Here is a 72089-nt window from a genome sequence, read left to right as displayed (position 1 = left end):
TTTTTAAGGTTTCCCTTGACCCAGAGGGGAATAAATCAGTCAGTTGGAGGGCTTGGGGTTTTGTTTTTAGTTTACAATAAGATGTGTCACAGAGTATAGGCATGACAAAATGGATTGGCTGTAGTTCTTCTGGGACACATCCTAGTGATAACACTAGGAACCCATCCTACTCCCTGCAACTTGAGGCCTACTGAGTAGGATGGAAAACTGGAAAGGCATGCTCTTCTTTAATCTGAAAATAAATGAGTGCCATGCATGGGCTGTGTGCAAATATGTGGGCCTGTGTGTGTGTGTGTGTGTGTGTGTGTGTATGTGCATGCTGATATTACAGGGAACAGTTGCCAATATCAAATGACCCAAACCGAAACTTTCTCTGTTTTCCTACCTTGCATCTTTGTATTTCCAGTGCTTGGTTCTATCATAAAAATAAAGGTGAGAGGATTTCTGGCAAGATAGCGATGAGGCAGCCTGGTCTAGGAGACCCTCTGCAAAGGAGGACGCAGAGGGTCTCTGCCTCTCTCCCTGAGAGCTATGGATCCCAATGTTGGCAGTCTGCTCTTCACATGGAGCTTGGCCATTGACACCATTGGGGCATCGCTGAGGTCTGAACAGACACTGCAGCCACAGACACAGCAGCCGCCGGCACTGCCACAGCCTCCGTGGTGGTCATAGTGCATCACACCACCTGTGCCTGGGGTGATCCACGACTTCAGTCCTTGAAGCCCCTGCAGGCAAGATCTTCTGTGATCACTGCCACTTCTGCTGCCACCGTGACATCCTGCTGGCTGTGGGTATCCTCTTGTGTGCCCTGAGGCAGGCTCCCATCTCCACCCTCTTCCCAGCTCCTGTCCTCCACCCCCTCTGGGGCTGTGAGATAGCAACACCTGCTGGCGATTCAAGGTAACAACACCAAAACAGGACAAACAAACTTGAAAAACAGAAATAGGCCAGATTTAAGTGGTGAACAGAGTGGTGATCTGAACTCTCCTTCACAGCAGGCCAGGGGCAACTAACCCTAACTGTGAACAAATTTACCAGCTTAAGAAGACAACTAGAAATCACAGCTGAAAGGACATTGAATGTAAACGAAAAGTCTCAGAGTGTGCTCAATTGGTTCTGTCAGTTTAATGACTTGATTCTATTCCTACTGTTTTGTTACTTTTTTCCCTCTTCCCTTTCTTCTCTTTTCTCCTCTCTGTAGACGATATCTTTGTATAGAGGAACAGCAGACCAATAAAGTGATTGGTTAGCTTGTATGTTAGCATCATTGTATGTTTTAGGTTTTTTTTGTATGAGAGTTGGTTAGTCTGTAGCCATGGCCTGTTGTTTTTATCTTTTTCAGTTTAGGTCTCTCTTTCAATTTGTTGGTTCACTCGTCTGTTTCCCCCCTTACTCCTCTCTTTTTCCACACCCCTCTTCCCCCTACTGTCTTCTCCATTCTCTTCCCTCTGCTAACCTCATTTTGTTTCAGGGAGTAAAATTACAGCCTCACTGCATGGACAGATTCCAAGGCAGTGGGAAGTGGGTTTCAGATTACCATACACCTGTCAGCGAATACCTGGATCTGCAGATAGATTTTGAATCACAGCTCCCCCCTTAAGTAAATCTCAAAACTGCAAAAAGGGCCACCCCAACCTATAGTGCAACTCCAGAATTGAACAAAATAAGAGGGCATACATAGGAAGAATAGGAGATTGAACAAACAGAAGTAAAAGCAATCCCTCTATCCCTGAATAACAGAATTAAAGAAGATGGTGACATGGAGGGAAGGAAAAAGTAGGGAGGGAAAAAACTGGACAAATTAAGAAAAACCAAAAGAAGATTATAGGTCTCACACAGACCCCTGGGAGGTCAGACCCTGAGAAAACAGACTCCAGAACACAAACAATGAAGAGCCTCCAGAATGACTGGCCAAATGCAACAAACCCAGACATCAAGACATTAATAGAGAGAATTTAAAAAATTGAGGAGAGACAAGAATAAAATAGGAAGGAGCTGATGTCAGAAATAACAGCAGTAAAGAATACTGTGATGGAAATAAATAACAAACTAATAAGCATGGAAAGCAGAATTAGCCAAGCAGAAGAAAGAATCTCAGAGCTCGAAGACCAAAACACAGAACTAACCCAAACTGTCAAAAACATAGAAAAGAAGCTCAAAAAGACAGAACAATACCTTCAAGAGATGAATGATCACTTCAAGAGACCGAACCTAAGAGTAATTGGCCTTCCTGAGACAGAGAGAGAAACTGAGGCCACACTGGAAAAAACATGTCATGAAATCATTCAAGAAAACTTCCCTCATCTCATAAGTGATGAAAAAATTCAAACACAAGAGATTCAGAGCACCTCTGCAAGGCAACAAACGAGAAGACCAACTTCCAGACACATAATAATTCGCCTAAACAAAGTAGGTATAAAACAAAAAATTCTAAAGGCAGCAAGAGAAAAAGGTCAGACTACCTACCAGGGAAGACCAATTAGAATTGCAGCAGATTTATCTACAGAAACCCTCCAGACTAGGAGAGCTTGGAGCCCTATCTTAAAAGTCCTAAAAGATAAACAATTTCAACCGAGAATAACCTACCCAGCCAAGCTAAGCTTCATCAGTGAGGGAGAATTGAAATCTTTCCCAGATATCCAATCACTAAGAATTTACGCTGCCACCAGATCACCTCTACAAGAAACACTTTAAAAAGTATTGAACACAGAAGAAAAGGAAAAAATAACAACAATGTTCTTCACAAGAGTACAGGCAAAAGATTAAAAACACACGTGATCCAACTCTAAAACCAAAAGAAAGGCAACACACAAACAGGAAGAACAACAACTCTGTGAGAACATTATGATAGGGATCAACTCTCACATTTCAATAATTAGTGAATGGCCTAAATGCCCCAGTGAAAAGACATAGAATGGCAAAATGGATAAAATATCTCTAGGCAACAATCTATTCCCTTCAAGACATTCACCTCACTAGAAAGGACACTCACAGACTCAAAGTAAGAGGATGGGAAACAAATTTTAAGGCAAATGGAACACAAAAGAAAGGAGGAATTGCGATCTTAATCTCAGACAAAATACTCTTTAAGCTATCAGAAATTAAAAATGATACAGAAGGCCACTACATAATGATTAAAGATTCAATCCATCAATAAGAAATATCCATCCTAAACATATATGCACCCAACATAGGAGCACCAACTTTCATAAAGCAGCTCTTAGGTAAACTAAAAAAAGAAATCGACTCCAATTCCATATTGTTGGAGACTTTAATACCCCCTCACAACCCTAAACGGATCATCAGGACAAAAAAATCAGCAATGAGATTCGAAACCTCAATGTGACTCTTGATCAAATGAACTTAATTGATACCTAAAGAACCCTCCATCCAAAGACCACAGGATATACATTCTACTCAACACCACATGGGACGTACTCAAAGATCAACCACATACTTGGTCATAAATCAAGCATAAGCAAATTTAAAAGGACCGAAATTTTACCATGCACCTTCTCGGACCACAGAGGAATAAAAATAAACATTAACACCAACAAGTTCCCCCCAAAACCCACAAAGACATGAACACTAAACAGCATGATGCTAAAGAACTCCTGGGTCAATGATGAAATCAAACCAGAGATTAAAAACTACCTCGAAACAAATGAAAATGAATAAACATCTTACCAAAATCTCTGGGATGCCATAAAAGCTGTAGTAAGAGGGAATTTATATCCCTATAAACGCACATGAAGAAAATGGAAGGATCAAAATTAACAGCCTAAGAAGCCACCTAAAAAAGCTGGAAAGGCAAGACCACAAAAACCCTAATTTCAGCAGAAGAATCCAGATCACCAAAATAAAAGCCCAAATCCAGGACATAGAAGACAAAAAGATAATACAAAAAAATCAATGAAACAAAAAACTGGTTCTTCCAAAGGATAAACAAGATTGATGGTCCCCTAGCTAGACTGACCAAGAAAAAGAGAGAAAAAGCCCAAATAAACAAATTCAGAAATACAAAAGATGAAGTCGCATCTGATCCTGAAGAATTACAAAAGATCATTAGAGACTATTATTTACACTTGTATGGAAACAAACTTGAACACCTTTCAGAAATGGAGGACTTTCTTTCATCACACAAACTGCCTATGTTGAAACAAGAAGAAAGTGATACCCTAAATACACCAATAACAATCAAGGAAATTGACTACGCAATAAGAAAACTACCCAAAAGCCCTGGACCAGTTGGGTTTCCAGCAGAATTCTACAAGACATTTAAGGAGGAGCTGATACCAATCCTAGTGAAGGTATTCCAGGCTATTGAGAAAGATGGAACTCTCCCCAAAGCATTTTATGAAGCTAAAATCACATTCATACCCAAGCCAGGTAAAGAACCAACAAAGAAAGAGAACTATAGGACAATATCTTTGATGAGCATAGATGCTAAAATTCTCAACAAGATCCTGGCGAACCAGATTCAGCAACATATCTCAAAATCATCCATCATGACCAAGTAGGCTTCTTCTCTGGGATGCAAGGCTGGTTCAACATTTGTAAAACCATAAATATAATTAAATACATCAACAGATGTCAAAACAAAAACCACATGATCATATCATTAGATGCAGAAAAAAACTTTTGATAAAATCCAGCACCCCTTCTTGATTAAAACCCTTGAACATCCAGGCATATGGGGAACATACCTCAAAATAGTAAAAGACATCTGTGAGAAACCCACAGCCAGCATACTCCTAAACAGACAAAAATTGGAGCTATTTCCCCTTAAAACTGGAGCAAGACAAGGATGCCCACTCTCACCCCTCCTGTTCAATATAATACTGGAAGTCCTGTCTAGAGCAATCAGAGAAGAGAAGGCAATCAGGGGTATTCAAATAGAAAAAGAGGAAATCATGTTATCTCTCTTTGCAGATGACATGATTGTGTACCTTGAAAACCCAAGAGAATCTGTCAAAAACCTCCTTACAATGATAAAAGACTTTGGCAAAGTCTCAGTATATAAAATGAATGTGCAAAAGACAATCACATTTCTTTACACCAATAGTAAACACACAGAAAGCCAAATAAAAACCACAATTCCATTCACAACAGCCACACAAAAAATGAAATACCTTGGCATCTTCCTAACCAGAAACATGAAAGACTTTTACAATGAAAACTACAAAACCCTGCTCAAAGAAATCAAAGATAACACAAACAAGAGGAAAAATATCTCATGCACATGGATTGGAAGAATCAACATTGTGATGTCCATCATACCTTAGGCAATCTACAGATTTAATGCAATACCCATCAAATTACCAGCAACATTCTTCTCAGACCCAGAAAAAACAACACAGGAATTCATATGGAACACAAACGACCAAGAATAGCCAGAACAATCCTCAGCAAAAAAAAACAAAGCAGGTGGTATCACATTACCAGACTTCAAACTTTACTATAAAGCTATAATAATCAAAACAGCTTGGTATTGGTACAGGAACAGGCATATAGACCAATGGAATAGAATTGAGATTCCAGAAGCAAAACCTCAATTTCTCATCCAACTCAACTTCAACAAAGCCTCCATCACCTACCACTGGCGAGAGGAGAACCTATTCAGTAAATGGTGCTCAGAAAACTGGCTGACCAGAAAATTCAAACAAGTTCCCTATCTATCCCCATATACAAAAATTAACTCTAAATGGATCAGAGACCTAAATGTAAAACCTCAAATCATAAGAACCTTAGAAAATGCAGGACATACCCTTATGGAAATTGGAACTGGCATCCAATTCCTGAACAAAACCTGAAAAGCATGGGCCATAAGAGATTAAATAGACAAGTGGGACCTCATTAAAGTGACAAGCTTCTGCAAAGCCAAAGAAACCATCAAGAGAGCAGGGAGACCAAGACTTAACATCTTGGATCTACAAGGAACTCAAATGTGCTGAAAAGAGAAAAACAAACAACCCCATTATAAAATGGGCAAAAGATATGAACAGACACTTCTCAAAGGACGACATCCGAGCAGCCAACAGGCACATGAAGAAATGTTCAGCCTCACTAATCATCAGGGAGATGCAAATCAAAACCACACTGAGACACCACCTAACTCCAGACAGAATGGCAATTATCAATAACTCAAAAAATAACAGTGACTGGAGAGGGTGTGACAAAAAAGGAACACTTCTACACTGTTGATGGGAGTGCAAACTAGTGCATCCTCTGTGGAAAACAGTATGGCGATTCCTAAAAGCTCTAAATGTAGACCTCCCATATGACCCCGCAATTCCCCTACTGGGAATATACCCTGTAGTACACAAATCACTCTATAAAAAAGATACCTGCACACGTATGTTTATTGCAGCATTGTTCACAATAGCAAGCCACCATGCTGTCCATCAAAAGAGGACTGGATTAAAAGAATGTGGTACATATACACGATGGAATGCCATACAGCCATAAAAAAGAATAAACTTATGAATTTCACAGCAACCTGGATGGAACTAGAGTCTATAATACTGAGTGACCTCTTTTTTTTTTTTTTTTTGAGTTGAAGTCTCACTCTATCTCCCAGACTGGAGTGCAGTGGCCGCTCCCAGCCACCACAGCCTCGACTTGTTGGGTTCCAGCCATCCTTCCGCCTCAGCCTTCCAAGTAGCTGGAACTATAGGTGCACACTACCACGCCCAGCTAATTTTTGGATTTATTGTAGAGATAAGGTCTCGCCAACTTGCCCAGGCAGGTCTCGAACCTGCGGGCTCAGGCAATCCACTCACCTCAGCCTCCCAAGGCGTGGGATTACAGGCTGAGCCACCAAGCCTGGCTTGAGTGACCTCTTACAGAAGCAAAGATCTGGGTGTAACATGTTCTCACAAGTGAACCTTGAACATCCAATGTAATACTATAAGAAAATGACTAACAGTGGTGGGAAACTGTGTGGGGGAGGGGAAGGAGATGGGATTAACAGTGGTAAATATCTATCTGGGGACAGGGAGACTCCTCTTATCAACAAGGGTGCCTGAATGAAGCATATTTGTATACCTAACCCTTAACTGTACCACACAATATCATAATAAAAAATATTGATTATAAAAAAATTAAAAAATTTAAAACAATAAAGATGTGGATAATAGTAGCAGGAGAAGCAAACATTCATATGTGATTAATATATATCAAACACCATTCAAGATACTTCATATTTATTACATCCCTTAATCTTGACCACTCTATGAGCCAAGCATTGTCAATATCTCCCCATTTTACAGCTGTGGAATCTGTGATATAGCTTTTAGAGATAGGAAAGCCAAGGCAAAGAAAGAAAGATTAACTTGCCTGAGATCAGAAACAGAAAGTGGCTAACACAGAACCTTAGTTCTTCTGGCCCCAGAGAACTTGATCTTAAATAGAATCCTGAAGCCTGCCCTTGTGCTTATAAGTTCAGATATTGGCATCACCTCAGGACTCCAGAAAGTTCTCCTTTTTTGAAACGAAATAACTCATATTGTGATTTGCCATGCAGTAGCAATAGCTCTAGGGCTACAGAATCTATAGAAATATAAATTTAACCACATACGTCATATAAATTTTTTCAGTAATTACACCTAAAAGGTAAAGATAAACACATATATTTGGCTTTCATAATACACTTTAACTAAGTTTATCCAATACATTATCAATTCATTATGTAATCAACATAAAAATATTGACTTTTTTGTACTAATTTGTTGAAGTCTGATGTGTATCTTTCCACTGCAGCCTATCTTATCTCAATCTATCCACATTTCAAGGACTCAACAGTTGCCTGTAACTCATGGCTGCCATATTGGACAGAATAGATACAGACTGAGAATGTTCCATTTGAGTCACTGCCCCTGCAGCATGTACTAACCCAGAGGATCTCACTAGGAAGGGATAGCCCATCCACTCTCCAACCAAAGCAAGAACATTGAGGATACTGAGAAACAAGGGGTTTTTGTTGTTGTTGTTTACAATGGTTTTGCATTTCTCTTCTTCTCAAAATCATTAAAAATAACTTCAATTTTAAAGATGAACCTGAGCCATCACAGATATTTTTATTATTGACCAGTGGAATCAATGAAAATAGTGCATCTTAATTTTGCTCCAGGGATCTCTTTCAGTGAGATCAACCTTTCAATAAACCCAGTGACAAGTAAGAAAGTTGTTTTTTCTACATGGATCTAGAAGAACGGGGACTGAGGAATATTTTATTGAAGCTTAGTGTATGGTTATTCTCCGCAAAGGGGTATCTGTGCCTCACCCACACATATTGATTATTTTTATGAAGGTCCATTTGCCCAGGATGGTCTGAATAAGTTATATCCAATGTTGTGTGAGGACCCACAAGCAGAGATGTTCAGAATCAGCCTGCACAAGTGGTCAGCAGGATCCCAGGGAAAGACCCTGAAGAGTTCAGTGAGAGAAGTAGTAGAGGCATCAGGTGAGAAGGGCATAGAAGAGTTTGTGTGCTATGCTCAGCCCAGAACAGGAGTGGGTGCACTATTGGCATGTGGCCTCATCTTATCTCAGTCATCTCTTTAGACCGAGCTCCAAGAATCAGCTCATGGAAACTTGGGTCTGTGCATATGACACCCACAGGGCGTGTCAGTGCTACTGACAATGCAGCAGTACTTGTAAGTGAATTAGATTCATCACACCCTTAGTCTGAGGTTTGAAAACCAACTAATGTGTCAAGGAGACTGTGTGAAAAATACTGTCTTGCCAATAATGGTTATTGAAATTAAAGGGCCTTAGTGTCTAGTTTGACAGTTATCCAAGCTCAGTGATCGTGACCCAACATAAATGAAACCCTGATAGTAATTTGTCAAGAGAGAATCCTAGCATGAGGAGCACAAACAGGCAATTGAATATCCCAATATCACAGCTGACACACACTCCTTTGTTACCTGCAAAGAAGAAAGAAGAGGAAGGGTTCCTATATCTGTTCACACTTCTCAGGAAGGACAGTGCACCTGATAAAAGAAGAGTGGGTTGTAAAAGGATAGGGTAGAAGACCTGGAATGAGATGGCAAGGAAGAGATAGCACACGGAACATAATGCAGGACAAGGAGGGGCTGGAAGTTCAAATTCTGAGCTGAGTCTCCTGGATGGAACTTTGTCTCCACTCCCTAATCTCTGGGGACTCTGGAAAAATCCTGATGCTAGTTCTCCTAACAGCAGACTGGAAGAGAGATTGTGCCTTAATATTAGGGCTGCTGCAGAGTGAATATGTGTGTGTTTTAGATGACATGTCCTAAACACTGTCCATAGGACCTGACATGTATTAAGGAATCATTGCATCACTAGATTTGTATGATCTAGTGATACAATCATTGCATCACTAGATTTGTATTAAGAAATCATTGCATCACTAGATTTGTATGCTCAGGAATCATTGCATCACTAGATTTGTATGATCTGGTGATACATGGAGGGTAGCATTCATGCACTGGGCAGAAGGGAACACTGTTGGTCTTTGTTTGGGGATATTAGTAACGTCAAATCCCTGATCGTGCTTAAAAGCAAAGGGCATGACTAATGCTTAGCTTTGAGGCTGCTACTTTTGGGTAAAACTCACTCTCCAAGCCTGACAACCATCCAACCTTTCTGAACTAGAGAAATCGCTAACAGGAAGCCCTTAGGCTCGGGGTTCAAGCAAGAGTTCAGAGAATACATGCTGGGAAATAGAAAGCACTCAACACTCCTTTCTTCTTGACCTTTAAGAAAATGAAAATACAGGAGCTTGGAGGGTCCAGAACCTACTGGGCAACCTTGGAAAGTGTTCTTGAAGCCCCACCCCACACCATGGCCTGAATTTCCTTCTACTTCCTGTTCCTCGTTTTCTACACAGGTCAGAGAATCCCAGCGAACTAACAGGAACCCTCCATGCTCCCCCCCCCAGCACGGGTACTAGGGGCATCTTTTCAGGTCTCCGGTGCATTCAGCATCAGTCATGAAATGTTTTGTTTCAGATTTCTGTGCTCTGCTTGTGCTGCCCAGCCCCTCTCTGTATCTGCCTCCCAGGAACCTCAGCTAAGCTCACCAGCACCCTGAGCAGTGAACACAGCACATACACCATTGATTGTTATCAGCAGAGACCAGGAAAGGTCTCTCAGTAACTGAGGCAAGTTAAGAGTGATGGAAGCCACAGCAGGGGAAGGGATCCCCTTTGCTTTGTGGACTCCAGTTCTGGGACTGACTGCTTCTTGACTATCTCCAATGTCCAGTCTGAAGACAAGGCGGATTATCACTGTGGAGAGAGTCACACAATTGGTTGTCAGAGTGGATAAGCTACAGCAAAGCAGATGAAGGGAAAGTGTGGCCAAAATCTCACTCCCTCCCCTCTTCCTCCTCAGGGACTCAGAGTGACCAGCCTCATCTTCCTCTCCAGGACCCTGAGACCTTTGACTCTTCTCCTTGCAAATTCCATCATCTGTACCTCCGCCCCTGAGAAACCCCTTGGAATAGACAGGCTTGGGTCATGTTTGAGGTCATTTTTATTTCTCAACATGCTGCTTCCCCAACACCAGCCTTGAGGATAATGCTCGAGAGACCACACAAGGTGAAGACATGGAATGGACCTAGGGTGAGTTGCAGGACTGAGATGACCATGTCTCCCAGAGTCTCATTGCACCTTGTGCCTCACTGTAGAAGAAGGTACATGGATCTCGGGGTTTCAGAGGTGATGGTGACAGTCAGATGCACTGAGTATCATCACTCTGGGTCACCATCAAGTGTGAGAAGGATCCTGTCAGAATTGAGGGACCACAGGAAGCATTTGGCCCTGGGGGAAGCAGAACAGGTACCTGGTACCCAGAACTGAATGCAGAGCTGTTTCCCAGGAAGACATGAAGTACAGGCAGGAGGACTGTGGGCAGAACATACAGGCAGCACAGCATGGCTTCCCCAGCAGTAGGTACATTAGAGCAAATTTGGCCAAATATCTGAATACTACACTCTTGCCAATTTGTTGCATATAATTAAGAATCTGAAAAGACATAGATAATGGTATGATGGACGTTGGAGACTCATAAGGGGAGGGGAGACAGGGTGAAGGGACACAAACTTCCCTATCTATTACAATGTGCACAGGTGGGGGTCATGGGTACACTTAAAGCCCAGGCTTCTTCACCACTACACAGTGCATTCTAAAACTATTTGTACCTAAAGCTATGTGTACCCCTTAAAGCTATTGAAATAAAGAAAAAAGAAGCTTCAAAAATAACAAAATAGCAGTGAAGAATAATATAAAATATTTCATAAACAATTTTATATTAGTTACATATGAAATGGATATTTTGACATACTACATTAAATAAAGAAATTATTGAAACTAATTTATCTATCTTACATATATATATTCATGGCAGAAAGACCTGCCATGAGCAAGTTTATCAAAAATAAAAACCACATTATCTCTTTATATTTAATGTGGTAACTAGACACTAAGGTTCATATCAGGCTCATGTTATGCTGACTTTGGACAGAGGGGTCTGGACCACTCAAACGACTGGTACTATGAGTCACCTAGTGTACAAAGTCCAATCTCCACACATGGGATGTAGATGTGAACCTAGGGAGAGGCGCTTGTGCAAGAGAGATAAAAACATGGGTGTAGACCACAAACCTGTGTCGGTAACTGAGCCCTTGGGCCCTGCTTCTGCTCTATCCCACCTGATCATGTCCATCTCCCTGTAGGTCACTGCTGGGATATCTGACAATTCTGGTCTTGTGGTAACTTGACCTCAAATGTTGTCCAAAAGCAAACCAGGAATTATTTTTTTCAAAAGGGATATAATTCTGTACCACAGATGACAAGGACTTGTTCCAAAGCCCCATGACCTACTTGAGAGTCTTCTGTGGGGTTTGCCATAATCATGAACTTTCAGTTTTCTTTTCCAATCCCCCTATTTGGGTAGAACCTAGTGAATTCTGTGTCCCAAACAGCGGGACTCACACGCTGCTGCTGGCACCTTCTGCAGAGGCTTTCTGCCCCCAAAACAATGTGTGATGTTCATGGTTCCTGACATATGAGTTGGAGCCACATGCCCAAGTGTGAAATACACTGCCTCTAGAAACCTATAGGCTTGGCCCTATAAGCCTTATGTTTCTTTCTTCTTGGTGGGAATTGTAGCATATAACAATTTGCCCTTTATTTTGTGGGTGATAGCTCATTCCAAGCAACTAAATATTTCAGCTAATATGGAGAGAAGAGTCTTCTGTGGGTTATTTATTACGCTCAGCAGTGCACAGTTTTCATCAAAGCTTCCAATAGACCCATCCACACCATTTGATGCACATCTGATCCAACTACCATGACAGGGTCGAGCTCTGGGGTTTTCTCCTGAGTGTCCATATTGTCCAAATTCCCATGACTATATCATGATAGGGAAGGGAGAGTTAATGATGCTGGAGGGTAAGATGTGAATGTATACTGCTGTCCTTCCCATGTGAATGCATGATGCTTCTGACCCTATTTTCTGAGGGGAACAGAGAACTCAGTTTCTGCAATCAAAGTTGTATTGTATGCACCTGCAGCTGTGTTATTCTGCTCTTGAAGATTCATCTAGTTCAGAAATTGCAAAGGGAACTGCTGCCTGACTGAATCTATGAAATCTACCTCTACTTCCAGGATCCATTCAACTACTGTAGAGACCAGGGCACATGGATTACACATGGGTCCCAGCTATAATCAAAAGTTCTGAAGCAGTGGACAGAACAGTCTCAGATGTCTGTGTCTCTTCTGGTTTCCTGGATGAGAAGTCCCTCTTTTACTGTACTGAGATTTCACAGAAGCTGGAGAGGAAGTACAGATACCATTTTGGGTCCTCCTTGGATTTTTTTTCTGATCACTCACACCTCATTTGTTTGCAGGGTTCAAAGACCCTAAAGTCACTGTATAATAGGTGCAGAGATCCTGTTTGAGGTGATGAACGTGCCTGGAAGTGAATGATAACTGCACATAATGAATATATGTATTGCTGTTAATTGCACATTGGAAAATCATTAAAAGCTAAATTATTACATTATGTTTATTTTATTATAATAAAATATTGTATACTCTGGAAAAAAGAAACACTAGTCTAACTTAGAAACCATACAGCTGATGAAATTTCAAAGAATAATTTCTTCTCCTCTATATCTGCAAATTTCTTCTCCTCTATATCTGAAAAACTCTCCTTCTTTCCACTTCTCTCTGTCTGAAATAATGAACAATGATCTTTAGCATGGTCCAAGGTCATACTTCCCCCAGGTATCGGAATGTTTATTGCAACTGTTGAATTGGTTGCCAGTCAGGGCCCCCAATATTCCCATGCTCACAATTGGCTGTCAGCTGTCTTGAACCAGCTTTTTCTCAGCCAGGATAACTTGTCACCTGAGGTTTTAGGAAAATTTTTCAGAAAGTGCCCAAGAAAGGAGAGTGCCCCCTGTTGGCAGCAAGACGGTCTTCCCATGGTGGGGAGATGTGGTGAGCAGTGAGGCTGTGCACACTGTGCCCACAGGACGTGCTCTCTATGCTGCTGACTCTGATCATATGTTCAGTAAGATGGTGTCCTCTGCTGAATCTACCTCAGATCTGGACCCACAGGGGGAGTTCGGTCAGAGATGCTGGACACTGAGTCACCCAGAGGGACAGAAGGAGTGTGAGGATGCCTAACCACTGATGTGCATAAGAGACAAGGTCTCCTGCTAGAACAGGAAGATGAAAGAATCTGTGGCTCTGAAGAGGGAATTTCCAGCCCTGAGTCTCAGCTGCCAATCCCTCCCCTCAATCTATACACTTTGTCAATGGGGTCACATGATGAGAAGTGGAGGAGACTGTAACATGTTCATATTTTCTCCCATCTTCTCCCCTGATACTACACGTCATTCTGCTTACACTTTATTAGAGTTTGTGCTCTGATGTCTGCTTAGTAATTTTGAAAGTGCAGGAACCTGTCCCTTTGGAGACGTTTCTCATCACATGATCCAGTGAACACATCTCCACAAGGCCCTGGATTTCAGGGACAAGATATTGGAATTTAAAAGAAAACTATATATATTGGAAAACCATGATACAAAAGTGAATCCTGACATATTTTTCTACTGCTTTGGCTGCAGTGAAGACACATTCAGCCAGTGTTTTGGATCTCTGTTACTTGTCTTCTTGTGTGGATACTCAAGATCAGAAATGTTTTAAATGAGATTGGCAATTTCTGCAGCCCGAGGTGGGTATCTTGAGTTTGCTCCTGGTACTTACAACATGGAACAGAGACAAGGCAACTCCTTTTGAAGGTGAGAACTTTGCTTCTTGCGTCAAGTGCCTGGACATCTGGAATGTATCCAGGGGGGATCTCTTCACAGTGACCCCCCAAAACAGGATCCAGGGCACTGGTTCCATATAATTACCCTGATGAATTTCTGAACATGACATTGACCTATTTCCATTTTAGTTTTATCAAATTTAAACATTATTATTTAAAGTTATGTCCATAACAATATAGTCTCTAAATGTCTAAAGGATACAACTGAAATTAATCTCAAATTCAAAACTATAACCTCCTCACAACACAAATTTCCTTGCCCCAGCCACTGAGACCACCACTGAGCTCCTCTAACCCTTGGCCAGAGCTGCCTTTCTTGTGCTCTTGGAAATGCTTACAACATAATATAAACAGTGACACTAAATGAATGACCTTGTAGCATTCACACCCATAGAACACTCCATCCATTTCCTGAGTGAACACGTTCATTGCCAATCTGACAGAGATGAATCAGCCTGATAAAAGTCTTATCACAAACCCCTTTCTTTCTGGAAAAAAAAACACGTGGTCAAGAATCTCTCTGTGGCTAAGAGAGATTTTGCCTCAGGAAGGGACACAGCTCTGAGCTGAGTTAGTTTTAATGCTCACTAAAGGGCAGAATGAAAGAAAGTCCCAAGTTCCATTGTGATAGACAGAAAGGCCTGATAAAGACTCCCTGGAGGTGACCCTAAGGCCAGTCCTAATCCCGGTACCCTTTTCTCAGATCCTCAGACTCTGGATATCATTCCCTACTCTCCAGGAGGTTGTTCATAAACCTAGTGAGCTCTCTTTCCTTCATGTTAGTTTTTCCCCAACCCTCTGAGAAATCAGCTGATCTTCTCCTTATGGCATTTCTCATCCAGCCTACCTACTTGGCTGGAATTCATCAAATGGATAATGTTTCCTGAGTCCTGAGCAGCAAGCTGCTGCATGATCACCAACCTTATGGAAAAGCCCTTCAGCGACAAGCACACCAGCTGAGGTGTCACATGTGGGCACGTGATGTGGCTGGAGACACATTCCTTCCTGCAGTGATGGAGCATAAAATGGATTAGAAAGGATCCAGGTCTGATCTTGAGCTTGGGAAAGGAGACCAGAAAGAAGCCAGAAACAGAGCAGGGAGTGGCAGCTGTGACTCAGAGATTTCTGGGGCTTGGGATCTTGCATCTGAGGCCACCAGGGGACAGTGAAGGCCTCAAGTTGGGGAGGCTTATTGCAGTGGTTCATCCTGGGTTAATGAAGTCACAAGAGCCTCTTCCTTCTGATTCTCTAAAAACAACAACAATTTCCCTCAGAACACATTTCTAGAAGGGCCAAAAAATCAACCCCAGGCTCTATCCAAAGAACAGGCTCAGTTCATTGCAGAGGCAGAGGTCAGAGTGATTGATGTGTGAGGCCCATCCTAACTGAGGAGCACAGAAGGGTTTGAGAGGAATAAGAGGTCCCTGCTCTGCTCATAGTCCCTGGGAAAAGAAGTGATTGGGTCTCTCCCTGCCACTCACCCTTTCCTCACACTAGTCACATAGTAGGGGAGAGAAATATTGGAATTCCACAGCCAGGAGCCACCATGAATCCTATGATAAGAGGGATAGTGACCCCAAAGCTGGCTACATTTCCTGGACATATGAGCTCAACCTTTAGAAAATTCATGGCAAAGAGTTTTAATCTCTTCAGTGAAGTCCTGTCCAGGAATGCAGAAGTCTCTGTAGACAAGGCCCAGGTCATAGTGGAGTAAGGGAGGCAGCTGAGGAAGCTGATTTGCATACAGGCCCCTCCCTTCTCTGAGGCAGTGGGGATAAGACAGGTCTTGGGAGCAGGCCAAGTACTAGGTGATCAGGAGGCAACACTCTTGAAGAATCTTCACCATGACCTGGCCTCTGCTCTTCTTTATCCTCTTCGCTCAGGGCACAGGTGATGCCTCCAGAGAAGGGACCTCAGGGACCCTTGGGCTGATCCTTTGTCTCAGGCTCACCTAGGAACGCTGACTTACCACAATGTTTTCTTTTCAGGTTCCTGGGCCCAGTCTGCCCTGACTCAGCCTCTCTCTGTTTCCAGGGCTCCTGGAGAGTCAGTCTCCATCTCCTGTGGTGGAGGCAGTGATAACATCAGAGGTTATGACCTTGTCTCCTGGTACCAACAGCATCTGGTCACAGCCCCCAAACTCCTAATTTATGGTGTCAGTTATCGGCACTCAGGGGTCCCTGATCACTTCTCTGGCTTCAAGTCTGGCAACACAGCATGCTTGGCCATCTCTGGACTCCAGAATGAAGATGAGACTGATTATTACTGCGGTTCATATGCAGGCAGTGGCATTCTGCACAGTGGTTCAGTCATGGGGAAATGAGAAAAATGAGACCTGTCCTGCTCTCATAGATTTCTCCTTGTTCTGAGCAAAGAAGATGAAGAGGAGCAGATGCCAGGTCATGGTGGAGATTCTCCAAGAGTGCTGCCTCCTGATCATCTAGTACTTGTTCCTCATCCTATCAAGGGGTCTTCCTTCAACATGGCCTTAAGAATTCACTCCTCTCTCAGATCCTCTCCTTTCTGATCATGAAGTCCAAAAGGAAATGTGCTCTGTGGCTTATTGTCTAGAACAATGGCAGCTTCCTTTTGCTTGTGACATGTGGTCCCGGAATGTGCAACTATTTCCAGATTTTTAGGCAGCAACATAGTGATAAGGTCTGGACTGCTTGGTGCAATCCTGATTTATGCAGGGACACCCTTACTCTAAAGGCCTCCCAGTTACTAAACTCTATGAGTCAGTATGGACAGAAGTCATCACGGCTAATTTCTGGAAACGATGTCTTCTTCACTTCTGTGTCCACTGTGCTCTTGTAAGTATGCCCTCCCTGCTGGTTACTCCTCTGCATGTCTGCACTGAGCAGTGACCACTGTGGAGAGATCTGAAGATGTTCTCAAGTGATTAAGAGCAAAGAAGAAGATGCTGCTTTTCTTTTTATTGTCCCTACTATTTGCCCTAGAAACTCAGGTTACTGAACCTGAAAGAATTTGAGTGACAGACTATGCTGTCTCAGTATCGCCCATTCTCTCACATCACTGACCCCTGTTTCAGAAACTCCCAAAAGTGGACTGTCTCCCCACAGGGAGTTTCCAAAGTGGCTCCCCAGGGAAGAGTAACCTTGAGTATATCCCTTTTTCTGATTGAAATCTAGCATATCTCATTTCCATGGGGAGTCAATAATTTTTTTTTTGAGTTGGAGTCTCACTCTGTTGCTCAGACTGGAGTGCAGTGGCCGCTTCCGGCCACTGCAGCCTCGACCTGCTGACCTCCGGCGATTCTTCCTCCTCAACCTTCCAAGTAGCCGGAATTACAGGCATGCGCTACCACGCCCGGCCGATTTTTTATTTATTTATTGTAGAGATGAGGTCTCGCTGCCCAGGCGGGTCTCGAACCCGCGGGCTCAAGCAATCCACTCAACTCAGCCTCCCAAAGGCGCAGGATTACAGGCCGAGCCACTGAGCCCAGCTGTCAATAAATTTTTAACAGAAATCCCAAATAATCTATCTGTGAGAATTAACTTTTAAAAACATTCAGATATATCCTGGGTCCAATATTTAAATTATCTGGAATTCTGCAGACCAGTTTTAAAACATTGCCATTATTAGAGTTTAGACTTAGTACACTTCTATTAAATAGATTATTTTTAAAAACAAAGTAACCATTGTGCTATATATGTGTTCTATAACATCATGTTGTATACCTTAAATATTCACAGCAAAATTTATTTATATTACCATAGTGCTTTAGTTGTCTACTGCTGCATAACGGTTACTCCTAAAATTTATCATGTTAGTAGAATATATATTTGTGATCCTGTAGTTTCAGTCCATTAAGAATCTGAGAGCAGCTTGGTTTGTTTGTTCTAGATCTGGGTTGCTTCTGCAGTTGCTGCCAAACTGTCCATCGGGGCTGCATCCAGAGGCAAGAAGAGGTGGCCAGACCTCATCCTGAGTTGATCTTCTACTGTTCCTAACATCTTTGCAGGTATAGATGAGGTCAGAGAAAATTCAGAGTTCCCCACTGGGGCAGCATCTCAATGTCAAAGGGAAGGCACCATGGGACAGTGGGTCCAACAGAAGGCCCTGGGATCCATCCAGGCCTGTCTGGAGGGATGGAGGGAAGGAACACTCACAGCAGGGACATGCTAAAGAGCCACTACCCAGTAGCCCAAACCATCTTGGCACCTCCAACTCTTTGACTCTCAAGTAACTCAAAGGTAAACCCTATCCTGAGTTTTGGTGCTGAGAAATTTGAACTAGGCCTGTCATCAGACATCTTTTCAAATCATCTTCTTGATAGCTTTGATTTTTTTGCTCCAGTCTAGTTTGCTGTCATATCTTCCCCATGCCATGCTAGTGTGATACTGAGTAATTATTGCAGTCTATCACAGAATTTTAAATTTGAACAGATGTCTTGGTCTTATATGTATAATTGATCAAAGCTCCTGTATGACAAAGAAAACCATTACCAAATACATTTCTAGACTCCACTTTCATTGGACTTTCAGAGCTGCTGTGTCTGTGCAAAACAGAAATGGGACTGTTTTCACCTTTAGAAACAGCCTCTGTAATACACCTGCCCTCCTTGCCCTTGTGAAAACAACTGTACTTTCTCTAACCTGTACTGCTGTCCTGTGGCTCCTGCTGCTTTTTTTTTTTTTTACTAAATATGCTGCTGCATTTATAATCTATTTGCGTTCAGTAGGAAAGAAAAAAGTTATCTTGGTGAAGAACTGAAAATAGCTCTAGCAATGATCAGAAGTCAAAGCTACAAATCTTTCTTGTCTCAAATGTCACCTCTGATTACAGTAAGAGTTTGTGGTTTAATCACTCAGTCTCTGTTACTTGTGGGCAGATTCCTGTGTCTGAGAGCATGAGATTATTATGACCATGCACCGATCACTCCCTGCTCCTGTCCCCCTACTCAACTCCAGATGCATGACCATGGAGTCTTACATGGGTGATGCTTTAAGAACACGTTGGTGATACACACAAAATTAAGGGAATCTTCATTTGCCTGTGAAGCACAATTTTAAAACATCTAGACAAATTTTGATACAACCTAAGAGGTAAGTTTGATAATTGATTTGGTTAATGACTCCTTTCTGAGATCAATTCCCTTTGATTCTCTTTATCTCAGTGAAGTGAAAGTCTCAGAACATAAATAAACTGACGTCTAAGAGTCTCTTGCCCTTTCATTCCCCATCAAGTGTGTTGTCCAAAAAACGTGTGGACACTGCTTACAGGATCATCACAACCAGCTTCAGGCAGGTTCCTTGATTATCTGAGCAGTCCTGGGGTTGTGAAGCTACACATGAAACATTGTCCATGTTAAACCATTAAAAAAGACTTGTTGAGTTTTTAAAAAATGGCATATTCTCCAAGTACTGAAATTAAAGACATAAAAAATTAACTCTGAATTGTACCTCACATCTTTAAAATAAAAAATAAAAGGGAAAAAAGAAACACAAAATTGAGGTAATACTATGAATAACAGAAGACAAAAAGTTAGATGAAATAGACAAATTCCTAGAAATGTAAATTCTTAATATTTGTAAACTAACTCCAGAAGAAGTAGAAAGCCTAATTCAACATATATCAAATAAAGAACTTAAGTTATAGTAAAAAACTTTCCATAAAGAATGGCCCAGGCACAGAGGACTTTACTGCTGAAATCTACCAAATGTTTAAAGAATAATTAATACAAATTATTTATAAAATCTTCCAAAATATAGAAGAAAAGAAACACACATCAACTCTTTATGTGAGGTCTATGATACCCTGATGCAAAAACCAACCAAATACACTACAAGAAATCTCTAGATCGATAGCACTTCTGAATATAGACACACAATTTCTTAGAAGACATATAAAGCATATAAAAAATGAGTGTCCATCTGACCAAATAGCATTTATTCCAGGAACGCAGGAATGGTTTAATATCTAGAAGTCAACTGATATAAGGCATCATATTAATAAAAAAAAGGAATAACCACATGATCATATCAAAGTCATGTGAAATGCAAGAAGATATACATTATTGTTGTATTTAGTCTTTTGAGACATCATAAAATATAAGATTACAGGTGCAGAGATAGAATGGAAAGTTAGTTGAATAATACTCTGAATGTCTTATACTTAGCTATGCGGATACTTTCTGATAAATGTCAAAGAATTATAATTTTCGGTTTCTGTATACTCTGATAGTCTAAGGCCACTTCCTTGACAAGCTACATGTTCACAGAATAGAAAATAGGCTTAGGATTTAGGCAGGTACTTAGTGAGGAAGAGTTACTGGAAATATTCAGTCAGAAAACAAGAAAAATGGTAGAAACCATGTATTTCTGTTTTGTTTTTTTCTTTGAAAGCAGGATTTATTGAGAGGACAGAAAAGTTCCCACAGTGGGAGGGGACCTGAGGAGCTTGCCTAAAACCATGCATTTCTAACTGGACATCCCATTGCTATATTATTCCAGCCTCAATACATCCATGTGGTTTGTAACAATGTCCAAAAGGGCTGTATTTCCTTAGGCTGAAATATTTATTTTTGATATCAAAATATACACAAAATTTTATGCAGTTGAGTTTGAATTGCATAAGTCTATGAATTTTTTTTAGCTCTGCCACTTTTGAGACAGGAAGAGCAGCACTCTTCTTTTTCCTCCACCTCAGCCTACCCAACATGAAGACAAACACCTTTAAGATGATCCACTTCCACTTAAAGAGTTACGAGTATATTTTCTTTTTCTTCATATTATCTTAATAACTTTTTTCTATAGCTTACTCTATAGTAAAAATATAGTATATAATGCACACAAAATACAAAAATAGAATTAATTGACTGTTTATGTTACCAGTAATATTTCTGGGCAACAACAGGTTATTTATAGTTGCATTGAGGGGAGTCAAAATTTTTATGGAGATTTTGACTGCACAATGTGTTAGCACCTCTAACTTTCATTGTTCAAGGGTCAACTGCATATATAGCACACACACACACACACACACACACACACACACACACACAAAATACATAGAGGTTGCAATTGGCCCCTTGAGGCTTTGACAACATATTAAGGCCAGTTTGTGGTAATGGGGTGAGGATACTGGAGATTTTTAGAGATGTGAATGTTGCTGGACTCAAAATGGAGTCACTTATATAAAACTCTCACAAAATGGAGTCCAGGGAGCCTGTGAATAAGAAGCCCTCACACATGCATTCCTGTTACAAGACTTATTGCAAGACTCTCCAGCTTGTAGACCTTTAAAAAAATATTTACCAAAACTTCCTTAATATCAAATGACAGATAAGATGCCTGCACATGAACGCTTGCCTAGCAATCCCAAAATGCTGAGATTGCAGGCACTGTATCCAGCTAAGAATTATCTATATCTATTTTGACATTTCATAGGGATATTGTCTCCTTCCCAATACATCACCCATGTAGATCGTAAAAATGACTGTTCTTAAACATTTTGTACACACCATGACAAGGTCTAGTACCAGAATCAAGCTTAGTTTGATGAGAGCAGAACAGTTAAGCATCACACCCAGGTAACCTAGGAAGGTCTTTGAGGGAGACAAGGGCTTGTTGTCAAAAGCAGTGGAAGTGAGATTTTCCATTGTGGCTTAGACCAGAGCTTCTGAAATTTCAAACATATTACATCACAAATCTCCTGAGGAGACTTATTGAGATACAGGTGCAGCCTCAGGAGGTCTGATTGAGGCCCCAGATTCTCAATGTCTAACAGCTTCCAGTTGAGGCTGATGTTGCTTGTCCTCCAAGGACCACACTTTGAATGGTTTTACTCCTATTCACCCTCCTCACAAGTACAGCTAAGACTCACCTAAGGAAGTCACATTCCAGGAAGCACAGCTGACCTCTCCATCCTTCCATCCTTCCTTGTAGTTTAAGTCCATTTTCTGTTGCTATAAAAATACATGAGAATGGGTAATTTATAAAGAAAAAAAAAGTTTATTTGGCTCATAATTCTGATGGTCGAAAAGTTCAAGATAAGGTATCTACATCAGGTAAAGGCTCCAGGCTGCTTGCATTCATGATGAAAGGTGAGGAGAAACTGGTGTGTGCAGAGTTCACATGGCAAGAGAGGAAGTAAGACAGACAGGAGTAAGATGCCAGGCTTTTTAAAAAATATACAGCTCTTGTGGAAACTAACAGAGTGAGAATTTTCCCTGAAGAAGGGCATTAATCTATTCATTAGGTTTCTGCTTCCATGATCTAAATACATCCCATTAGGTCCCACCTCCAACGTTTGGTTCAAATATCACCACGAGGTGTGGAGGGGACAAACATGCAAACCATAGCACCTGGCTCCCTGGGGTTTGACCATGTAGCTTCTCAGCTCCAAGTTTTTACCTCCCTTCAGAATTTGGACTCGGACTGCTCTGACTTAGTCTCCCTCCATCTCCTGCACTTCTTGACAGTCGGTCACCATCTCTTGTGTTGAAGCAACAGCAACATTGGGGATTGTCATCGTGTCTCCTGGATCCAACAGAATGAGCACAAGCAACATAGGTGTGTGGTCAAGAATCAAAATCTGGAACCCCAACGTCAGTTTCCAGGCTCCACGTCTGACAATTTAGCTTCTTTGAGTTTTCCTGGTAGCCCAGTCATGAGGTTGGTCAGTGCTGCTGTTCCTATGCTGTAGTTCTGTGCCTCATCTCCCACAAGATGAGGAAGTAAGACCTGAGCTTCCTGACGCGTGTCCTCTCCCCAGGTCTATTGTTGCCTTCCCTGGAATGAACATCTTTTAGGTTCAAGGCTAAAAAAAATATGCTCTTTTCCTCTTTCTCTCACCATTTGGCAAAGTGAGTGCTTGGGAGCACCAGCTCATCGCCTTTGGTTGCTTGTTTTTTATTTGTTTGTGCACTGAGAGTTGTTTGTTTGTTTGTTTTAGTCAGAGTTTTACTCTGTCACCCAGGCTGGAGTGTAGTGTGGTACACTCACAGCTAACACAACATCAATCTGCTGGACTCAGGAGGTCCTTCTGTCTCTGCCTTCCAAGTAGCTAGAACTACAGGCATGTGCCACCACACCCAGCTAATTTTCAAAAATTTATTGTAGAAGTGAGGACTCATCATGTTGCCTGGGATAGTCTTGAAACTCTGGACTAGAACAATCCTCTCACCTCCACCTCCAAAGTGCTGGGATTACAGGTGTGAGCCACCACACCCAGCCAGCTTGCTCATACTTTGTTGAGAATCTTTATGTCTCTATTAATCAGGAATATTGGTCTGTGGTTTAATTTTCTTGTGTCTTTTCCTAGTTTAGGTATAAAGGTGATATTGGACTCACAGAATAAGTTAGGGAGAAAGTCTTCCACTTTAATCTTACAGAATAGTGTCAGTAAGATTGGTAACTGTTCTTCTTTGAAAGCCTAGTAGAATTTGGCTGTGAGTCTTTCAGGTTCTGAACTTTTTTTAGTTGGAAAACTTAATTACTGTTTCAATCTCACTACTCATTATTGTTTGTTCAGGGTTTCTATTTCTTCTTGATTCAAGATTAGGTGTTTGTATGTTTTCAAGTATCTACCCACTTCATCTAAATTATCTAATTTGTTTGCACAGAGATGTTCATAATAATTTCAGATGATCTTTTGTATTTCCATCATACCAGTTGTAATGCCTCTATTTTCATTTCTCATTGGGCCAATTTGAATCTTGTCTCTTAATTTCTTAAAGAATCTGTTCTTTTCAAAAACACCATTTTTTGTTTCACTGATCCTTTGTATTTTTTTTGTTTGTTCTAAATTCATTTAGTACTGTTTTTATTTTTGTCTTTTCTTTTGTTCTAGTAGCTTTGGATTTGGTTTGTTCATTTTTTAAAATTCCATGAGGTGTGACATTCGGTTGCCAATATTTGATATTTTGTTTTCATTAATGTAGCTTTAAGTGTTATAAATTTTCCTCTGAGCACATATTTGGCTGTGTCCTAGAGGTTTTGATAACTTGTTCCACTGTTGTCACTCATTTCAAGGAATTTTTAAATTTCCATCTGGGTTTCTTTATTGACCAAGTATTATTCAGGTGCAGATGATCTAACTTACATATTTTTATTTGGTCTTTCATGTTCACCTAAGAGTTAATTTTTAGTCTTATTCCTCTGTGGGCTGTATATGCTTGATATGATTTCTAATTTTTTAATGTATTGAGACTTGATTTGTGGCCTAACATATGGTTTGTCTTGGAGAATGTTCCATGAGCTGATGAGAGAAATGTATATTCTGTAATTTTGCAATGAAATATTCTGTAGATGTCTGTTAAGTCTATTTACTGTGTGGTACAGTTTAACTAAATGTGTCTTTGCTGACTTTTTGCCTTGATGATCTGTCTATTGCTGTTAGTAGTGTGTTCAAGTCTCCTACTGTTATTTTACTATCTCTTTTCATAGGTCTAGTAGAATTTGTTTTATAAAGTTGGAAGTTCTGGTGTTAGGTGAATATATATATTTATAATTATTATATCTTCTTATTGAATTGATCACTCTTTCATTATATAAGTACCATCTTGGGTATTTTTGTTGATGTTAATTTAAAGTCTGTTTTACCTCATATAAGAATGGTTTCTGCTACTCAGTTTTTGTTTCCATTTGTCTGGAATATTTTTTCCACCTTTTACCTTGAGCCTATAAGAGTCTTTCTGTATTAAGTGATCTCTCTAAGGCAGTAGATATTCAGATTGTATTTTTTTATTCATTCTGCCAGTCTATATCCTATAAGCAGGGCATTGAAGTCATTTATATTTAGTTAATAATGACATATACTATTCCATTCACCAGGCTGGTTGTTACTGGTGGCTTTATTTTTTCCCTCTATTGTACTTATGTTCCACAAGCCCTGTGAGCTTTATGATTTCCAGTGTTTTCCTACTGGTGTATTTCAACCTTTTGTTTCAATATTTTGAGTATTTCTTTGGAATCTTTGAGTATTTCTTATGGAGTTTGTCTAGTGGTGACAAATTCCCTCAGTGTTTGCCTGTCTGAGAAAGATTTTATTATTCCCTCATTTATGAGGGAATAACTTAGTTTCAAAGGATACAAAATACTTAGCTGACAATTATTCTGTTTGAAGAGATTGATGATAGGACCCCAATATCTTGTAGGGTTTCTGCTGAGGGGTCTACTGCTAGTCTGACAGGTTTACTTTTGTAAGTTTATTGATGCTTTTGTGCCACTGTTCTTAAGATTATTTCCATCACATTAACTTTGCATAACCTGATGATTATATGCATTGGGGATGACCTTTTGACAATGAATCTCCCAGGGGTTGTTTGCACTTTTTTTTTTTCTTGAGTTGGAGTCTCACTCTGTCACCCAGACTGGAGTGCAGTGGCCACTCCCGGCCACCGCAGCCTCGACCTGCTGGGCTCTGGTGATCCTTCTGCCTCAGTCTTCCGAGTAGCCGGAATTACAGGCATGCGCTACCACACCCAGCTAGTTTTTTGATTTATTGTAGAGATGAGGTCTCGCCTGCTCAGGCAGGTCTCGAACCTGTGGGCTCAGGCAATCCACTCACCTCAGCCTCCAAAGGTGCGGGATTACAGGCTGAACCACCGAGTCTGGCTTCTTTGCACTTCTTGTATCTAGATGTTTAAATCTCTGGCAAGGCTAGGGAACTTTTCCCAGAATTATTCCCCAAACAACGTATTCAGTAATTGGTGCTGGAAAAACTGGCAGATCACACACAGAAGATTGAAACAGGACCTCTACCTATCACCATACACAAAAATTAACTCTAAATGGATCAAAGACTTAAATGTAAAACTTCAAACTATAAGAATCTCAGAAAATGCAGGAGGCACCCTTATGGAAATTGGAACTGGCAACCAATTCTTAATCAAAATCCCAAGTTCCCATACCATAAGAGATAAGATAGACAAGTGAGACTTCATCAAACTGACAAGCTTCTGCAAAACAAAAGAAACCATCCAGAGAGCAGGGAGACAGCCCACAGAATGGGAAGAAATATTTACCAACTGTGTATCTGACAGAGGCCTAACATCTAGGATCTACAAGGAACTCAAATGTGCTGAAAGAAAAGTAAAACAGCTCCATTAAAAAGTGGACAAAAGACATGAATGGACACTTTCCAAAAGAAGATATATGGGCAGCCAACAGACATTAAAAAGTGCTCAACCTCACTAATCATCAGAGAAATGCAAATCAAAACCACACTGAGATACCACCTAACCCAATTGCCAGCATTAATTAAACAAACAACAGATGTTGGCAAAACTATGGAGAAAGAAGAATGCTGCGCCTACTTCAGCAGCACATATACTAAAACTGGAATGAGAAAAGGGATTGCTTCTACACTGTTGGTGGTAATGCAAACTAGTGCAACCTCTTTGGAAGACAGTGTGGTGATTTCTGAAAGAACTGGAAATAGACTTTCCATATGACCCAGCAATTCTCTTACTGGGAATATAACCTGAGGAATTCAAATCATTCTACCAAAAAGACACCTGCACATGCATATATGTAGCAACTCTATTCACAATAGCAAAATCATGGAACCAACCATGCTGCCCTTTGAAGTTGGACTGGATTTTTTAAATGTGGTACATATACACAATGGAATATTATAAGGAAGGACAAACATATAGACTTGGCAGCAACTTGGATGGATTTAGAGTCTATCATACTCAGTGATCTACCACAGAAACAAAGAACAGTGTTTCATCTGTTCTCACTCATAAGAGGATCTTGAGCAATTTTGCTATAAGAGATTAGCAGTAGTGGGAAACTAGCAGGAAAGGAGGTTGGGGTGGGGTTGGCAGTTGAAAGAAACTGCCAGGAGAGAGAGGGGCACACCTCATCAACAAGGGTACCTGCCTAATGAACATTTGTATACCTAATCCTGAATTGTGCACTCCCATCCTTAAAATTAAGAAAAAAAAATTATTCCCCAAATAGATTTTCCAAACCCGTTGCTTCATCTTCTTCCTCAAGAACACCTACTATACTTAGTTGTGGATGTTTTACATAATCTTACACTTCTGGGATGTCTTTTTTCATCCTCTTGATTCTTTTTTTGTTGTTGTTGCCTGATTGGGTTAATTTGAAAGCCTTGTTTTTTCTAAATGAGTGTTTCATTTGCAGAAGTTCAGCTTGTTTCATTTGTTTGTTTTCAGGCATCTATCTCTTTGAAGAATTTATCATTTGTGTCCTGATTAGTCTTTCTTTCAATGCTAGTTTTCAACCTTTTCCTGAATCTCATTGAGCAATTTTATATAAACAACCTTTTGAATTCTATCTCTGGAATTATAAAGATTTCCTTTTGGTTATGGTTCATCGCAAAGAGTTAGTGTGCTCTTTTGGGGGGTGTTGGAGAATTCTATTTTTAAATATTCTCTGAATTATTTTTCTGATTTCTTCTAATTTGAGTAGTCTATTTCTCTAATTTGGGGCTGGAGGGTGGCTTATGTAGGCACTGTAGGGTTCCCTTGGTTATAAATAACCTTAGTGTGATAAGTTTCTCAATTATCAACTGTAGTAGTACTATGCTGGGTACCTGTAGAGGCTCAGGGTGTGAGCTGGGGTCTGGAATTAGAACTTCCCCAAAACTGAGGTATTATATCAGATGTAATGGGTTGTTCTAGATGACCTCAGGCCAGGAGATGACACATGAAGGTGACAGCCAACTGCCTTGGTGACTGTGAGCTTTCTGTTTGACCTGTATTGCCCCTCTGGAAGTACTCAGTCAACCTCGGTGGTGGGTGTGGCTGTGGGGATTACCCAAGAACTCTGTGTGTCTTAAGCTTTCTAGGGGATGTGGAGGGAAAGCGTTCAAGCTTCCCATCAGTGTACATGAATGACTATCCCAGTGGGGATTGGGAAGGAGTACCCAGTCACTGGGGTAATATTTCAGTGTTGTGCAGAGGTTATACAGAAGAGTTTGCACATGGAGTGAAAGATTGCTATGGCGTTGAGTCCACCCCAAATGCCCCACCCTAGCCCAGGAAGTCTGCCATCTGAATGTCAAAGTACAGCTGGCCTCAGAGCCTCAGATGTTCTCATGGCAACCAGTACTAGCCAGAAACTTTCTGCCACAGTGGAATTTGCCCTTGGAGCCCATTCATCCTAGGTCAACTAGAATGTAGCTGGCAGCAAGAGTTTAGTTGCCTGGGATATGGTAGCTGGCACCATTCAGGGCTTTTTTTTCTGCACCACTCCACATGGGTCTCGGCAAAGCATCCATTTTCCTGTGAAGGACTAGAGGCTTATGAGTCTCAGCAGGCTTTCCAAGTTCTTAACATGAGTCATAACGCCTGAATTCTCCTCACTTACCTCTCCTGCTGCATCCAGAGGCTGCCTGCAGTTTGTGTCATGATGCAGGCAAATCTGGCTAGTTCCAGCCCAAGCTGATAAATTTATCTCTTCTTTGCACTCTGTGGATAATATCACCTCTTTGTTGAATCGTGAACATGCTACCATCCCACCTACCAGCCCAGCCCCAGAGCTTGAGAATGAGCCTGGCCCTGACTCTGAACTCAGCAGGGCCTTGACTATGGTGGGCAGAATGATCATGAATCTGCTGCAGGAGGAGGGGTTGCTGGAGCTGAAATCCCCCCACTTGGTGTTCTGTGCTCACAGATGACCTGAGAACTTTTCATGCCTGGATAGTGTCCAGGCAAGGAAAGGGGGGAGTTCTGGGAGTGAACTCCTTGGTTTCAAGACTTTTCTCTTCCCTTTTCTCTCCTTGCAGGCTTCATGTCCTCCTATGAGCTAACTCAACCAGCCTCAATGTCAGTGCCATGAGAGGGAAAGCAAAGATCACCTACCTGGGGCAAAATGTAGATGACTATTATATAACTGGTACTAGCAGAATCCAGGCCAGGTCTTTGTGCTGGTCATCTATGGTGATAATAGGTGACCCTCAGGGATTCCTAAGCATTTATCCAGCTCCAACTCAGGGAACACAGCTGCCCTGACCATCAAGTGTGCTCAAGCCAGGAATGAGGCTGACTATTACTGTCAGGTGTGAGACAGCAGCATGATTCATAGTGACATAGGCAGATAGAGAAGTGAGATGCAACCCTGCTCGACACATCTTGCCCCACACAGCCCTGCCTTCCCTCCTGCTTGGTCACACTGAGCGGGAGAGAATCCCATGTGTTCTGTACCTTACTAGCCCTGCCTCTGCCCTTGCATTTCTGAAATATGCGGAGCAAGTTCCTACACCACCCCAGGCTCAGCTTATCCCATTGAAAAGTGAGTGGGTCATTTTAACAACCAACGGTCAGCTCCCAAAAGCCCACAAGTAACAAGCCCTGTTACTCTTGCAACTCCATACCCATTAGTATTAAGGGAGAATAATCCTAGGATGGAGGTATTTTAGTCTCTCAGAAAGGGAAGGAATATAGAAGAGGTTTATAAGGTATGGGGATTGGCACTTGAATGATTTGAGATAAGTCTTGCAAGGAAGAAACTGACCAGAATTGGGGCACATCTGGGACATGATTGCACAGGAATGGTGGACACAAGGAAAGAAAGGTCTTGAAACAAGTCTTGATTAGTAAATATTTATTGGATAAGTGAGCAATTTATAAGGTGAAAACTGTGTGCTCTGTAAAGCCGACCCTTTACCTGAATTATTGGTTTGTAGAAATTTCCTGAAGTACTGAGTGACATTCTTCATAGTTTATACCTTCCTCCTCCTGGGCAAGAAGGTCCACCACAGCTCTGTCATGGTTACATAGGTGGTCTCAGTCCCAGAACCACAGACATGCCCTGAAGGGTGTAAATGACCGTGGACGAAGGAAGAAGTTAGTAAATTCCTACAGAGAAGCAGACACAGACGTTTCCACAGCAGTGATGAGAAATGGGCACAGCTGGGCCAGTTCTGTAGGGGCTCATTCACCTATGATAGAAACAACCCCGTTGAGGGTCCCCTAATGGGTGTGGGGTAGGTCCAGAAGAAAGGACTGGTCAATGTCTGGGAGTAGAAGTCCAGCCCTACCCTCGTCCAGCTCTTTCCCTGGTGTGTCTCCAGGCTCCTTCTACCTCTGGAGGGACTTCCCCTCCACTCCCCACCATCCTTCCTGCCTCTGTACCTCATGTCTCCCCTACCCTGAGTTCCTCCCTCTGCACTCCCCAGTTCCTTCCCTGCTCAACCCCAGGCCCTGCAGAGCAGACCAGGTGCAGACATTCCTGCAGAAGCCTCTGATGCAGCAACTGCAGAACTGTCCCTATGGAACTGAACAGGTTTGTCCCTGGGTCTCTTTTTTTGTAGAGATTCCAACAACCCTTGGTGATCCCTGGTGGGCTTTCTGACCCCAGCTAGGAAACTGCTCCACAGTGACCCAGGCCATTGCAATGTGATGACCTTTAACCTGGCTCAGTCTCCATGTCCAATCCCAATGTTCTAGCTTAGAGTCTAGAAGTCTGCATTCTGGTTCCACTGGTCATTCCACTAGGTTTTTTTCTCACCTCCTTAAGCCTCAGCATTCTATTCTGCCCACTGGGAACATTGACAGCCATTTTCCAGGGCTGCAGCAAGGACCAAACTGGAGGGGATCCTATGTGGCTTCAGGAGTCCCAATGCATGGCCCAGAATGAAGTTATTCCCAGTCGTGAAAAGTAACTTTAGGAACAACAGAGACAGACTCACCTCTTTGGCCACTGCTGGCTGATAGACCTTGAGGACCCCTCACACCAGGAGAGAAAGTTCTAATTGTACCCAGATATGGGGCCTTGGGGCCTATAATCAAAGGTAGCTGATGTCAAGGTGAACTGATTTCCTGGGCGGTGGCAGAGGGCCAAACTGGCAGTCACTTGAAGTGTAAGCCCACATATAGGGGGGTTTTCCCAAGATGGAGGTTCTTGGGTGTGGAGGGAAGAGGTTCTGGCCAGACAGACCAGACCTGGTATGTTTAATTCTGGTCCCTTTGTTCATTTTGTCAATAATTTTTTTGTGGAGGACCTGCTACGTGTCAGATGCCAAACCAGACAGCTGGGAATATAGCTGGGACCACAGGCAGGCAGCATCACACCTGCAAAATTTTTTTTTTTTTGGTAAAGACAAGGTCTTACTATGTTGCCTAGGCTAGTCTTGAAATCCTATGTGGTGCTGGGATTACAGGGGTAAGCCACCACGCCCAGCCCTTAATGCAGTGTTGTTGTTGTTGCTGTTGTTTATTTTAGAGTTGTGGAGTACAAATGAGGATTGACTACGTAAGTAGGTTGCATGCAGGTGCGGTTTGGGCTTCTAGATGGCGTTCTTTCCCTCACTGATAGTGGAGCAGGTACCCATTGTGTTGCTACATGCCCCCCTCCCCTTCTCCCTCTTTCCTCTAGCAGTGTTCAGCATCTGTTGATCCCACCATTGTGCTAGTGTACTAGTGTTCAGTTATTTGTTTCTGTGCTAGTTCACTTAGTATGATTGTCTCCAGCTGCATCCAAGTTGTTGCGAAGGCCATGATCTTGTTCTTCTTTATGGCTGCGTAATATCCCATCATGTGTAGGGATCACATTTTCTTTATATAGTCCACTTTCAACAGGTATCTGGATTGGTTCCATGTTTTTGCTCTTGTGAATAGTGCTACAATACATATGTGTGCAGGTGTCTTTTTTGTAAAGTTACTTATGTTCCTCTGGGTATATACCCAGGAGAGAGACTCTTGGATCCTATGGAAGTTCAATTTTTAGTTCCTTGAGAAATTGCTTTCCATAAAGATTGAACTAACTTACATGCCCACCAACACTGTAGAAGCATTTTCTCCCCAGCACCTGTTGGTTTTTTACTTATTTATTTATTTATTTTTTGAGTTGGAGTCTCACTCTGTCGCCCAGACTGGAGTGCTGTGGCCGCTCCCGGCCACTGCAGCCTTGACCTACTGGGCTCCAGTGATCCTTCCACCTCAGCTTTCTGAGTAGCCGGAATTACAGGCATGCACTACCACACCCGGTTGATTTTTTTTATTTATTGTAGAGATGAGGTCTTGCTGCCCAGGCGGGTCTCGAACCCGCAGGCTCAGGCAATCCACTCACCTCAGCCTCCCAAAGGCGTGGGATTACAGGCTGAGCCACCGAGCTCGGCTGGTTTTTTACTTATTAACGATGGCCATCCTTACTGGTGATAGGTGCTATCTCATTGTAGTTTTGATTTCCATTTCTCAATAATTAGTGAAGCTGAGTATTTTTTTCATGTATTTGTTGACTGCTTATATGTCATCCTTTGAGAAGTGTCTGTTCATGTCCTTTGCCCACTTTTTAATGGGGCTGTTTTTTTCCTTTCAATTCATTTGAGCTACTAGTAGATCCTGGGTGTTCAGGTTTTACCAGATGCATAGCTTGCAAATATTTTTCCCCATTGTGTGGGTTGTCTCTTTACTCTCTTAGTGGTTTATTTTGCAATGCATAAACTTTTCAACTTGATAAGGTTCCACCTGTCTATCTTAACTTTTGTTGCAATAGCTTTTGAGGACTTGGTCATGAATTCATTGCCTACTACGATGTCCTGGAGGGTGTTTCCTACACTTTCTTCTAATAGTTTGAGGTTTTTCATTTAAGTCTTTGATTCATTGTGAGTTGATTTTTGTATCTGGAGATATGTTGGGATCCAGTTTCAATCTTTTGCATATGGCTAACATGCAGTACCATTTTATAAATCTGGTTTCCCCAGTACCATTGGCTAAATATGGTTTTCTTTCCCCAATGTTTGTTATTGATGTCTCTGTCAAAGATGAGTTAGTTGAGGGACTGTGTTTTTATTTCCGGATTCTCTGTCCTTTCTATTGGTCTATGTGCCTATTCTTGTACCAATACTATGCCATCTTTGTTACTGTAGCCTTCTAATATAATTTAATGTTTGGAAGTGTGATACTTCCAGCTTTGTTCCTTTTGCTGAGTATTGCTTTGGCTATTTGTGCTCCTTTCTGTTCTCTTTGCTATAAAATTCTGTATTGTCTTTCCTAGGTTTGTGAAAAATGATATTGGCAACTTGATAGACTTGCATTGAATCTGTAGATTGCCTTATATAGGATGAACATTTTTGACAATATTGATTCTTCCAATCCATGGGCAGGGGATGTTTTTCCATTTGCTTGTATCATCCTTGATTTATTTGAGCACTGCTTTGTAGTTTTCACTGTAAAGGTCTTTCACTTATCTGGTGGATGTCAAGGTTCACTTTTTGTGGCTATTATAAATGGGATTTTGTTTTTTATTTGGTTCTCAGCCTGCTTGTTGTTAGAGTATAGAAATGCAACTATTTTTTGCACGTTGATTTTTTGCCCTGAGACTGTACCAAAGTCATCTATCAGTGTGAGGAGATTTTTGACCTACTTTTTAGGGTTATCTAGGTATAGAATCATGTTTTCCACAAAATGGTATAACTTAACTTTCTGTTTTCCTATTTGGATACCTCTGTTTTCCTTCTCCTTCCTGATTGCTCTGGTTAGGACTTCCTGTGCTATGCTGAATAGGAGGGATGAGAGTGGACATCTTTGTCTTGTTTCAGTTCTTAGGGGGAATGCTTCCAGCTTCTGCCCATTAAGCATGATGTTGACTGCAGCTTTGGCATTGATGACTTTTATTGTTTTGAGGACTTTTCCTTTGATGCCCAGTTGTTCAAGGATTTTTTATTAAGAAGGGATGCTAGATTTTATCAAATGCTTTTTCCTGCATCTAATGAGAAAATCAAATGGTTTTTGGTTTTTCACTTGTTAATGTGCTGAATTACATTTATATCTTGTGAATATTGAACCAGTCCTGTATTCCAGGAATAAAGCCCATCTGGTCATGGTGGATGATCCTTGCAATGTGTTGTTGGACTAGTCACATTAGCATAAGGTTGGGATCCACAGTTGTTAGACACTGCTAGGAGAGGGTGGGAAGGAGAAAGATAGGGGGCATGTGATAAACAAAGGGTACCAATTAGAAACCCTGCATGCAGCCTATATATGTAGCTAATCCTCATTTGTACACCACAACTCTATAATAAATGAATAAATTAAAAAATAAAAAGAAATGCATTGTTGCCTATGATTTGCTAGAATCTTTTTGAGAATATTTGCATCTATGTTCATCAGGAAAAGTACCCTGTAATTCTCTTTTTCTTATTGGGTCATTGCCAGTTTGAGGTATTGTGATGATATTAGCTTCATAAAATGAGCTAGGGAGAATTTCTTCCTTCCAATTGCCTGGAATACTTTCAATAAGATTGGTATCAGTTTTTCCTTGTATGTTTTATAGAATTCAGCTGAGAAATCATCTGGTCCAGGGTTATTTACAGCTGGAAGGTTTCTTATAACTGAGTTGATTTCCTTGATTGTTATTGGTCTGTTTACGGTTTCAGTTTCTTCCTGTTTCAACCTTGAAAGGTTATGTGATGCCAGGAAATCCTCCATTTCCACTATATTTTCTAGTTTATTTGCACACAGGTATTCACAGTAATCTCTGATAATCTTTCGAATTTCTTCAGGGTCAGTTGTGACATCTTCCTTTTCATTTCTAATTGTGTTGAGTCAGACTTTCTCTTTTTTAGTCAATCTGGTCAGGTGTCTGTCAATCTTATTTATCTTTTGAAAGAAAAGATTTTTGTCTTGTTGATTTTTTCTGTAATATGTTTATCTTCCGTTTTCAGCAATTGTGACTTATCTTAGTAATCTGGGTTTTTCTACTGAACTTACAATGTAATTGTTCTTGCTTTGTCAGTTCCTTTAGGTGTGATGTTAGGCTGTTTACTTTTGATCCCTCTGTTTTCTTCAAATGAGCATGCAAATACTATGAATTTCCCTTGCAACACTGATTTCATAGTATCCCAGCAGTTTTGATGGGTTGTGCCTTTGTTTTTATTTGTTTCCAGGAATTGCTTTATTTGTGCCTTGATTTCTGTGTTGACTCAAAAGTCATTCATTGGCATGTTGGTTTTGTGTGTTTGATGGGGTTCATGTTGGTGGTGATATTTATTTTTAGTCCACAGTGATCTGAGAAGATGTTTGGTATTTTTGAAATTTGTTCACACTTGATTTATTCCCAAGAATGTGATCAGTCTTGGAGTGTGTGCCACATGCTAATGAGTAGAATGTATACTGTGGTTGTTGGTGGAGTATTGTGTAGAGTTCAATTAGGTGTCTAGTTAAGGTTCTGGATCTCATTGTTGGTTTGTTGTTGTTGTTGTTGTTGTTGTTTTGTTGGTTTGTTTGTTTTGCTTCAATGGTCTGTTTGGGCTGTTAGCAAGATATTAAAGTTCTTGACTTCAATTGTAAGAGTATCTATGCCCCTTCTTAGTTTATGTAATAAATGTTTTATAAATCCAGGAACTACTGTGTTGGGTGCATATATATGGATATTTCTTGATTGAGCCTTATCATTATGTAGTGTTCTTCTATGTCCTTTTTAACTTTTATTGGTTTGAAGTCTGTTTTGTCCGATATAAGAATAGCTACCCCCACTCTTTTCAGTTTTTCATTTTCCTGGAAGATGATTCTCCAGCCCCTTTACCTTGAACCTGTAGGTGTTCTTTGCAGTGAGATGACTTTCCTGGTGGCAGCAACAAGTTGGATCATATTTCTTTTCCAGTTTGCTGCTCTATGCCTTTTCAGTGGTGCATTCAGCCCATTAAAGTTCAAATTAATTATTAATATGTGAGGGTTTATCCCTGCCAAAGACTCTTAAAAGGTGGCTTTTCTTTCATTCTTTCTTTCTTGTTTTCCTTTTATCTTTATTTTTTTCTTCCCTAGATTTTCTGGATAATCTGTATGCTCTGTTAACTCTGTGCTTGCCTGTGCTTCTGTGACAGGTGGAATTGTTCTTTCATTTCTGTGCTCAAAACTTTCTTAAACATCTCCTGAAGGGTTGGTCCGGAGGTGGCATATTATCTTAGGAATTGGAGGTCTGGGAAGGATTTTAATGCTCCATCACTGATGACAGGGCAGGGCAGTTTGACAGGGCAGGAAATTTTTTGCTGGAATGGCTTATCTTTGAGAACGTTAAAGATGGGACTCCAGTCCCTTCTGGTTTGTAGGGTTTTCTGTGGAGAAGTCTGCTGTAATTCTGATGGGTCTTTCCCAGTAGATGATCTGACCCTTCTCTCTAGCTGCCTGTAGGATTTTTTCTTTCATGTTTACCTTGTGGAGATGGATTACTGCAAGATTTACAAGACGGATTGTCTTGAAAATGGTTTTCTCATGCAATACCTTGCAGGGCTTCTCTGAATCTCTTGAGTTTGGATGGCCATCTCTCTAGAGAGATACGGGGAAATTTCTTTTCCTTTTTTTTTGAGTTGGAGTCTCACTCTGTCACCCAGACTGGAGTGCAATGGTCGTCCTGGCCTCTGCAGCCTCAACTTGCTGGGCTCCGGTGATCCTTCCTCCTCGGCCTTCCAAGTAGCCAGAACTACAGGCGTGCACTACCATGCCCAGCTAATTTATTTGATTTATTGTAGAGATGAAGTCTCACCAAGTTGCTCAGATGGGTCTCAAACCTGTGGGTTCAGGCAATTCACTCACCTCGGCCTCCCAAAGCATGGGATTACAGGCTGAGCCACCGAGACCGGCCAGTTTTCTTAAATGAACTCATGGAAGGCTTCTCCCACTGTGTTCTGTTTCCCCTTCTCTTTCAGGAATGACAATTAAAGATAGATTTAGTTTCTTGACATAGTCTCACATATCCCATAGGTTTTTCTCATTTTTTAGCCTTTTTTCTTATTTTTGTCAGATGGCATTTGTTCAATATTTTGATCTTCAAACTCTGAGATTATTTCCTCCGCTTGATAAAATCTGCCCCCTAGGCCTGTTGTTATGCTTTGAAATTCCAGAAGGGAATTCTTCATTTCCAGGATTTCAGAATGAACCATTCTTATATTGACCAACTCAACTTTAACTTCCTGCACAGCTTTTGTTGCCTGGGTGATCATTGCTTCCAACTTCTCATGGCTTTCCTGAACTGTTTTCACCCTCCATTGTCTAAATTCTTTGTTTGTCTTCTGGGACTGGTCATTCTGCGTGGCTTCCATTGTTTGGGGTCTAGGAGATGCTTTGATAGGTGATGCCTCTTTAAGACTTGGAGGATTATTGGTGTTTTTCTGCTGGCTTTTCCTCATCTATGAGAAACAACTCTCTTTTTTGTTATTTTTTTAGGTTTATTATTTTGTAGCTAAATATGGTCTTGCTGGTCTAGGGCCTTTTCTTTCATTCAAAATAGTTCACACACACACAGAGAAGGTGGCATTTACTTCTGCTCTGCCACTCTTGCTGGACAGTGTTCAGAACTCAGTGACTTTCTGTTGAAGAGTTTTTCTCATGGTCACGTTGGCTGGACTGCTTTTGAACTCTCATTGCAAGCTATATATGAAGATGAGAAGAGGGGCCTGACAGCTAGAAGCACTCTGAGAGTTTTGGCACCTTTAACAGTCCAGTAATGCGACTGCCAGGAAACAGGGCTTCCAGGTGGCTTTCATGACTCCCTCACCCATGTCAAACACTGGGCTCAGCACTTAAAAGCAGCAGATTTTCTGTTACTGTAGGATACATCCTTTGGGTGTGTGAGGCTGGCAAGTAAACCTTTCTGGGCTGAGGTGAGGGGTGACTGGCATCAGATGCATGCAGCAAGCACGAAGTGAATGCAACCAGCAGGTGATGTTACCCATCCAGAGCAGGCTACTAGGCACTGTCAGCAGGAAATGTGCTCTTGGGGGTTGACAAGCAGTAGTCATTCTAAGCTTGGGTGGGTTCCCAGCTCCACATAAGCTCCAGGAGCCTGCTGCTGTGCTTTAATCAGGTCTTCTACCATGTGGACGCTGTGGCTGGGAGGAGAGAGCTGATCCAGACAGTGTTAGGAGCACTCATGCTCTCTTGCATACAAGGTAGGACTGCAGATCCTAAGCAAGCCTGGTGCTTGGTGGAGATGGGACCCCTGGCTCCAATGTCAGCAGCCTGGGCAGTCTCTACCTTGGTCCCTATGCATTCCAAGAGTCGTCTGCAGCATGCAGGGTGCTTTCTCTCTTCAAAACTGCTTAAGCTGCCTGAGCTTACTGGTGGCTGTGTTTGTCCTCTCTGTTCTGCTCAGTGAAAGAGGTGGGGGTTGGCTACTCCCTGATGTCTACCTTGGATCTCCCTACTCTAAACAATATTAGTAAAAATCAAAATGAATGCCCCAAAACTCCCATAATGAACAAAATTTCAGGATTTACCTCACTACAGTGACCTCCCTCCAAATTCTGCCCACAGTCTCAGGGTGAGATGAGTGTCGGGCGAGGCAGGAGAACCAGAGTCCAGTCCCTGTGATCGCCTCTCCCATCCCAGTCTCCAACTCACTCTCCTCTCCATTACTGGTGCCATTCTTTTGGTTTCAGGCACACCCTTCTGAAGATCTAACCGCCCTTTCTGGCTGAGACTTGTATTGTTGGTCTCTGCTGCCCTCTAATGGACTCTCCACTTAGGTTTGTACTCCAGACATTTGAGGGCCTAGTTTGAGGTTAAAGGATGGAATTTCCCAAAACCCCACCCTCCAGTTCCAGGCTGGCTTCACTCCATGTCCTAAAAAGCTGGTCCTCCCACTCTGCTCCAGGTCTCCAGCTGGCACTAGTAAGTCCCAAGACAATCTTTACACCAAGTTGCGGTGTGTCTCAGGTAAGAAACTGTTCCTTTCCGTGCCTCCATTTTCTCATCAGTAAGAGATAGAGGATCCCTGTAGGTAAATGAGTCTGTGTTATCTACAGTGGAAATAAGAGCCTCTCCCGTTTCTTGAAGGAGAACTGGAATGGGAGCTTCAATCCTAGAATCACCAGAGGAGTTGGGTCTTTGGAGTTTCTGGGGACTTCACAGAGGAGACTCTGAAACTTCAGAAGCAGCCTCTGACTCTGGGGACTCTGAGAGATCCAGAACATTTGTCACATCCCCAGACCAATTCTTTGTCAGTCTGAGCCTCAGACCCTATAGGCTCCAACAGTGGGAAGTTCAAGACAAGATAAGAAGGTCCAACCAGACTGAATTTGTGGACAGTGGAGAGCAAGGAGATGGGCCTGGGAGAAAGGAGTCCACAGTGGCTGCAGGTGGAGTCTCTGGGGTCTGTGGGATGAAGACTGGGAAGGGGACTGGCCAGCAGGAGGCTGGAGTGGGAGTGCCCTCAGATACAAGAAATGGGCAGAAGTTACTGGATGGAGCACACTCTCTGCTCCAGGAGAGAAGGACCAGGGCAGGACCCAGCAGGCTCTGCAGAGGCATCAGAGACCCTGAGCAGGGAATCCACCAAATAGAGCAGCTGAATCCAGGCTACTCTACCCAGCCCACCTCAAGTCTTCCTGCGTCTCAGTACAGGTCAGAGTGGGGTGAATCTGGGCAGCCAGCACTGCTCCAGCATTAGCTGAGAGAGGCCCAGCCACCCTTCGAGGGTCCCCACGGCCCATCCAGACCCAGATTTTCAACCGCAGCCACCATAGGAGGATGTGGTCTGCGGTGGTGATGACTGCCCAGAGATCATGGCAGGTGCAGGATCAGGGGAAGTAATGAAGTATCTTGGTGTGTTATGCTTAGGGACAGCCCACTTTTCTCCCCATGACCTGGGGCTGTCCCTAAGGGAAACCACAGGTTCTGGGCCCTGGGCAGTAAGTGAGTGCCACACCCATGGGGGAGGAGGCTGGGTAGAAATCAGCTTCAAACTAGACTCCCAGGGTAGATTCTACCCCAGCCTACTAGGGTAGGTGCAAGGAGCCCAAGGTCAGAGGCAGGAATGGCCCATACAACGGGCTTCCTAGGAGCTTCCCCTGTGCCCATGTGATGTTTGTTAGGGCACTCATGTCCTGTTACTACTCAGTGCCTTGCCCATTTCCAAGGGCAGGGATATCTGGTGCTTATTTGTATAGTCCAGTCCTCAGCACCAGGTCTGATCCTCAGAATTGCCCAAGTGATGTTTGTGGATGGAAAGATTCATCCTGGAGATTCTTGACAACTGATCTCATGAGTTGAGTCAAGTCATTAAGTCCTGATCACCATCCTCAACTTCATCTCTTTCTCTTCTCCTCTTCCTCTTCCTCATCAGCAAGAATTGTGAAGGAACTGAGACGTTGCCCTGCTTTCAAGCTAAGAAATAGGCCAGTCACAGTGCCATGGATATGGCAGAAGACACAAGACTCCTAGGTTAGAGACAAAGAACAGTCTCATTCACAGCGATAGCAGCTGCCCAAATATTGGTGTTGTCTTGCCCCACAAGACAATACAAAGAGGACCAGACAAAATCTGCACACCAAAGCTTGGAGACCTTAAGCTTTTTATGCTGGACAGAAAGCATGCTGCCCTTGGCTCTAAAAGGAGGCATTCCCTGTACCTTCTGATGTTGTTCACTATACAAGCATCCTTGACAAGGTAGTCCAGAGCAAAGGCAGATGGTGAGAGACATGCAGAAACAGAGATCTGTAGTATCAATGAAATAAAGCCCCAGAAAATTTGTCTGTTACCATATCCCATAAAAAGAGCTGTCCTAATTATCCTCAAATTTAGCAGGGAAGTTAAAGAGTGTCTCACTTAAGACGTGGGCCAAACAACTCTTAAAAGGGGCTTCCCAAGAAGTTCACTTTGGCAGGTCCCAGGAATTCCCATTTAGACTTGCTGACAAAAAAAAAAAAAACTTTAAGAGCCCTAGAGGGCCACAGATGTAAACTTTGGATAATGTACTAAAGGTTTCATTGCAGAAAAAGGGGCTGGAAAGCACGAAGGCAGACCCTCGCTGCAGTTCTGCAAGACTGCAGGACAAGGTCCTTTCTTTCCAGGGCATGGGGCCTGGGGTCTGGGGCTCTGTTATTTGTACACTGGGCTGTCAGGGGCATCAGAAAGGATAAGAGTGGAGGAGGGGGTAAAGGAGTGCAAATGACACCAGGGGATACACGAGACAGGAGAGAGCTCTGTTCAACCAGAGTGAGTTGTGTTTAATTGAGCAGCTACTGCATGCTGAACTCTGGGCTTTGAGTTTTCCCACACGCCAGGCAGTGAGTCCCACCTGGACCCGGAGAGCCACGTCATCACCAACAAAGCATGCCCTGGTGTCATGCAAGGGCCAGGCCCCAGAGATCAACCCCAGCCCTGTCACCTGTGTTGTGTGGCATCAAGAAAGCAGGGAATCTGCTGAGTATACTTTCCTCATCTTTAAATGGTGGGTGGATCATCTTAGCTCCCAGGGTCCTGGCACTCAGCCAACACTAAACAACATCACTACTGTCACTGTATAATGGGTTCTATTCCTGGGTGTCAAAATGGACTCCAACCCACAGCACCTGCCCAGCCCTCTCCCCTTCTACCACTGTACCACATAACTCAAACTTTGGCTCACTCCAGAGCCAGGTACAGCCTTCCAGGTGAATGGGGTGCTCGAAATGCAGAGGGCGAGCTTGCTCTTAGATCAAACTCACCATGCACCCACTCCAGGAATGATCTTGGATCCTGCATTCATCTTCTCTCTACTGTAGTTTCTTATATGAAAAAAAGTACGCCTGTCCCGAGGACACCCTATGAGTATCTCTGAACCCCAAAGTAAGAGTAAAGAAAAAAGAGAACCTGAATTTGTTCAACAGTCACTGAATGCTTAGCAAACACGTAGTTACATTAATCCTCATAGCCTCCCAGCTGCAGAGGAATTCTCTCCATTTTGCAGAGAATAAAATTGAGGCCAAGAGGTGACCTAGGTCTGGATGGACTCCACATTCATGGTTTCACCACTACTTCTTGCCTGTAGGATATAGAATCACTCCCTGCAGTGCCCTTGTCTGACTAAACAGAGGGCCAGAGGGGAACTGGTGGAGCTCAGTCAATCCAGCCAAGGAAAAGCTGGTCCAAACTGACCAGAGTGCATTGTGTAGGGGCCCAACCTAGGCAACTGGCCAAAATAGAAGCCACAGCTTTGGTCCCAACCCCCAAATTCAAACCCTCTGGAACTCCTGATCCACTGGGCAGCATGCCACACCACTCCAGGTCCCAGGGAGATGCTTCACAGACCCAGGGCATCCTTTGGAACCTGGGGAAAGAAAGGAGGTCAGCTGTTCCCCACCCAGTACCCCAAGGGTGGGGCCAGGCAGGTTGCTGTGGGCAACAGCTGAGCCCTAGTTCCCAACCACAGCAGGGCAGTTGGCAGATGTCCTTCCGGGAGAGACCCTCAGGGTTAACAGCCTTGGACCCTGGAAGGAGCTGGGCTGGAGGCAAGAACCAGAGCTGGTCCAGGGAGAAGACAGAGCCATATGGACTGGGGTGCACTGAGGCAATTGATGCCCATGAGAGGGACCGGGGACACAACTCTCCATGGCTTCCACCCTGCCAGAAGTGTTATTGGCCTTGAGGACAGATGAGGACCAGGACAGTCCAGGTGGGCCATGAGGCCTCTGAGGGGCCGGGATGGCCCAGGCATTGCTGGACCCTCCTGCTGCTGGGCCAGACCACGGTCATCCATGGTCTGCTGCTCCCAATGGCAGCACTGCGGAGCCCAGGCAGCAAGCAGCCGAAACAGCCAAAGGGTCCTATATAGCAGGTAAGGAGCAAGAGGATCAAGGGATGTGGGGGTCCTGTGGCCAGAGCCAGGAGCGAGTGACAAAGGGGAGACCAGTCAGAGAGGTGAGAAGGAAGGTCAACCCTACTGGGGGCCTGGGCAGACACTGACTTTATTTAAAGGGATATATAAAGATTTGCTTTCATTTATTTTTATTTTTTATACCATATTAAAATATTATTTACCTCAGTTCCTGAGTTTTCTAACCCTTATCAAATTTTGCACCAATACTAGTGCCTCACCAGCTTCGCCCTAGGAGCAGGATGTCTGTGGGAGGTGTTGGCCACAGATGGCCATTGTTCACACAGGGTGCCCAGTCCTCTCTCTTCTCTGTGCTAATGTGCTGTCTCTCTTACCCTTGCTGGGCAAGGTCCACTTTCTGGAGTACCAGGCAGTGGGCTCCAACTGATGTTGTAAGGGGGTTTCCTCTGAGGTCCCTCCTGCAACTGTCCCCCTAGAAGCCCAAGCCCACCCAGCGTGCAGGCACCTCCAAGGAAAAGACCTGAGGAAGTCAAGGGGTGCCATGGTGCTGCCCAACCCTGTTATGTGACCCCAGTGATTGGGTGCTAAATGCAGAACCTTCCTCTCAAAGGCTCCAGAAGCCATTATCCATTGTTATTCTCATTGTATGAAGGGAATACAGTCCCAGACAGAGGAGGCAACCTGCCCAAGATCACACAGCACATGAACACAAACAGTTCCAGGTCTATTAGAGGATGCTATGACCGCATCAGCATGCCTTATATTTTAAACAAAATGGTCCAAGAGAAGGGTCAGTCTGCAAGGAGCAAGGGCTTGGTTTGGTCTTCCCCAAGGCTGCCCACTCACTGACTTGTGCATAAACTGGGGGCCTGAACTGAGAGGGCCTATCTGGTCATAGGGACTGACCCATGGTCCATTTTAGGAGTAGTAGATGGGGAGGTATATGTTTCCTCTGTGGGCAGGATGCCCAATACAGACTCACAGATTGAGGGGTGCTGGCTGGGGATAGGGCACCCAACTGAGGCAGCAGCATGCAGAGGAGAGGAGGGTGAAGGGTAGGTGGGGAATTCAGGGGTACTGGAGTGGGTGCCATCAAACCACAAGGGTGTCTGAGTCCAGCTCTTTTCCCATGGTCCAGGAGTAATCATGGAGGGATTTAAGTAGGGGACCATCAGAGGCAAATGTGTACTTTGGAAAACTTGGCTCCAAATAGATCAGGGTGAGAACCAGATTTGACGAGGGAGGCCAAAGTCAGAGAAGGGACAGCAGCTGTGACCAGGGAGGTGGAGAACCTGGACCCAGCCTGCACCCGGGGCACAGGTAGGACACAGGTGAGCACAGCCACCTGGGGCCAGATTCCTGTGAAATGAGTGAAGGAAGTTACAGTGAAGGCTCCGAAGGCTGACCAGGAAGGACCAGCTCTCATGGACTGTCAGTGGAAGACTGACTTTCTGAAAGTTGTATTCAGATTTATAAAAATGTGCATTTCTTTGAATCAAGTATTTCCACTTCTAGAAATTCATCCTAAGAAAGGAAAAATCATCAAAGCTGTAACCAAGCTTTGGGATATTACCTATTTTTAATTGTAACTTTTTAATTTTCTGGTTTTATGAAAATGTTCACAAGAAGAAATATTTTATTTTTGCCTTTTAAAATAATGTTTAATACAAGAGTAATATGTATTTCTTGAGAAAATAAGATTAAACATAGGAATATATAAAGAAAAAAGCAAGTGCTTCCTCTCATCAACTCCCACCTCTTCACCCAAAATCTGTTCTTCAGAAATGGACACAGTCTGGCTGGTCTGTACACTTCCAGACTTTATCCTTTGTTTGTATGTTCCTGAGAACACATAAACACATAGTTGGAATTTTATTTGACAAAAATAGAGTCATATTCTGTGTATTACCAGTTTTTTTAAGGTGACTGAAATGTAAACATGTAAGAATAAATACATGTTTATTTATTTATTTATTTTGAAATGGTGGGGTACAGTTAAGGGTTAAGTATACAAAATTCACTTTGCAGGTATTCTTCTTGATGAGGTGTGTCTCCCTTTCCCTAGACAGATATTGACTACCACTAATCCCACCTCCCTACCCCTCCCTGCCCCCCAATAGTTTCCTGCCACTATCAATTCTTTTCTTATAGTATTACGTAGTAGTTCAATGTGCACTCATGAGTAAGAACATGTGATATTTAGATCTTTGTTTCTGTGAGAAATCACTCAGTATTATAAACTCTAATTCCATCCAAGTAGCTGCAGAATTCATGATCTTGTTCTTTTTTATGTCTGTGTAATATTCCATTGCGTATATGTACCACATTTTTAAAATCCAGTCCTCTTTTGATGGACGGCATGGTTGGTTCCATGATCTTGCTATTGCGAAGAATGCTGTGATAAACATATGTGTGCAGGTATCATTTCATAGAGTGATTTGAGTTATTCAGGGTATATTCCCAGTAGGGAGTTTGCAGGGGCATATGGAAGGTCGATTTTTAGAGCTTTCAGGAATCGCCATGCAGATTTCCACAGAGGCTGTACTAGTTTACACTCCCACCAACAGTGTAGAAGTGTTCCCTTTTCGCCACATTCTCTCCAGCGTCTATTATTTTTTGAGTTATTGATGCTGGCCATTCTGACTGGAGTTAGGTGGTATCTCAGTGCAGTTTTAATATGCATCTCCTTGATGACTAGTGAGGTTGAACATTTCTTCAAGTATCTGTTGACCACTCCTATGTCTTCTTTTGAGAAGTGGCTGTTCAATATCTATTGCTCACTTTGTAATTGGGTTGTTTTTTCCTTTCTTTTCAGCAATTTGAGTTCCTTGCAGATTCTTGATGTTAGACCTTTGTCAGACATGGAGTTGGCAAATACTTTTTCCCAGTCTTTGGGCTGTGTCCCTGCTCTCTTGATGGTTTCTTTGGCTTTGCAGAAGCTTGTAAGTTTATTGAGGTCCCATTTGTCTATCTTATCTCTTATGGCCTGTGTATTTCAGATTTTGAACAGGGATTGGATGCCAGTTCCAACTTCCTTAAGAGTGTGTCCTGCATTTTCTAAAGTTCTTATGGTTTAAGGTTTTATATTTAGGTCTCTTACCCATTTAGAGTTAATTTTTGAGTATGGGGAAAGATAGGGTCTCTGTTTGAATCTTCTGCATGTGGTCGACCAGTTTTCCCAGCACCATTTACTGAATAGGTTCTCCTCTCCCCAGTGGTGGGTGGTGAAGTCTTTGACAAAGGTGAGTTGGTTGAGAAATTGAGGTTTTGCTTCTGGAATACCAATTCTATTCCATTGGTCTATATGCCTGTTCTTGTACCAATATCAAGCTGTTTTGATTATTGTAGCTTTATGGTATAGTTTAAATCTGATAGCATGATACTTCCAGCTTTGTTTTTTTGTTGTTGTTGTTGAGGATTGTTCTTTCTATTTTGGTCGTTTGTGTTTCCATATCAATTCTTGTATTGTGTTTTCTAGATTTCAGAAGAATGTTGTTGGTAATTTGATGGGTATTGCGTTAAATCTGTATATTGCCTTAGGTAAGATGGACATCTTAACAATATTGATTCTTCCAATCAGTGAGTATGGGGAATTTTTCCACTTGTTTGTGTCATTGATTTCTTTGAGCAGTGTTTTGTAGTTTTCATTGCAAAGTTCTTTCACGTCTCTGGTTAGGAAGATGCCAAGGTATTGCATTTTTTTGGTGGCTATTGTGAATGGGATTGTGTTTTTATTTGAGTTTCTGTTTGCTCATTATTGGTGAAAAGAAATGTATTGTCTTTTGCACATTTATCTTATACTCTAAGACTTTACTAAAGTCCTTTATCAGTACATTAGGTTTTTGACAGATTCTCTTGGGTTTTCAAGGAATACAATTATGTCGTCTGCAAAGAGAGATAACTTTCCTATTTGGATACCCTTTCCTCCTTTCCTATTTGGATGCCCAATCACCTTCTCTATTCTGATTGCTCTAGCCTGGACTTCCAATACTATATTGAACAGGAATGGTGAGAGTGAGCATTCATGTCTTGTTCCAGTTTTCAGGGGAAATGGTTTCAATTTTTGGCTGTTTATGAGTATGCTGACTGTGGGTTTCTCGTTGACAGCTTTTACTATTTTGAGGTATGTTCCACATATACCTAGATGTTCGAGGATTTTTATCAAGAAGTTGTGCTGGATTTTATCAAAAGCTCTTCCTGCATCTAATGATGTAATCCTTTAGTTTTTGTTTTGATGTCTCTTGATGTATTTAATTACATTTATGATCTTACAAATGCCAAACCAGGCTTGCATTCCAGGGATGAAGCCTACTTGATCATGATGGATGATTTTTGAGATGTGTTGTTGAATCTGGTTTACTAGGATCTTGCTGAGAACTTTATCATCTATGTTCATCAAATATATTGGCCTGTAGTTCCCTTTCTTTCTTGGGTCTTCACGTGGCTTGGGTATCAATGTGATGTTAGCTTCATGAAATGATTTGAGGAGAGTTCTATCTTTCTCAATCAACTGGAATACTTTCAGTAGGATGGATATCATTTCCTCCTTATATGTCTTATAGAATTCTGCTGGAAAACCATCTGGTCCAGAGCTTTTTTTTTTTTTTTTTTTTGTAGGTAGTTTTCTTATGACATAGTCAATTTCTTTGATTGTTATTGGTCTTTTTAGGGTCTTGATTTCTTCTTGTTTCAACCTAGGTGGGTTGTGTGATGTCAGAAAGTCCTCCATTTCCTTAAGGTTTTCTAGTTTGTTTCCATACATGTGTACATAGTAGTCTCTAATTATCTTTTGTATTTCTTCAGGGTCAGATGTGACTTCACCTTTTGTGTTTCTGATTGTGTTTACTTGGATTTTTTCTCTCTTTTTCTTGGTCAGTCTAGCTAGGGGACCATGGATCTTGTTTCTTCTTTCAAAATACCAGCCTTTTGTTTCATTGATATTTTGTATTATCTTTTTGTCTTCTATGTCCTGGATTTGGGCTTTTATTTTGGTGATCTGGATTCTTCTGTTGAAGTTAGGGTTTTGGTGGTCTTGCTTTTCCTGCTTCCTTATATGACTTGTTAGGCTGTTAATTTGTGATCCTTCCATTTTTTCATGTGCATTTGTAATGATATGAATTCTCCTCTTACTACAGCCTTCATTCTATCCCAGAGATTTTGACAAGATGTTTCTTCATTTTCATTTGTTTCCAGGTATCTTTTAATCTCTGTTTTCATTTCTTCATTGACTCAGGAGTTGTTTAGCATCATGCTGTTTAGTGTACATGTCTTTGTGTGTTTTGGGGGACCTTGTTGGTCTTGATGTTTACTTTTATTCCACTGTGGTCAGAGAAGGTGCATGGCAAAATTTCAGTGTTTTGAAATTTGTTTATGCTTGATTTATGGCCAGGGATATGGTCTATCTTAGAGTACATTTCATGCAGTGATGCGTAGAATGTATATTATGTGGTCGTTGGATGGAGTGTTCTGTAGGTATCAATAATGCCCATCTGGTCAAGAGTTGTATTGAGGATCTGTATCTCGTTCCTATTTTTTTTTTGTCCGACGATCTGTCTAGGGTTGTGAGTTGGATATTAAAATCCCCAGCTATGATAGTGTTAGAGTCTAATATCTTTTTTGAGTTTACCTAGAAGGTGCTTTATGAAACTTGGCGCTCCTATGTTGGGTGCATATATGTTTAGGATGGATATTTCTTGTTGATCGATTGAGCCTCTCTTTTTGAGCTGGAGTCTCACTCTGTCGCCCAGACTGGAGTGCAGTGGCATGCTCCCAGCCTCTGCAGCCTTGACCTGCTGGGCTCTGGCAATCCTTTCACCTCAGCCTCCTAAGTAGCTGGAACTACAGCCACATGCTACCACACCCGGCTGATTTTTGATTTATTGAGAAATGAGGTCTTGCCAAGTTGCCCAGATGGGTCTTGAACCTGCGAGCTCAGGAAATCCACTCACTTCAGCCTCCCAAAGTGCTGGGATTATAGGCAGATCCACCAAGCCCAGCCAGATTGAGCCTTTTATCATTATGTAGTGACCTTCTGTATCCTTTTTAATTTTTATTAGCTTAAAGGGCATTTTGGCTGAGATGAAGATCACAACTCCTCCTTTCTTTTGTGTTCTGTTCACCTGAAATTTGGCTTCCCATCCTTACTTTGAGTCTGTGAGTGTCCTTTCTAGTGAGATGAGTCTCTTGGAGGCAATACCTTGTTGCCTGCTGATATTTTATCCATTTTGCTGTTCTATGTCTTTTCAGTGAAGCATTATTCCATTTACATTCAGGCAAATTACTGAAATGTGAGAGTTGATCCCTATCATGAGGTTCTTATAGAGTTGTTGTTGTTCCTGTTTGTTTGTTGTCTTTCTTTTGGTTTTTGGGTTGGTTCATGTGTGTTTTTAATCTTTTTCCTGTACTCTTGTGAAAAACGTTGTTGTTCTTTTTCTCGTTTCTTCTGTGTTTAATACTTTCTTAAGTGTTTCTTGTTGAGGTGGTCTGGTGGCAGTATAAGTTCTTAGGGATTGGATATTTTGGAAAGACTTTAATTCTCCCTCACTGATGAAGCTTAGCTTGGCTTGATAGGTGATTCTTGGTTGAAATTGTTTGTCTTTGAGAACTTTGAAATAGGGCTCCAAGTTCTTCTAACCTGAAGGGTTTCTGTAGATAAATCTGCTGCTATTCTAATTGGTCTTCCCTGATAGGTAGTCTGACCTTTTTCTCTTGCTGCCTTTAGGATTTTTTCTTTTATACCTACTTTGTTTAGGCGAATTATTATGTCTGGGAGTTGGTCTTCTCATTTGTTGTCTTGCAGGGGTTTTCTGAAACTCTTGTGTTTGAATTTTTGCATCACTGATGAGATGAAGAAAGTTTTCTTGAACATTTTCATGGAATGTTTGTTCCAGGGTCATCTCTGTCTCTCGTTCTGCCTCAGGAAGTCCAATTACTCTTAGGTTCAGTCTCTTGAAGTAATCATTCATGTCTTGAAGATTTCTATCTATCTTCTTAAGCTTCTTTTCTATGTTTTGGACAGTTTGGTTTAGTTCTATATTTTGGTCCTCAAGCTCTGAGATTCTTTCTTCTGCTTGGCTTATTCTACTTTCCATGCTTATCAGTTTGTTATTTACTTCATTCACAGTATTCTTTACTACTGTCATTTCAGTTATAAACTGCTGTCTATTTTCCTCCTGTCTCTTCTCAATTCTTTTTAATCTGTCTATTAATGTCTTGATATCTGGGTTTGAAGTTTGAGACCTGTCATTCTGGGGGCTCTTTATTGTTTGCATTCCAAAGTCTGTTTTCTCATTGACCTTCCAGGGGTCTGTGAGAGATCCATATTCTTCTTTTGGTTTTTCTTCATTTGTGTTGATTTTTCTCTCCCCCTTTCCCTTCTCTTCTTTAATTCTGTTTTTCAGAGATGGTGGGGTTGCTTTTACATGTTTTTGTTCAATTTCCTGACCTTCCTCATGAGAATCCTCTGGCTTTGTTCACCTTTAGGCTGGACTGTGGGTTGGGGGCTGAACTTTTTGCCGTTTTGAGATTTATTTGAGGGGGAAACTGTGATTCAGAATCTATCTGAAGATCCCAGTATCCACTGACAGGTGTATGGGCACCCTGGAACCCACTTCCCATTTCCTTACAATCTGTCCATACAGTGGAGATTTAGGTTTTCTCCCTGAAACAAAAGGAGGTAAAAAAAAAAAAAGGAAAATAATGGAAGAGGGGGGATCAAGAGGAAGTTGGAGAGAGAGGAGTAAGGGGGAAAACAGACTCACATACCAACTAATGAGTGAAAAGAGACACAAGATCAGAAAAGAGTAAAAAACAAACAAGTAAACAAAATTCCCTAAAGCATTCCGGTAATCACACAAAGACAGTCCAATAAAATCAAACCTTTTGATACCTTCTCCAACACAATCAGGCAGTCTAAATCAAGAAGCAAACAAACAGTAAAATAAAAAATCAAAGTAAGGAACCAGACTAGCTCTGGGGTCTTTCCTGAGTGCCTAAAGTCTCCTCAGCTCTGAATTTTAGCCCCTCCCTTTGATTTCATTGCAGGCAGATAGTGTTACTCATAACCTGGGTCAGCTCCCTTGGCTTGCTGCTTGACTGGTCTGCCACACAGAACTGAGTTGTCTGTGTCTGATATGGCATAGAGGAGGGGCTTTTTTCTCCGTTTTGGTACTTAGAAAACAAGGTGGAGGCTGTGTGGAGATGGGCGGGGCAATGCAAATCTCTGCCTGGTTAATGGCTGTGGTGGGCAGCTCCTCTTTCACCGATCCTTTCTTTCCACTCATCCGGGACCCCAGTTGATCAGCTATGATGGGTCATGATGGTGTGTGTCTGGCATTAGGCACTGGGAACCAGCAAGAAAGCTGGGTGCTGCAGTTTGCTGTGCCTTTGGTGACTTGGGGTGAAGGAGGGAGCTGGGAATCTCCTAGAGCTAGAGCCGAGAACCGCAGCATCAGCAACTGTTCAGCACCTGGTAGTAACCACAGCAGCCACAGCAGCAATCCCTTGTGGAGACCATAGGCAGGGGTCCTCAAACTTTTAAAACAGAGGGCCAGTTCACTATCCCTCAGACTGTTGGAGGGGCAGACTATAGTTTAAAAAAAAGGAATTTGTTCTTAGTTTTTTTTTTTTAACTATAGTCCACCCCTCCAATGGTCTGAAGGACAGTGAACTGGCTCCCTGTTTTAAAAGTTTGAGGACCTCTCCAATGGAGGCAGTTTGCTGCATGGAACTGGCTATAGCAGCCACCTCCGTGTAGGCAGCAGCTGCGGGGGCACATGGAACCGCCTTCAGGAGCCACCTTTTGTGGAGATCTTCACAGTTCGACTTGTCCCATTGCCATCTTGCCTCTATTACCAGCTTTTATGCGATCTGCTGCTGACATTTTCTATATTAGTCAATATGTCTCCATCACATTATTATAATGACTTCATAAGCAAAGTTAGAATGAGCCAGGATTTATTTAATCATTCCCCTACTAATGGACATCTAGATGATTTCCTCCAAAAAGTACAAATTATGAGTGATGCTGCTGTGTTTGTGAGTGTATGTGTATGAAGCAAACTCATGTATCTCCACAAGACAGATGTCTACAAGTGGAATTGCTGGATTAGTGGAAACGTATTTCTGAAATTGTATAGGTAACACCCAGTTATGTTTCAAAAGTCTGTCCATTCACTGTGGTGAATGTGTTTGCCAATAATGACATGACATTGATCATGTTTAAAATAAAATAGCCCATCTGATGGACAAAACATGGAATGTATTTGTTGTTTCATTGTCTATCCAGTCATTGGTGACACTTATCATTCTTTCATATTTTTATGGATGGATTTTATTTCCTTTGTGAATTAGCTGGACATTGTGTTGCTTGCTTCTCCATTCAGTTGCTTTCATTTTCTTATATACCTATAACATTCAGGGATATCTTTGGGATACGAACTCCTTGTTTAGTATTTATGTTGTAAATAATGATCTGTTTTATGCCTTTTGTTCATGACGTCTTTCACCATAAAGCTGTTGCTAATTTTTATGAATCAAATTGGTTTAACTTTTTCTCTGTGGTTTCTGTGATCCATGCTATGTATAAGAAAGTAACCTTTATTTCAATATTATAAAATCATTCTTTTATTTTATTCTGGTACTTTCAGTTTTTTGGTGTTTTGTTGCCTTTATTTTTAACTTTATCTGGAGTTTATTTTTTGTATGTAGGAATATAATTTTGTTTTTCAAATAGAAAGCAAATCATCACGTATATGTTGAATATAAATGTAACTTTTAGCAAATACTTAATTACTGATTTATCACATTTTCTCTGTGCTTCTCCTGATCTACTAATCTATCCTACACTTTCCAACTCCAATTTTAATTATTTTAGCTATATAGTATGTTTTGATATCTGGTAGGGAAAGAACCCATCATTATTACTGTTTCTCAAAATATTTGTGTCTATGATATTCTTGCAGTTGGGGTTCAGAATCAGTTCCCTAATTTTTAAAAGGCATGCTTTTAGTGCTGTGCTTGCAATTTCATGGAATATGGGATTAAGTTGAGGAGAACTGATATCTCTATAATGCTTAGCATTCTCGTTCAGTAACATGATATACTCTCTGTTCATTCACTTTTCTTTTATGTCTGTTGATCGAATAGTTTTATATTTTATTCACGTCAATTCTACACTGCTTATGTTGTTCATTTCTAGTGTTTTAAATATAGTTTCATTGAAGTTATAAAATTTTCCTTAGTTTCATATCCTAAAGGGTTACTGCCTTATGTAGCAAGGCAATCTGCTGGATTTTGCATGCTGTTCTTGTATCCAGTCACATTATCTCTTGTACTAGTTCTGTTTCTTCAGCTGATTCTCTTTGGTTGTGTGGTTTTCCTTTTAGTCAACTATTACAGCATTTGCAAATCCCATCTCATTGCATTGTCTAGACTTTGTTGAATATGTTGAAAAATAAAGTGAGCGATGGCAACCTTGTCTTGTTTCTGACTCTTTAAATGTTTGCCTTTACGTGTAAAAGTTGCCATAAGTTTAGAGAGATATTCTTTATAGATTTGAGGAAATTTTCTTAGATAGCTTAATAAAAGGCTCAATGTTTGCCTTAAGTCAGAAACAAGTGCTGAATTTTTGTTATGTTAAATTCTGTTTCAAAGATCTTCCGTGTACATGTTAATACAACCTGCTGCTAAGGTGGAAATTTGCTGGCCCCATCGCAATCCATATTTCCAAATATAAATAAATTATCTTGGGAGATAAAATCTTATTTGGCAAAACATGAGGATTCTTGTCATGGTTAACACTTAGGGTATGACTTGGGTGTTTTTTTTCTTTCTCTATTAAGTATTTTAATGCTGTCATGCGTTGTGGTAGGATATCTAGGACACAGAAGGCAATTCAAGCACTCTGGAATAAACTCAGACCTCTGAATTGAAGAAAAATTGCTGAAGTGAGGACATTACAAATAGCAAGTTCCCAGGGAAATGAGCTTAATTGAGCTGGAGGTGCCTGTATGGCATTCAAGCAGAGGTAGGTTGAGGGGGCACGAGGTATGTAAATTTGGAGGAAAGAAGAGGAGCGATGTCTGAAAACAGTGTACAGTGATGGTCAGAAGCAGAAAGAGTAAAGAGAACACAGGGAGAGCAGGACCCAGGATGGTAGTGTGGGGGTCAGCAACAGCCATGGCCAAGGAAAGCCAAGGAGGAGAGTGGGAAGTTTCAGACACCACGGAAGGAAGAAGGACCAGAAAGAGAAGCCTCTTGCAGAGACTTAAGGGGACTGGAGAGGAGCTGAAGACTTGACTGAGATAATGACTTGTTGGCCTTGACCTTAGAGTTTTCTGGGGAGACAGGGGTGAGATCTAGAGAGGCTCTGACATGTTCCAGAATGCAAAACAGTGCTGGGCGCAGATGGCTGAATGAGTGGATGGATGGATGGATGGATGGGTGAGTGGATGGATGATCATTGGGTTGACTGGTAGATAAACAGAAAAACAATTAGATAGATGAATTGATGGATGGGTACTTGGTAGCTGTTGGATGGATGGATGGATGGATGGATGGATAGATGGATGGATGGATGGATGGATGGACGGATGATATATGGGTATACAGATAGATAAATAGCAGATGGATGGACAAATGGATGTATGAAAGGATGAAAAGAGTGGTCTGAGAGATCAAAAAAGGCTTCATGAACAAGGTAGGACTGAACTGGGTCTCCATGGAAAGAAATGAAAGCAGACGTTTCTCTACTTGAGTCAGGAATGGTCCAGTGTCCTTCGTCCAGGGAGGATGTCAACCTGGATGGACCATGGACACCTGTGGGGATAGAAGACTCAGAGGCCCTTAAAATGAGGCCAGGAGAGTTATGACAGGTCCAAGCCAGCTCAGGATTCCCTTTGCCACACTACATAGCCATACAAGCGAATGTCACTCAGGGACTTGCTAGACATCTGCTGTTCCCAGAGCCACTGTCAGCACTGACAGCCTTGGAGAAAGGACAGGAATACTCACTAGGGTGTCTCCAAGGCCATAGGTGGCACCTGCTTCAGACAGAAGACAGGCACAGCAATGCCTCTAGGGGGCTGACCATCAACCTACCCTGGATCTAGCTTGAAGCTCCACCCGCTGCATCCCTGTATCTGTCACACTCAGCAGGTTCCTGCTCCGGCCCAACCCCCAGGGGGCAGGGCCCAGGTGCTGGTCCCGCAGGTTTTAGTCTTAGCCTCAGTCACAGTGCTATATCTTCGGTGACAGGACCAGGATCACTGTCCTAAGTAAGTGGTTCTCACAAACTTCCCCTACCTGTCCCACCATCCTGTCTCCAGAAAGTCCATTTCTCTCTCTCTCTCTCTGGGGCTTTCCCTCTACCCTTTCAGACTTAAGCTTTGACCTCTTACCTTTCTCTGTGGGGTTTGGGGGAGGTGGGCTGGTCTCAGGGTCACCAGTAAGAAGGGCTCCAATAGTAGGAGCAGCCACTTTCAGGTTCCAACTGCTGGATGTGGCCTGGTCCAGGGCCTGGGCTGGGTTTGATCATGGACAGGGACTCTTAACTCTCTTCAAGAGCAGCTGCCTGGGTAGATACCAGTGGTTGACTCTGTGAGGGTCACTGTGGTAGCATTAGAGACAGTCTCAAGGGTCTGGACCAAGAGATAGATGCCCACTCTAACTGGTAGGGCCACACAGGGCATGGGGCATAGGACACAAGGATACAGGGGTCACTCCAAAGGGAGACCAGTGGAAGGAGCAGAGAAGGCTCTGGGTTCTGGGTCTAGACTACAGTTCTCTGGTTTCTGCTGGGCCGTGAGGACATGTGAACACAGAAGAACAGTCCAGGCTGAGCAAGATGACCAGAATCCACCCTTCCCAGGATGGTCAGAAAGGAGCAGGTCCCGCAGGGCTGAGACTCCTCTGGCCCCGGAGTCCCTTCTCCCCTGGGACCTGGTGTCTCCCTGTCCCCAGGATGGCCTCTCACCTTTCTGAAAGAGCAGAATCAGGAGATGATAAAATGAAAGTGTGTGGGGGTACAGGGCTAGGAGCTGCAGGGGTGGCATCGAGGCTGCTGTGCCTCAGAATCTGGAGGTGTAGCCCAAGGACACAGCTGAGGAGAAGCATCCTGTGGTCAGGCTGGTGGGAACAAGGGAGATGTCAGAGTCTTGAAGGAATCCCTGGTGTTTGTCTGGGTAGAGCCCAACCCTCATGGAGGAACTGAGTGGGCCAAGTTGTGACAGAGCCTGATTCTTGAGGGGATAGGAAGCTCCAGGCCCCCAGGCACTGGGCACAGGCCCACAGCCTCCCCACCCATCACCAGGACTGTCCTACAGGCTGGGTGGGAATCCCCACTTCACAGAGAAGGCTCCAGGCACTGAATAATTAAGTGTTAGAGGGTCTGGGCCTGGAGGATCTAGAGGTCAAGCCAAATTCTAAATTTAAACCCCAGAGACAAGGGAAGAGGAAGCACAGTACACTGGGTACATCCGGAGAAACTGAGGATGCGGAGGTGAGGGCTGGGCCAGGTTGCTTGGGAGAGGTGACTAGGATAGGCTTCTGAGGAGGTGCTGGACTATCTTCTCTCCAGAGAGCTTGAGTGGGAATAGGGAAAAAGAGGAGGGGAGGAGAGTCCCTGAGTGGACCAGATGGTCACGCTATAAGCAATCACTTCAGACAGGGAGGGGTACTTCCCAACACCCCAGACTCTCATTCTGCTGTCTCACACCACCTACCCCACCCCACAGGTCAGCCAAAGGCTGCCCCCACAGTCACTCTGTTCCCTTCCTCTGAGGAACTCCAAGCCAACAAGACCACACTGGCGTGTCTCATGAGCGACTTCTATCCTGCCTCTGTGATGGTGACCTGGAAAGCAGATGGCTCCCCTGTCACTCCAGGGGTGGAGAGCACCCAGCCCTCCAAACAGAGCAACAACAAGTATGTGGCCAGCAGCTACCTGACCTTGACACTCGAACAGTGGAGATTTGGAGGAAACTACAGCTGCCATGGTGCATGAAGGGAGCACCATAGAAAAGACAGTGGCCCCTGTCCAGTGTTCTTAGGCACCAGCCCACCCCTCAACCTTAGGGGCCTGGAGCCTGGGATCCCAGAGTATGGGTCTCCTCCACCCAAGTCATCCAAACCTTCTCCCTGAATCCAATAAATGCTTAAAAAATATCCATATTTCAATCAGAAATCTGAAACAATCTCATTTTTTAATCCCATATATAATCACTAGCCTCTTTTGGGTTCTCAGTGTGGGATGTAGGGAAACTTCTAGCACCCAGTGGGAAAGTAGCCCCGGGTAGGGATTCTCAGTCTCCCTGGGGAATCTCCCAAAGAGGGGTCTTCTTCACACAGACACCTTTTCTCCAACTTTTCACTTTGCCCTGAGCCACCAACCTGGCATTGGCAAACTCACATCCTCCTAAGTCCTAAGTCTTCTCAATAAAGACCTGATCGTCTATCAGCCATCATTTCTAATGTGCCTTTTATGTCTGGCCATGTTTTTGGGAATATGAGACTCTTCACAGGGACAGAGGTAGCTCCAGGTGAAGTCCCATGACCCCATATTCCCACCCCCACCAACCTGCCAGAGACCTAGGTGGGCTCTCTGTGCCAGTGAGAACCTCAATGCAGAGCACGAAGTTGTCACTGCAGAGTCGTCCCTGAAATGGAGTCTTTGCCCACCTGAGAAGGGAAAGGGGCCCAATGAAAGGGATAAAGATATGCCTAAGAAGAAATTCAGGAGAAATGAAAGGCACCCAGGAGCCCAACTGTGGGCTAGAGGCAGAGATAATGAGGAAGAACATCCTTGAGTCCAGGTCATGGTTTAAGCAGGGACAAAAATGAAATTCCTCATGCCATATTAGGAGCCAGTCAGGAGACATTTACCAGATGAGTAGTCCATAGTTGTGCTGCCATCAGGAAATTGAAAAGGTTTGGAAAATGAAACATATAGGCCCTTTTCTCAGACTTGCACAATGTACATTAGCTAAGTAAAGGCAAGTCCTGCTCTAGGGAAACAATTATGAAACCTAGCTTTTGGAAGTCACATTATACTGATCCTCCTCTCCACATTTAGGATGCCCACAATACTCTAAAAGACACCAGTGTTCTATGAAGCTGGTTTAAGAAACATGGCATGAGGTTGAAGCCCAGAGGGGTGGGTCTGTGTATGAGCAGATGAGTGTGGGGTCAAGACCAGACCCAAGGTTAACACAATGATGCAGCTGAAATCTCAGTCATGGGGAGTCTGCACTCCCAAATCAGGTGTAGACTAGAGTTAGTTTGGAGTTGGCTTGTGAATGGAGCCCAGTGAAGGTCAGCCTGTGTGAGGGAGAGGACATGGTGAAACTCGATGACAATAAGGGCAGTGGCTCAATGCAGAATGTTTGTCCACTGACTGTCTGGGAGAGTCTGTGTCACAGTAGAATTCAGAACTAGAGTCAGGGACAATCAGCATAGGGCAGAGCAAGGTAAAAGTGGACTGTGATTGACAGCAAGGTCAGGCTTCCTCAGGGATGCAACCTCCAGACTTCCATCCCAATGGGCCTCCTTCCTCCACCCATGGGTACCTGCCACATGGGTCAGAGACACACATCCCGGGGTGCTGTCAGTCTCCTAGATGAGGATTTCCTCTATCTTTATCGGTCCTCAGTACTCTGGCACTTAGACAAACCTGTCTCTGCCTCCAGCACATCAGGGACATGACACTTGTCTTTCTCTGAGTTGCTGGTTTGCTGGCCAGGCCAGAGACAGAGCCCATAAGGACAGGGAGCTCTGGAGTCATAATCAGGCAGAAAAAGGGTTCCCTTGATGCTTGATCATAGACCTCCTGAAGTAGTCTCTGAAGTAGAAGGAGAATTGAGAATTATAGTGTCCACAGCAATTGTCTGAGCCCATTTCATGGAGGTGAAAACTAAGACCACCAAGGGCCACATCAATATCCCTGCTGGGAGCAATGCCAGGGCGCACCACAGCCCCAGCTACTGCCCCAAGACTGATACCCTTTTATTGTGTTATAAGTTTATACAATAGAGAACTTTGAACACATACATAAGGAAGCAGAGGACTAATAACAACCCTCATGATCCTATCACCCAGCCCCCAAGTAAGCTATTCTCCAGCATGCTGACCTATTCTCAACAGAATAACTCTTTTTCTGCACAGCATTTATAAGCAAATATAAGACATCCTACATTTCATCTGTAAATATTCCATTTTGGTCCTGGAAAAATATGAATCTAAAAATAATGACAATATCATTATCAAACCTGGCCAAAAATTACCAGTCATTTCTTAATATCAAAGAGTAATCTGATCCCAAATGTAGTGACTCCAGCAATTTGGGAGAAATGGCAGGAAGATCAATTGAGGCCAGAAGTTCAAGGCCAGCCTGAGCAACATAGTGAAAACCCGTCTCTATTGTATACATATATAAAATATTCTGAGTCTCATCAAATCTCTCATAAATGTCATAAGTGTGAGACTCAGTTATGTGTTGGTACTGTCGTTATTTTGTGGTTTTTCATGAGGATTCAACAAGGTATGAAGTGGTGGGTAACTGTATTTTAGCACCAGTTCCCTCTGCAGGTGTCTTTCATGTTGTTCCAACGTGTCCTGCAGGGCAGAAGTATCTGAGGGCTAGTTCTGGGACCCTCGCAGGGTTGAAATTCAGCCACAGCCTCCCTAAGCAGAAGCCCAGTGCTGATCTCAGCCTCTGTTTTTCTGCAAAGTGATTCTTACATCGAGGGGCTTAATGGAGGCTCAGGTTAGACATTGCAAAATGGCTTTACAGGTAGGGTGGCAATTTTCAGAGAATGCACCCACATTGGGGCCTCAGTCTTTATTGACACTAGCTGGTTGAATGGTCAGTCACGTACTCCCTAAAGTGGGAAGGAGCATGGAAGGTGGATGCTCCAGTTGCCTCCTTTTTGGGAGGTTGCAGCGTGTGCATGGAGAAAGGGCCCCATTCTATGCTCTTCCACCCAAGAGTGTATGAAACACTAGAAAAGAGCCACTGTGCTCATGGATGATCCATAGTGACTGTGCACTCTCACGGTGAATTCAAAGATATCCTATGTCTGATGTGTTTGAATCCACTTTTATCATATATTCTTGCTGATAAGCATGTGGTCAAAGTGATGGATATGTGTTTATTGAGGACCTCTTGAGGTGGATCCTGAGTCCACTTTATGACACAATGTGCCTTTGATGACCCTGCTTTCTAGGGGTCACAACATGTTCTGTCTCATCCTGTTCCTTCCCTGCCCCAGACCTAGGATGGTCCACTGGTCCCACTGCCCTCGGTCGGGACACTGGTTCATGTCCCTCATTTGAATAAGGCAATGGAAACCACCACCCCACCTGACCTTACAAACATGGTGCCAGATTGAAGGGGGGCAGAGGTACTCCCAAGGTTACACTGGAAGATGAAGTTGGCATTTCCTAGGAGTCCAGTCAGGGTTTCCTGGCATTGACCAGACCCACCCCAAAAAAGACACCCCAGGGAAGGTAGGACTAAAAGTCCTGGAGTCAAGGCCAGGATCATGGGAAGATTCCCAGGAAAAGGCACTCCAGGGCAAAAGGCCTTGCCCTACAGAGAGAAGGGTACCCTCTACATCCTATAGCCCCATCAAAGTCAGGGTTGTGTCAACTCTGAATAAAAAAGGTCACCTGTCCCCTTCCCTTCTACAGAAATTTACTCCTTAGTGACTCAAATGTTCTTCAATAAATGATTTCCTTTCCCGGGTGACATTTGGGAGGAAAGTCAAATCCAAGATACAAATGACCTTCAGGATCCTGGATTTGCAAGGTGATATCTGGCATCACACAATGTCACTCATCTCATTATTTGTGGGGTGAATGCGGGAGCTGTGAGTACTCACTGCTGAGTAAACACCACCGGGGCAGGGACCTGGGCTTCCTCATTCACAGCTGCAGGTGAGCTCTAGGGATGATCCAAGGAGAGGATTTTGTATGAACCTGTGTCACAGTGTGTAGTGTTTTCTGTAGGGATCATGTTGACTGTCCTAGGTGAGTGTCTTCTTCCCCCTCCCTCTCAGCTCTTCCCAGGGTTTGGGGGCAATTTTTTGCTGTTTTTGTTGTTGTTTTCCCATCTCAGTTCAAACCCCTTCCTGCTTCAGTTGGTCACCACAACTCTTCGCCTCTGACTCCAGAGGCAAGGGCTGGACAGGGTGACCTACTGAGACTACTCTGTCTGTCTGTCTGCCAGGGGCTCTTTGTGTTTTCAGGACTTTCTCTGTTCTGTCCTCCTGTTCTGGGCCCTGCCTGCCTGATTTGCTTCGTGGAGGGGAAACTGAGAACCTGTGTTATGGAAAAAAAGAACAAGGGGATTGAGAAAGTGACTATTTGGGAGAATTTAGAAGGGTCCAGAAACTTCAATGGCATGGCTAGGGAACCACAGATCAGAGGCTTATGGCCAGGTCTCTTGGGCTATAGGACTGCAGATCCAGGATAGAAACAAGGTAGGAGGTGGAGGGACCTCCCTAGGGTTCTGTGGGCTCCCAGGGAGAAAGCTCTGAGCTGGCCTTACACTCATGAAGCCTAGCCAGGAGGGAGGAGAAAAAGGAAGACTCTGGAGACAAGAGAGCTGGGAGAAGGGTCATCCAAGGTTGTGGTGTTCAGGAAGGTGAACTCTTGGGTGTCTGTAGGGGACACCCCAAGAAGCAGAATTCCCTGAGTTTATTTATCCCAAGGCATGATCCCAGATCTCAGCACGAATGTCACAGGTGCATTCATAGACAAAGGATTCTAATAGGGACTTCAGCGACTGAGAGTGCCCAGAGCAGGCAGACAGACTCACTCAGAAGATTAAGTACCCTGGCCCTACTGCAGAGGCTTCAAGAGAGTTACATCTGAGCAAAAATGGAGCCCTTAGGTAGAGAATCTGAGCACCCAGAGCAGACATGTCAGGTCAGAAAACTCCCCAGAGTGAACCTAACAGGAAACAGGTAGCTCAGAGGACAGACAGACAGCTACAGACAGACCAGATCAGGATGTCAGAAAGAGGTAGAAGCAGGTGGCTGAGGACCCATTGTCAGCGCCAGAGGCCGAAGCCTAGAGGGTCTCAAAATAGGTGATAAGCAGGCAGGCAGGCTCGGGGGATCTTAGACCTGACAGAAGGTGATTCCTGGAACACCTGAACCACCCTCCCGGAGACAATTTGAACCACATCTTAAGGGTTCTGCACTGGCACAGAGTCAGCTTTCTCACACAGAGAAGTCAGGGATTCTCTCTGTAGACTCAGTCTCTGAATTCCTGTCCCTGTCCAACCCTGCTTGTCAGCCCAAGACCACCCTCTTAGTCACTCTGTTTCCACCCTCCTCTGAGGAGCTCCAAACCAACAAGGCCACAGTGGTGTGTCTCATCGAGGATTTCTACCCGGGGACTGCGATAGTGGCCTGAAAGGCAGACGACAGCCCAGGGCATGGAGACCACCAAGTCCTCCAAACAGAGCAACAAGTATGCAGCCAGCAGCTACCTGACCATGATATGCAACCAGTAGAAATGTCCCAACACCTACAGCTGCCAGGTCACACAGGAAGAGAGCACTGTGGAGAAGACAGTGGCCCCTGCACAGTGTTCTTAGGTCCCGGGCTTCACCCAACCCATGGTGAACTCATTCTAATGTTGGAATGAGGGGTGAGACTGAGGCACACAGTTGGTCAGTTGTGGTCAGGGTGAGCTCCAAAGCTAAAACTAGCCTGGGGCTGAGACCTCAGCCATGGAGAGTCTCCAGTTCTAACGTCAGGTTCCTGGCTGAGTGAGTTTATATCTCACCAGCGACCTGGGTGAGCTCAACGTGCTGATGGGTACCATCATCCGCAGTAGGATATTGTTCTTGCAGTGCAGACCCTGTGATGCAGGACTTGCCCATCTGGCAACTGAATAAGACCCAGTGAGAGTTGGGGGAAAGGATCCTTGAGAAGGGTTCAGAAGGAGGAATGAAGTGGGTCCAGGAGCCCTGAACAGGCTGGAGGCAAAACAAGGGGGAAGGACATCTTGAGTCAAAGCCAGTCACATTCTGAGCAGGAATAGAGGTTGAAAATCCCCATTCCATATGAGGGGCCCATTGGAAGAATTTTTAGCTGGTGAGGGGACAAGGATGGTGTTGTCACCAGGAAGTCATGCATAGGTATGGAAAAGGAAACTCACGGGTGCATTTCTCACGCTTTCATAATGCCAGTTGCCTAAGCAAAGGCACTGGGAAGCCCTGCAGTAGGAAAAGTTTGTTCTATTTATTTACTTGCTTTTCTTTATTTTAAAGATGTGGGGTACAATTCAGGATTAGGTATACAAATGTTCACTATGCATGTACCCTAGATGATGAGGTGTGCCCCTCCCTGCCATGACAGTTTTCCTCAATTGCCAATCCCAGCCTCTCTCCCCTGGAAGTTTCCCACTACTGCCAATCCCTTTCTTACAATATTAGGATAATTGTTCAAGGTCCACTTATAAGTGAGAACATATGGTACTCTGTTCCTGGTTTCTGTGCTAGATCACTGAATATGATAGACTCTAAATCCATCCAAGTTGCTGCAACGTCCATATGTTTGTCCTTATTTATGACTGTATAATATTCCATTGTGTATATGTGCCACATTTTAAAAATTCAGTCCAGCTTCGATGGGCATCATGGTTGGTTCCATGTTTTTGCCTTTGTGAATAGAGCTGCAACAAACATGCATGTGCAGGCATCTTTTTGGTAAAGGACACAAGTTTCTCTGGGTAAATTCCCATTAGGGGAATTATTGGGTCATATGGAAGGTCAATTTCTAGTGCTTTCAGAAATTGCCACATTGTCTTCCAAAGAGGTTTCATTAGTTTGCATTCCCACCAGCAGTGTAGAAGCGTTCCTTTTTCTCATATCTTCGCCAGCATCTGTTGTTGTTTATTTTATTAATGATGGCCAGTGTTACTGAGGCTAGGTGGCATCTCAATGTGGATTTGATTTGCATTTCCCTGACGATTAGTGAGGCTGAGCGCCGCACTGTTTAATGTGTCTGATGGCTGCCCGTATATCTTCGTTTGAGAAGTGACTATTCATGTCTTTTGCCCACTCTTGAATGGGGCTGTTTGTTTGTTTGTTTTTCCTTCAGCGCGTTTGAATTCCTTGTAGATCCTAGATGTTAAGCCTTTGTCAGATATGCAGTTGGCAGATATTTTTTCCCATTTTGTGGGCTGTCTCCCAGCTCTCTTGATGGTTTCTATTGCTTTGCAGAAGATTGTCAGTTTGATGAGGTCTCACTTATCTGTCTTATATATTATGGTATGGGCACTTGGGGTTTTGATCAGGAATTGGCGGCCACTTCCAATTTCCATAAGGGTGTCTTCTGCATTTTCTAAGATTCTTATATTTTGAGGTTTTACATTTAGGTCTTTGATCCATTTAGAGTTAATTTTTGTGTATGTTGATAGGTATAGGTCCTTTTTCAATCTTCTGTATGTGATCAGTCAGTTTTCCCAGCACCATTTACTGAATAGTTTCTCCTCTCCCTAGTAGTTGATGTTGGAGGCTCTCTCAAAGATGAGTTGGTTGAAAAATTGAGGCTTTGCTTCTGGAATCTCTATACTGTTCCATTGGCCCATATGCCTGTTATTTTACCAATACCAGGCTGAAAAACAGTTTCTTTTAAAGAACTTCACAACTCCAGAACCCTAGTCACTTTTCCAGCCAACCTAGAGAGCCTTGTTATGCTCTGCAAGACACTGGTGTTATTCTAACAATTGCAGGAATGTGGGATGAGCCTGAGGCACATGGGTGGTCAGTTGATCAGATGGGCATGGGGTCAGGGTCAGGCTCAAGATTAACATTAGCAGGGGGCTGAGATCTCAGACAAAGAAATGTCTCTAGTTCTAATGTCAGACACTAGATGGATTGGTTTAGGGCTTGTGAATGGTGAGGCCCTAGTGGCGGTCACCACACAAGAAGGAAGGTGAGCTGGATTGGATAAGAGAGAGCAACTTGACAGGCACAGAATGGGCATCCAGTAGTTGTCCAGGGCAGGCTGTATCAGAGTCCAATTCTAGACTAGAAAAATGGAGGGTCGCATAAGGTCAGGGCAGGGTGAGCATGACCTAAAGTTTACAGGCAAGGTCAGGCTTCCATGGGGACTCAGTAACCTCAAAACCCCCATCCCACCAGGCCCTATCCCCTCCCTCACTCAATCACATGGCCTGGAGACCCCCCCCACAAACTCTGCACCATGTGCCCCTGTGCCTGATGTCAGAGACAAGGCTCCCAGGGTCACTGACAATGGTTGGCCCCTCAGAAGGAAAGGTCTTGACTGTCTTAGGTAGTTCATCATGCCCAGGTCTGAGACCTTCACTGGCTCATCAAGAACATGGCAGCTGCAGGACACCGTTGCGGACAGGGGACTTTGCCAACAATGGTGCAGAAAGGGAAAGGGCCTCTAGAAACCTGATAACAGCCACCCTAGTCCTATATCCAGCTTTGTGCTGAATTGAATTTTAGAGATTCCAGAAGGCCTATTTGGCCCAATTAATAAATTTGAAAGTTGAAGCCCACAGGTTTTCTCCATCTCCATGACTCTCCTGGCTAGATTGCTATGGTGCACCCCACCACTGGGCACTGCCTTGAGGTTCATTCTCTTCTTCATCTTTTCTTGTATTTTTTTTTATTATGATGATCCTTGAGCACAAAAGTATATAGAAGAATAGTAATGACCTGATGTCACAATCACCAGCCCTACAAAATTTCAATTTGGGGGTATTGCAGACCCTACACAATAGAATAACTAAACTACTGCCTCATAAATATATTTTAAAGCAAATGCCAACTTCCAAGTCATTGCAAGCTTCAGTGAAGAATCAACAATTTTTTGATAATAAAAGTAGCTAATTAGGTTCTCATCAAGTGCCTTGTGAATAACACTGTGTATATATTGAGTCGATTTGGGGATGCTGCTGTTCATGTGTGGTTTGTAATTGTGTTTCCATGAGAACTAAACATTTGATACTGTGATTATTGAACGTGTATTTAGACCTGCTTCATCTGGAATCATCCCCCAAATCACTCCAAAATGCCCTGAAGGGCAGGAGCTGAGGGCTGGTCCCAGGACCTTCCCAGGGTCGAAATGCAGCCATTGCCACCATGAGAAGAATCTGAGCACTGTTTTTAGCCTCTGTTTTCCTGTAAAGTGGTTCTGGCATGATGGGGCTTATGGGGCTCAGACTGGACACTACAAAATTGTTTCCCAAGATGGATGGGAATTTCCAGAAAAGGCATCCATGCCGGTCCTCAGTCTTAATTGATATTGGCTGGTTGGATGGTCAGTCATTTAATCCCTCAGATGGGAAAGAGCATGGAAGGTGAATGCTCTAGTCACCTCCTTCTTGAGAGGTTGCAACATTTGCATGGAGGGAGGACCCTTCATGTGCTACTCTCTTCCACCTAGGAGTGCATGTTGAGAACTAAGAAAGAGAGGAAATGTAGATGCTTCCATTTTGTTCACTTCTTTACAAACTGACCATCTAGTGCACTGCCATCCTATAGAGTGAACAGTTAAAGTGAGTCCCAAGGTGAGCGCCACCATGTAAGTGGATCTGCCCTTGGGATTTATTGGTGCTGTGTTTCACTTATGGTGACAATGTAGCCACAAAACTTGGACATTAGCCTACAAGGATTCTTCTTGTGGCTCCTGGGATCCCTGATATGACCGGAGGGAACCTTCGTGATTCTTGATTTTTCAGATCGCAAACAGTTCTCCTTCACCTGTCCCTTCCATGCCCCAGGCCTAGGATGCACCACTGGTCCCACTGCCTTTGGTGGGAGGTGGTCTTTGGAGACAATGGTTAAGACGTTGGCACATGACCCTTAGTTGAATAAGGCAATGGAAGCCACCACTCCAGCTGAAGCTGCAAACAGGAAGCCAGACTGAAGTGGGAAAGAAAGATGAAGCTGGCATTTCCCAGGAGTCCAGCCAGGCTACACTGGCCAGACCCATTCCAACAAGGACACCCCAGGGATGGTGGGGCTGAGAGCCCTGGAGTCATAGCCAGGGTCATGGGATGGTTCCCAAGACAAAGCACTCCAGGGAAAAAGGACTTGCCCATCAGGAAGGAAGGTACCCTCTCTCACCTCGTGGTCTCAGCAAGGAATCAGGATTGTATCAACTCCGCAGGGAAGAGCCCACCTATTCACTTCCATGGAAATTCACTCTTTAGTGACAAAAATGCCTTCCAATAAACTCAAACCAATGCCTTGGTGATGTTTCGATGGAAAACCAAATCCAAAATACTGACAAAACCTTAGGAGCCTGCATTACCAGGGCAGAATTACACAGTGTTGTTGATCATCTCATTGTTCATGGGGTGAAGGTGGGGGCTGTGAGGGCTCACTACTGAGTATACACCCCCAGGGACAGGGACCTGGCCATCCTAATTCACAGTTGCAGGTGGAGACTGGGGTATGTATGAGGGGGGTGGTTGTGTGACCCTGTATCACAGCATTGGTTGTTCAGAAAAGAGACCAAAGTGACCATGTTGGGTGTCTTCTTTCTCCTCCCCTGATCTTCCCAGGGTTTGAATCAATTTTTGCTGTTTTTGTTGTTTTCTGTCTATCTTGTATCAGTCTGTGGTCAAGCATTTTACCTGACCTCAAACCCCGGGGTAAGAATGTCTCACCACCCAGTTCAGACACCTGCTTGCCTCAGCTGGTCACTACAACCCTTCACCTCTGATGCCAGAGGTAGGGACTGGATGGGTGACCTACTGATATTCCTCTGTCTTTCTGCTAGAAGGTCATTGGGTCTCCAGGATTTGTTCTGTTTTGTCCTCCCCATTTGGGCCCTGTCTGCCTGAATTGTTTTGTGGAAAGGAAAATGGGGAAGAGAAAACAAGGGGATTGACAAAGTAACTATTTGGAAGACTTTAGAAGGACCCAGAACCTAGAGTACCATGGATGGGGAACCACAGGTCAGAGGCTCATGGCCAAGTCTGCTGGGCTGAGGGACTCCAGATCCAGGAAAAGAACAAGATAGAAGGTAGACGGATGTTCCCAATTTTCTGTGGGCAGCCACAGAGAAATCCCTGTGCTAGTCTTAGACTTAGAAAACCCAGCCAAGAGGGAGGAGAGAGAGACTCTGAACACAGGGAAGCTGGGAGAGAGATCTTCCAAGGATGTAGAATTCAGGAAATTTCCCTTATGAGTCTCTACAGGACATACCCCAAGAAGCAGAATTTCCTGAGTTTACTGATCCCAAGGCATGATCTAAGGCATGAATGCCACAGATTGGTGTACAGACAGAGGGACTCTTAGCATAGACTTCAACAACTAAAAGACCAGGACAGGCAGAAGGCAGACAGACTCACTCAGATGATCAAAGGCCTGGGCTCTACTGCAGAGGCTCCAGGGAAAAAAGAATTGAGTAAGGTAGACCCAAATCACATAGAGCAGACATGTTGGGTCAGAAAAGTCCCCAGGGTGAATCTGACAGGAGACTCAGAGAGCTCAGTTGACAGACAGCTCCAGACAGACCAGGTCAGGATGTCAGGAGGAGGCAGGTGTAGGTGGCTGAGGATTCACTCTCTGTGCAGAAGGCCAAAGCCTAGAGGGTCTCAAAACAGGTCATGGGCAGTAGGCTCAAGTGTTCCTAGAACTGACAGAGTTGGTTTTAGGAAAACCTGACACACCCTCCCATAGATACCATGAACCATGTCCTGAACTGGTACAGAAGGCCAGACCCCTCTTAACAAGTGGAGGCCAAAGTTCTCCATATGGAAACCAGGCCTTTGACCTCCTATTATACCCTAACCACTACAGGACAGCCCAAGGCCACCCCTTTGGTCACTCTGTTACTGCCATCCTCTGAGGAGCTCAAAGCAAGCAATGCCACACTGGTGCGTCTCATTATCAACTTCTACCTCGGCATGGTGACAGTGGCCCAGAAACTGGATGGCTGCCTCATCACTCAGGACATGGAGACCACCAAGTTCTCCCAGCAGAGCAACAATAAGAATGCAGACAACTGCTACCTGAACTTGAACCTGAACAGTGAAAATCCCACAGCAGCTACAACTGCCTAGTCATGCACTAAGGGAGCTTCATGGAGAAGACAGTGGTCCCCGCACAGTGTCCTTAGGCCCCAGCCCTCATAGGGCCTGGAGTTTGGAATCCCGGGGAAAGAGTCTGCCCCCATGCCTGGTCACCATCCTTTCTCCCTGCACCCAATAAACATTCAATAAATATCCTCATTGTCAATCAGAAATTCCAGTCTTTGCACATTTTTGTTTATACACTTTCCATTCTACATTTTACCATTCTCAAAGGTGAACAGAATCCTTTGATCTGGTGACAAAACAACCAAGAAAAACATCCTGATGTTTCTCTGAGGGATACGTTTACTGTCATCCTACCCCACACTGAATGCTCTAGAACAAGGGAAATGCCCTCAGAAAGACCCAGGCCTGTTCATTCTTTTTCACCTTTCTCCTGTGCTTCCTGACACACTGTGCACAAGTACACCTCTGGCTACTAGAGGACAAACACTGCTTCCATGTCCGTGGCCCCGAGGATCTGATCTCTCCCTTCTCTGTTATCCTGGGCCTTCACAGTGGACATCATCCTTCGTTCAAGATGCCGTTCCATCTCCCCCTCCAAGGCTATACACTTCCACACTTATATATCAATCCCCATCAAATTCTAGAGCACTTCCCTTTCCTTAGGAGCACACCCTGTTTCTGTCTCCCCATATGACCTACCCACTGGACCCACAGACCCTCCCTCTAGCGCTCACTGACAGAACCTCACACCTGGACCATGGTCACTCCCCTCACAAAACTCCCTGGACACCTATAGTCCTATACATCACTGGGTGTCCCAGTTATATGCAAGGACACTAAGGGACAGCAGTCTTCTCTGCTCTCCACTGACTTCACCACAAGGAATTTATGTCCTGGTGACTATGAGTTGTCAACAGGCTGATGAGTTCAAAATCAAGTGGAAGTTTCTGGAGTTCTGCCATGGGTATCAGCTGACTCCTCTTCTTAAGAATGCAGTGGGGTACCTGATCAATAACACACATATACACACAATTCACCTGCACACACAGCCATGTTTATTGGGCATCTCCCTGAGAGGATCAGGAAAGGCTCAGGTAGAAGACACTGTAGTGAGACCCAGGATGGGACATGAGCAAAGATAAACCATGCATCTGCAGTCCCTGAGCTTTGGGCCTGTGGTCCTGGCGCAGACTTGGAGGAGGAGCAGGATTATCTGTCTGGTCCAAGAGTGAGACTGGAGCCAGTGCTGCCTTGAGGAAGGGATTCTGGAAAAAAGCAACAGGAGAACCTCAGAGGTCAGTGGAGGTATCTGCTGTAAGGTATACTGTTGTGGAGGGCAGGGTGGCAGGTGTGTGTCACAGGTGTGAGCTCTTCAGGTGATGAACCTGAACTAGAATAAATACCCAGGCACTATGTGTCCTAGGCCTGCTCTGAACATGCCCAACCAGTATTGGGTGCTAAGAATATCCCCAGGCTATTGTGTACACTGTACTGGTGACACTTGAGAGCACAAGATGTTGTTGGGCACCCCTGGACATGGATGCCTGTGTATACCAGAAGAAGCTTGAAGGGACAGTAGAGAACCCCCCACTCAGAGTTTGTGGGGGAAACAGTACTGCTAGTACCCTGCTCTACCACAAGGAGCTCTGTGTGGCCCACTCCAGCTTAATCCAGCATGCCCAGCATGTAGGGGGTCTGCTGCTCCATAGACCCTGGTTGGAAACTTGAGCAGTGACCATACACTGCATCTTCAGAGCAGCCTAGCTTAGGAGGGGGCACTCAAACTCAGACCTTGCAGTAGGATCTGTTTCCCTGGGATCAATAAAATCCTCCCCACACCCTAAAATTTCTGTTCTAAACCCATCCTGTCACAAACTTCATTGTGGAGGATATGTGGGGTATCTAGGGTCCTGCTTAGAGTTCCCAGCTCCTCAAATTTTTCCCAGCTTCATAATTCCAGTATTGGAACTTCTCTCACCCCCTCATCTATGACACTCGGACACGAGCTGAGCCAGGCCACACAGACACCTCCCAGGAATGCAGTGATTTGGGAAATGGATTCCATACATCTCTCAACCCCTCTGGTGATTGGGATAAATGGATGTCTAAGCCCTGGAGGAAGAGATGGTCTGGTCTGTGGGAGGCGATACCTTCACCAACCCCTGGCTCCACCAACCCATGTGAAAAGGATGCTGGACCCTGGGCCTCCCAAGCAGCTGCAGGGAAACTGGATGGGGTGTCAGCAGGTTTTGTGTATGAGGCTTAGTCACAGTGTATTATGTTCAGCAGTGACACCCGGTTGACCACCCTTGGTGAGTCTCCCTATCCCTTTTCTTTGGGGATTCAGGGTAAAATTTTGGAAAAATGTTTTTCTCCTTTCTGTTCTGTTTAGGACAGGGGTCTGAATCTCTCTGGGGTCTGCAACCATAGCCCCTCCAGCCTGTTCAAGGGATCTCTCTCTCTCTCTCTCTCTCTCTCTCTCTTTCTCTTCTTGGGATGTTCTACTCCCTACCTCAGAGTCTCTGGGCCCACAGGGACCAGTAGAATAGGGAGCTGGGTTGGGGCTCTAGGACCTTGAATTTGGGAAAGATGCTGGAGAAAGCTCAGCCTTCCCTGGTTCTTTCCTCTGTGGTACCCAGATATGGGGAGGCTTTACCAATGGTGAGGGGAGGCCTTTGACTGGAGACATGGAGAGATGGAGGGAGAAATGGGAGAGTGACAGAGATGGAGGTAGAATGTCCTGTGAAAAGGTGAACTCCGGGAACTGGGTTCTCTCTCCCCCAGCACAGGCAGGTTGCTTTTGACAGTGTGGCTTTCAGGATTCTAAGGAACAAAGGCTGTCATATCTGCATCCCAATGATGTGGAGGGACCCCAAAGCAGATGCTGAAGGGAGGGACTCCTGATAGGCAAAGTGACAGGAACCTCTCTGGGTAGAAAGATGTTCTAAGACAGCTAGATCCCACAATTAAATTATGATAAGGAGACAGGCTGACAATCCTAGGTGACTGTTGTCTCTCTTCTCCTTCCCTACTCTTTCCAGGGTTTGAATCAATTTTCTATGACTTGTTTTCTCTCTATCTTGTGTCAGCCTGTGCTCAAGCATTCTCCCTGACCTCAAACCCTGGGGCAAGAATCTCTTGCCACCCTGTTCAGATACCTACTTGCCTCAGATGGTAACTGCAACACTTCACTTTTGACCCTAGAGGCTGGGAGTGGACAGGGTGAACTACTGAGACTTCTCCTCTGTCTGTC

At 43.5% G+C, this 72089-nt stretch overlaps 1 pseudogene; it reads left to right on the top strand.

Moving 5' to 3' along the window:
• The first annotated feature begins 16171 nt into the window (after nucleotides 1-16171).
• Nucleotides 16172-56850, top strand: LOC103253465 (annotated as a pseudogene).
• The last annotated feature ends 15239 nt before the right edge of the window (nucleotides 56851-72089 follow it).

This window comes from Carlito syrichta, unplaced genomic scaffold, assembly GCF_000164805.1.
Source record: "Carlito syrichta isolate Samal-C Ts95f unplaced genomic scaffold, Tarsius_syrichta-2.0.1 Scaffold232137, whole genome shotgun sequence".
NCBI classification, from domain to species: Eukaryota; Metazoa; Chordata; class Mammalia; order Primates; family Tarsiidae; genus Carlito; species Carlito syrichta.
This window is presented reverse-complemented; position numbering and strand designations above follow the sequence as displayed.